The sequence below is a fragment of the Mustelus asterias genome (assembly GCF_964213995.1).
Source record: "Mustelus asterias chromosome X unlocalized genomic scaffold, sMusAst1.hap1.1 SUPER_X_unloc_6, whole genome shotgun sequence".
NCBI lineage: Eukaryota > Metazoa > Chordata > Chondrichthyes > Carcharhiniformes > Triakidae > Mustelus > Mustelus asterias.
In genome coordinates this window covers 1-71,753 of record NW_027595351.1, presented here as the reverse complement: position 1 = coordinate 71,753, position 71,753 = coordinate 1, and the positions used below count along the sequence as shown (strand labels likewise).

Here is a 71,753-nt window from a genome sequence, read left to right as displayed (position 1 = left end):
TCGGAACCAAGGTCCGGGGTAGCGGTCCGAACCAAGGTCCGGGGTGGCGGTCGGAACCAAGGTCCGGGGGGGCGATCGGAACCAAGGTCCAGGGTGGCGGTCTGAACCAATGTCCGAGGTGGCGGTCGGAACCAAGGTCCGGGGTGGCGGTCGGAACCAAGGTCCGGGGTGGCGGTCGGAACCAAGGTCCGGGGTGGCGGTCGGAACCAAGGTCCGGGGTGGCGGTCGGAACCAATGTCCGGGGTGGCGGTCGGAACCAATGTCCGAGGTGGCGGTCGGAACCAAGGTCCGGGGTGGCGGTTGGAAACAAGGTCCGGGGTGGCGGTCGGATCCAAGGTCCGGGGTGGCGGTCGGAACCAAGGTCCGGGTTGGCGGTCGGAAACAAAGTCCGGGGTGGCGGTCGGAACCAAGTTGCGTGGTGGCGGTCGGAACCAATGTCCGGGGTGGCGGTCGGAACCAAGGTCCGGGGTGGCGGTCGGAACGAAGGTCCGGGGTGGCGGTCGGAACCATGGTCCTGGGTGGCGTTCGGAACCAAGGTCCGGGGTCGCGGTCGGAACCAATTTCCGTGGTGGCGGTCGGAACCAATGTCCGGGGTGGCGGTCGGAACCAAGGTCCGGGGTGGCGGTCGGAACCAAGGTCCGGGGTGGCGGTCGGAACCAAAGTCCGGGGGGGGCTATCAGAACCAAGGTCCGGCGTGGCGGTCGGAACCAAGGTCCGGGGTGACGGTCGGAACCAAGGTCCGGGGTGGCGGTCCGAACCAAGGTCCGGGGTGGCGGTCGGAACCAAGGTCCGGGGTGGCGGTCGGAACCAAGGACCGGGTTGGCGGTCGGAACCACGTTCCGGGGTGACGGTCGGAACCAAGGTCCGGGGTGGCGGTCGGAACCACGGTCCGGGGTGGCGGTCGGAACCAAGGTCCGGGGTGGCGGTCGGAACCAAGGTCCGGGGTGGGGGTTGGAACCAAGGACCGGGGTGGCGGTCGGAACCATGTTCCGGGGTGGCGGTCGGAACCAAGGTCCGGGGGGGCGGACGGAACCAAGGTCCGGGGTAGCGTTCTGAACCAAGGTCCGGGATGGCGGTCGGAACCAAGGTCCGGGGTGGCGGTCGGAACCAAGGTCCGGGGTGGCGGTCGGAACCAAGGTCCGGGTTGGCGGTCGGAACCAACGTCCGGGGTGGCGGTTGGAACCAGGGACCGGGGTGGCGGTCGGAACCACGTTCCGGGGTGGCGGTCGGAACCATGGTCCGGGGGGGCGGACGGAACCAAGGTCCGGGTTGGCGTTCTGAACCAAGGTCCGGGGTGGCGGTCGGAACCAAGGTCCGGGGTGGCGGTCGGAACCAAGGTCCGGGGTGCCGGTTGGAACCAAGGACCGGGGTGGCGGTCGGAACCACGTTCCTGGGTGGCGGTCGGAACCAAGGTCCGGGGTGACGGACGGAACCAAGGTCTGGGGTGGCGTTCTGAACCAAGGTCCGGGGTGGCGGTCCGAACCAAGGTCCGGGGTGGCGGTCGGAACCAAGGTCCGGGGTGGTGATCGGAACCAATCCGGGGTGGCGGTCGGAACCAAGTTCCGTGGTGGCGGTCGGAACCAATGTCCGGGGTGGCGGTCGGAACCAAGGTCCGGGGTGGCGGTCGGAACCAAGGTCCGTGTTGGCGGTCGGAACCAAGGTCCGGGGTGGCGGTCGGAACCAAGGTCCTGGGTGGCGGTCGGAACCAAAGTCCGGGGTGGCGGTCGGAACCAAGGTCCGGGGGGGGCGGTCGGAACCAAGGTCCGGCGTGGCGGTCGGAACGAAGGTCAGGGGTGGCGGTGGGAACCACGTTCTGGGGTGGCGATCGGATCCAAGGTCCAGGGTGGCGGTCGGAACCAAGGTCCGGGGTGGCGTTCGGAACCAAGTTACGGGGTGGCGGTCGGAACCATGGGCCGGGGTGGCGGGCGGAATTAAGGTCCGGGGTGGCGGTCGGACCCAAGTTCCGGGGTGGTGGTCGGAACTATGGTCCGGGTTGGCGGTCGAAACAAAGGTCCGGGGTCGTGGGCGTAACCATGGTCCAGGATAGCGGTCGGAACCAAGGTCCGGGGGGGCGGACGGAACCAAGGTCCGGGGTGGCGTTCTGAACCAAGGTCAGGGGTGGCGGTTGGAACCATGGACCGGGGTGGCGGTCGGAACCACGTTCCGGGGTGGCGGTCGGAACCAAGGTCCGGAGGGGCGGACGGAACCAAGGTCCGGGGTGGCGTTCTGAACCAAGGTCCGGGGTGGCGGTCGGAACCAAGGTCCGGGGTGGCGGTCGGAACCAAGGTCCGGGGTGGCGGTTGGAACCAAGGACCGGGGTGGCGGTCGGAACAACGTTCCTGGGTGGCGGTCGGAACCAGGGTCCGGGGGGGCGGACGGAACCAAGGTCCGGGGTGGCGTTCTGAAGCAAGGTCCGGGGTGGCGGTCCGAACGAAGGTCTGGGGTGGCGGTCGGAACCAAGGTCCGGGGTGGCGGTCGGATCCAAGGTCCGGGTTGGCGGTCGGAACCAAGGTCCGGGGTGGCGGTCGGAACCAAGGTCCGGGGTGGCGGTCGGAACCAAGGTCCGGGGTGGCGGTCGGAACCAAGGTGCGGGTTGGCGGTCGGAACCAAGGTCCGGGGTGGCGGTCGGAACCAAGGTCCGGGGTGGCGGTCGGAACAAAGGTCCGGGGGGGCGATCGGAACCAAGGTCCAGGGTGGCGGTCGGAACCAATGTCCGAGGTGGCGGTCGGAACAAAGGTCCGAGGTGGCGGTCGGAACCAAGGTCCGGGGTGGCGGTCGGAACCAAGGTCCGGGGTGGCGGTCGGAACCAAGGTCCGGGGTGGCGGTCGGAACCAAAGTCCGGGGTGGCGGTCGGAACCAATGTCCGAGGTGGCGGTCGGAACCAAGGTCCGGGGTGGCGGTCGGAACCAAGGTCCGGGGTGGCGGTCGGAACCAAGGTCCGGGGTGGCGGTCGGAACCAAGGTCCGGGGTGGCGGTCGGAAACAAAGTCCGGGGTGGCGGTCGGAACCAAGTTCCGTGGTGGCGGTCGGAACCAATGTCCGGGGTGGCGGTCGGAACCAAGGTCCAGGGTGGCGGTCGGAACGAAGGTCCGGGGAGGCGGTCGGAACCATGGTCCTGGGTGGCGTTCGGAACCAAGGTCCGGGGTGGCGGTCGGAACCAATTTCCGTGGTGGCGGTCGGAACCAATGTCCAGGGTGGCGGTCGGAACCAAGGACCGGGGTGGCGGTCGGAACCAAGGTCCGGGGTGGCGGTCGGAACCAAGGTCCGGGGTGGCGGTCGGAACCAAGGTCCGGGGTGGCGGTCGGAACCAAAGTCCGGGGGGGGCTGTCAGATCCAAGGTCCGGCGTGGCGGTCGGAACCAAGGTCCGGGGTGGCGGTCGGAACCAAGGTCCGGGGTGGCGGTCGGAACCAAGGTCCGGGGTGGCGGTCGGAACCAATGTCCGGGGTGGCGGTCGGAACCAATGTCCGAGGTGGCGGTCGAAACCAAGGTCCGGGGTGGCGGTCGGACCCATGGTCTGGGGTGGCGGTCGGACCCAAGGGCCGGGGTGGCGGTCGGAACTATGGTCCGGGTTGGCGGTCGAAACAAAGGTCCGGGGTCGTGGGCGGAACCATGGTCCGGGATGGCGGTCGGAACCAAGGTCCGGGGTGTCGGTCGGAACCAAGGACCGGGGTGGCGGTCGGAACCACGTTCCGGGGTGGCGGTCGGAACCAAGGTCCAGGGTGGCGGTCGGAACCAAGGTCCGGGGTGGCGGTCGGAACCAAGGTCCGAGGTGGCGGTCGGAACGAAGGTCCGGGGTGGCGGTCGGAACCAAAGTCCGGCGTGGCGGTCAGAACCAAGTTCCGGGGTGGCGGTCGGAACCAAGGACCGGGGTGGCGGTCGGAACCACATTCCGCGGTGGCGGTCGGAACCAAGGTCCGGGGTGGCGGTCGGAACCAAGGTCCGGGGGGACGGACGGAACCAAGGTCCGAGGTGGCGTTCTGAACGAAGGTCCGGGGTGGCGGTCGGAAACAAGGTCAGGTGTGCCGTTCGAACCACCTTCCGGTGTGGCGGTCGGAACCAAGGTCCAGGGTGACAGTCAGAACTAAGGTCCAAGGTGGCGGTCGGAACCTAGGTCCGGGGTGGCGATCGGAACCAATCCGGGGTGGCAGTCGGAACCAAGGTCCGGGGTGGCGGTCGGAACCAAGGTCCGGGGTGGCGGTCGGAACCAAGGTCCGGGTTGACGGTCGGAACCAAGGTCCGGGGTGGCGGTCGGAACCAAGGTCCGGGGTGGCGGTCGGAACCAAGGTCCGGTGTGGCGGTCGGAACCAAGGTCCGGGTTGGCGGTCGGATCCAAGGTCCGGGGTGGCGGTCGGAACCAAGGTCCGGGGTGGCGGTCGGAACCAAGGTCCGGGGTGGCGGTCGGAACCAAGGTCCCGGGTGGCGGTCGGAACCAAGGTGCGGGTTGGCGGTCGGAACCAAGGTCCGGGGTGGCGGTCGGAACCAAGGTCCGGGGTGGCGGTCGGAACCAAGGTCCGGGGGGGCGATCGGAACCAAGGTCCAGGGTGGCGGTCGGAACCAATGTCCGAGGTGGCGGTCGGAACCAAGGTCCGAGGTGGCGGTCGGAACCAAGGTCCGGGGTGGCGGTCGGAACCAAGGTCCGGGGTGGCGGTCGGAACCAAGGTCCGGGGTGGCGGTCGGAACCAAAGTCCGGGGTGGCGGTCGGAACCAATGTCCGAGGTGGCGGTCGGAACCAAGGTCCGGGGTGGCGGTCGGAACCAAGTTCCGTGGTGGCGGTCGGATCTAATGTCCGGGGTGGCGGTCGGAACCAAGGTCCGGGGTGGCGGTCGGAACGAAGGTCCGGGGAGGCGGTCGGAACCATGGTCCTGGGTGGCGTTCGGAACCAAGGTCCGGGGTGGCGGTCGGAACCAATTTCCGTGGTGGCGGTCGGAACCAATGTCCAGGGTGGCGGTCGGAACCAAGGTCCGGGGTGGCGGTCGGAACCAAGGTCCGGGGTGGCGGTCGGAACCAAGGTCCGGGGTGGCGGTCGGAACCAAAGTCCGGGGGGGGCTGTCAGAACCAAGGTCCGGCGTGGCGGTCGGAACCAAGGTCCGGGGTGGCGGTCGGAACCAAGGTCCGGGGTGGCGGTCGGAACCAAGGTCCGGGGTGGCGGTCGGAACCAAGGTCCGGTGTGGCGGTCGGAACCAAGGTCCGGGTTGGCGGTCGGAACCAAGGTCCGGGGTGGCGGTCGGAACCAAGGTCCGGGGTGGCGGTTGGAACCAAGGTCCGGGGTGGCGGTCGGAACCAAGGTGCGGGTTGGCGGTCGGAACCAAGGTCCGGGGTGGCGGTCGGAACCAAGGTCCGGGGTGGCGGTCGGAACCAAGGTCCGGGGGGGCGATCGGAACCAAGGTCCAGGGTGGCGGTCGGAACCAATGTCCGAGGTGGCGGTCGGAACCAAGGTCCGAGGTGGCGGTCGGAACCAAGGTCCGGGGTGGCGGTCGGAACCAAGGTCCGGGGTGGCGGTCGGAACCAAGGTCCGGGGTGGCGGTCGGAACCAAAGTCCGGGGTGGCGGTCGGAACCAATGTCCGAGGTGGCGGTCGGAACCAAGGTCCGGGGTGGCGGTCGGAACCAAGGTCCGGGGTGGCGGTCGGAACCAAGGTCCGGGGTGGCGGTCGGAAACAAAGTCCGGGGTGGCGGTCGGAACCAAGTTCCGTGGTTGCGGTCGGAACTAATGTCCGGGGTGGCGGTCGGAACCAAGGTCCGGGGTGGCGGTCGGAACGAAGGTCCGGGGAGGCGGTCGGAACCATGGTCCTGGGTGGCGTTCGGAACCAAGGTCCGGGGTGGCGGTCGGAACCAATTTCCGTGGTGGCGGTCGGAACCAATGTCCAGGGTGGCGGTCGGAACCAAGGTCCGGGGTGGCGGTCGGAACCAAGGTCCGGGGTGGCGGTCGGAACCAAGGTCCGGGGTGGCGGTCGGAACCAAGGTCCGGGGTGGCGGTCGGAACCAAAGTCCGGGGGGGGCTGTCAGAACCAAGGTCCGGCGTGGCGGTCGGAACCAAGGTCCGGGGTGGCGGTCGGAACCAAGGTCCGGGGTGGCGGTCGGAACCAAGGTCCGGGGTGGCGGTCGGAACCAATGTCCGGGCTGGCGGTCGGAACCAATCTCCGAGGTGGCGGTCGAAACCAAGGTCCGGGGTGGCGGTCGGACCCAAGGTCTGGGGTGGCGGTCGGACCCAAGGGCCGGGGTGGCGGTCGGAACTATGGTCCGGGTTGGCGGTCGAAACAAAGGTCTGGGGCCGTGGGCGGAACCATGGTCCGGTATGGCGGTCGGAACCAAGGTCCGGGGTGGCTGTCGGAACCAAGGACCGGGGTGGCGGTCGGAACCACGTTCCGGGGAGGCGGTCGGAACCAAGGTCCGGGGTGGCGGTCGGAACCAAGGTCCGGGGTGGCGGTCGGAACCAAGGTCCGGGGTGGCGGTTGGAACCAAGGACCGGGGAGGCGGTCGGAACCACGTTCCGGGGTGGCGGTCGGAACCAAGGTCCGGGGGGGCGGACGGAACCAAGGTCCAGGGTGGCGTTCTGAAACAAGGTCCGGGGTGGCGGTCCGAACCAAGGTCCGGGGTGGTGGTCGGAACCAAGGTCCGGGGTGGCGGTCGGAAACAAGGTCCGGGGTGGCGGTCGGAAGTACGGTCCGGGGTGGCGGTCGGAACCAAGGTCCGGGGTGGTGGTCGGAACCAAGGTCCGAGGTGGCGGTCGGAACGAAGGTCCGGGGTGGCGGTCGGAACCAAGGTCCGGCGTGGCGGTCGGAACCAAGGTCCGGGGTGGCGGTCGGAACCAAGGTCCGGGGGGACGGACGGAACCAAGGTCCGAGGTGGCCTTCTGAACGAAGGTCCGGGGTGGCGGTCGGAAACAAGGTCAGGTGTGCCGTTCGAACCACCTTCCGGTGTGGCGGTCGGAACCAAGGTCCAGGGTGACAGTCAGAACTAAGGTCCAAGGTGGCGGTCGGAACCTAGGTCCGGGGTGGCGATCGGAACCAATCCGGGGTGGCAGTCGGAACCAAGGTCCGGGGTGGCGGTCGGAACCAAGGTCCGGGGTGGCGGTCGGAACCAAGGTCCGGGGTGGCGGTCGGAACCAAGGTCCGGGGTGGCGGTCGGAACCAAGGTCCGGGGTGGCGGTCGGAACCAAGGTCCGGGGTGGCGGTCGGAACCAAGGTCCGGGGGGGCGGTCGGAACCAAGGTCCGGGGGGGCGATCGGAACCAAGGTCCAGGGCGGCGGTCGGAACCAATGTCCGAGGTGGCGGTCGGAACGAAGGTCCGGGGTGGCGGTCGGAACCAAGGTCCGGGGTGGCGGTCGGATCCAAGGTCCGGGGTGGCGGTCGGAACCAAGGTCCGGGGGGGCAATCGGAACCAAGGTCCAGGGCGGCGGTCGGAACCAATGTCCGAGGTGGCGGTCGGAACCAAGGTCCGGGGTGGCGGTCGGAACCAAGGTCCGGGGTGGCGGTCGGAACCAAGGTCCGGGGTGGCGGTCGGAACCAAGGTCCGGGGTGGCGGTCGGAACCAATGTCCGGGGTGGCGGTCGGAACCAATGTCCGAGGTGGCGGTCGGAACCAAGGTCCGGGGTGGCGGTCGGAACCAAGGTGCGGGGTGGCGGTCGGAACCAAGGTCCGGGGTGGCGGTCGGAACCAAGGTCCGGGGTGGCGGTCGGAAACAAAGTCCGGGGTGGCGGTCGGAACCAAGTTCCGTGGTGGCGGTCGGAACCAATGTCCGGGGTGGCGGTCGGAACCAAGGTCCGGGGTGGCGGTCGGAACGATGGTCCGTGGTGACGGTCGGAACCATGGTCCTGGGTGGCGTTCGGAACCAAGGTCCGGGGTGGCGGTCGGAACCAAGGTCCGGGTTGACGGTCGGAACCAAGGTCCGGGGTGGCGGTCGGAACCAAGGTCCGGGGTGGCGGTCGGAACCAAGGTCCGGTGTGGCGGTCGGAACCAAGGTCCGGGTTGGCGGTCGGAACCAAGGTCCGGGGTGGCGGTCGGAACCAAGGTCCGGGGTGGCGGTCGGAACCAAGGTCCGGGGGGGGCGATCGGAACCAAGGTCCAGGGTGGCGGTCGGAACCAAGGTCCAGGGTGGCGGTCGGAACCAATGTCCGAGGTGGCGGTCGGAACCAAGGTCCGAGGTGGCGGTCGGAACCAAGGTCCGGGGTGGCGGTCGGAACCAAGGTCCGGGGTGGCGGTCGGAACCAAGGTCCGGGGTGGCGGTCGGAACCAAAGTCCGGGGTGGCGGTCGGAACCAATGTCCGAGGTGGCGGTCGGAACCAAGGACCGGGGTGGCGGTCGGAACCAAGGTCCGGGGTGGCGGTCGGAACCAAGGTCCGGGGTGGCGGTCGGAAACAAAGTCGGGGGTGGCGGTCGGAACCAAGTTCCGTGGTGGCGGTCGGAACTAATGTCCGGGGTGGCGGTCGGAACGAAGGTCCGGGGTGGCGGTCGGAACGAAGGTCCGGGGAGGCGGTCGGAACCATGGTCCTGGGTGGCGTTCGGAACCAAGGTCCGGGGTGGCGGTCGGAACCAATTTCCGTGGTGGCGGTCGGAACCAATGTCCAGGGTGGCGGTCGGAACCAAGGTCCGGGGTGGCGGTCGGAACCAAGGTCCGGGGTGGCGGTAGGAACCAAGGTCCGGGGTGGCGGTCGGAACCAAAGTCCGGGGGGGCTGTCAGAACCAAGGTCCGGCGTGGCGGTCGGAACCAAGGTCCAGGGTGGCGGTCGGAACCAAGGTCCGGGGTGGCGGTCGGAACCAAGGTCCGGGGTGGCGGTCGGAACCAATGTCCGGGGTGGCGGTCGGAACCAATCTCCGAGGTGGCGGTCGAAACCAAGGTCCGGGGTGGCGGTCGGACCCAAGGTCTGGGGTGGCGGTCGGACCCAAGGGCCGGGGTGGCGGTCGGAACTATGGTCCGGGTTGGCGGTCGAAACAAAGGTCTGGGGCCGTGGGCGGAACCATGGTCCGGTATGGCGGTCGGAACCAAGGTCCGGGGTGGCTGTCGGAACCAAGGACCGGGGTGGCGGTCGGAACCACGTTCCGGGGAGGCGGTCGGAACCAAGGTCCGGGGTGGCGGTCGGAACCAAGGTCCGGGGTGGCGGTCGGAACCAAGGTCCGGGGTGGCGGTTGGAACCAAGGACCGGGGAGGCGGTCGGAACCACGTTCCGGGGTGGCGGTCGGAACCAAGGTCCGGGGGGGCGGACGGAACCAAGGTCCGGGGTGGCGTTCTGAAACAAGGTCCGGGGTGGCGGTCCGAACCAAGGTCCGGGGTGGTGGTCGGAACCAAGGTCCGGGGTGGCGGTCGGAAACAAGGTCCGGGGTGGCGGTCGGAAGTACGGTCCGGGGTGGCGGTCGGAACCAAGGTCCGGGGTGGTGGTCGGAACCAAGGTCCGAGGTGGCGGTCGGAACGAAGGTCCGGGGTGGCGGTCGGAACCAAGGTCCGGCGTGGCGGTCAGAACCAAGGTCCGGGGTGGCGGTCGGAACCAAGGTCCGGGGTGGCGGTTGGAACCAAGGACCGGGGTGGCGGTCGGAACCACGTTCCGCCGTGGCGGTCGGAACCAAGGTCCGGGGTGGCGGTCGGAACCAAGGTCCGGGGGGACGGACGGAACCAAGGTCCGAGGTGGCCTTCTGAACGAAGGTCCGGGGTGGCGGTCGGAAACAAGGTCAGGTGTGCCGTTCGAACCACCTTCCGGTGTGGCGGTCGGAACCAAGGTCCAGGGTGACAGTCAGAACTAAGGTCCAAGGTGGCGGTCGGAACCTAGGTCCGGGGTGGCGATCGGAACCAATCCGGGGTGGCAGTCGGAACCAAGGTCCGGGGTGGCGGTCGGAACCAAGGTCCGGGGTGGCGGTCGGAACCAAGGTCCGGGGTGGTGGTCGGAACCAAGGTCCGGGGTGGCGGTCGGAACCAAGGTCCGGGGTGGCGGTCGGAACCAAGGTCCGGGGTGGCGGTCGGAACCAAGGTCCGGGGGGGCGGTCGGAACCAAGGTCCGGGGGGGCGATCGGAACCAAGGTCCAGGGCGGCGGTCGGAACCAATGTCCGAGGTGGCGGTCGGAACGAAGGTCCGGGGTGGCGGTCGGAACCAAGGTCCAGGGCGGCGGTCGGAACCAATGTCCGAGGTGGCGGTCGGAACCAAGGTCCGGGGTGGCGGTCGGAACCAAGGTCCGGGGTGGCGGTCGGAACCAAGGTCCGGGGTGGCGGTCGGAACCAAGGTCCGGGGTGGCGGTCGGAACCAATGTCCGGGGTGGCGGTCGGAACCAATGTCCGAGGTGGCGGTCGGAACCAAGGTCCGGGGTGGCGGTCGGAACCAAGGTCCGGGGTGGCGGTCGGAACCAAGGTCCGGGGTGGCGGTCGGAACCAAGGTCCGGGGTGGCGGTCGGAAACAAAGTCCGGGGTGGCGGTCGGAACCAAGTTCCGTGGTGGCGGTCGGAACCAATGTCCGGGGTGGCGGTCGGAACCAAGGTCCGGGGTGGCGGTCGGAACGATGGTCCGTGGTGACGGTCGGAACCATGGTCCTGGGTGGCGTTCGGAACCAAGGTCCGGGGTGGCGGTCGGAACCAATTTCCGTGGTGGCGGTCGGAACCAATGTCCGGGGTGGCGGTCGGAACCAAGGTCCGGGGTGGCGGTCGGAACCAAGGTCCGGGGTGGCGGTCGGAACCAAGGTCCGGGGTGGCGGTCGGAACCAAGGTCCGGGGGGGCGGTCGGAACCAAGGTCCGGGGGGGCGATCGGAACCAAGGTCCAGGGCGGCGGTCGGAACCAATGTCCGAGGTGGCGGTCGGAACGAAGGTCCGGGGTGGCGGTCGGAACCAAGGTCCAGGGCGGCGGTCGGAACCAATGTCCGAGGTGGCGGTCGGAACCAAGGTCCGGGGTGGCGGTCGGAACCAAGGTCCGGGGTGGCGGTCGGAACCAAGGTCCGGGGTGGCGGTCGGAACCAAGGTCCGGGGTGGCGGTCGGAACCAATGTCCGGGGTGGCGGTCGGAACCAATGTCCGAGGTGGCGGTCGGAACCAAGGTCCGGGGTGGCGGTCGGAACCAAGGTCCGGGGTGGCGGTCGGAACCAAGGTCCGGGGTGGCGGTCGGAACCAAGGTCCGGGGTGGCGGTCGGAAACAAAGTCCGGGGTGGCGGTCGGAACCAAGTTCCGTGGTGGCGGTCGGAACCAATGTCCGGGGTGGCGGTCGGAACCAAGGTCCGGGGTGGCGGTCGGAACGATGGTCCGTGGTGACGGTCGGAACCATGGTCCTGGGTGGCGTTCGGAACCAAGGTCCGGGGTGGCGGTCGGAACCAATTTCCGTGGTGGCGGTCGGAACCAATGTCCGGGGTGGCGGTCGGAACGAAGGTCCGGGGTGGCGGTCGGAACCAAGGTCCGGGGTGGCGGTCGGAACCAAGGTCCGGGGTGGCGGTCGGAACCAAGGTCCGGGGTGGCGGTCGGAACCAAAGTCCGGGGGGGGCTGTCAGAACCAAGGTCCGGCGTGGCGGTCAGAACCAAGGTCCGGGGTGGCGGTCGGAACCAAGGTCCGGGGTGGCGGTCGGAACCAAGGTCCGGGGTGGCGGTCGGAACCAAGGTCCGGGGTGGCGGTCGGAACAAATGTCCGGGGTGGCGGTCGGAACCAATGTCCGAGGTGGCGGTCGGAACCAAGGTCCGGGGTGGCGGTCGGACCCAAGGTCCGGGGTGGCGGTCGGACCCAAGGGCCGGGGTGGCGGTCGGATCTATGGTCCGGGTTGGCGGTCGAAACAAAGGTCCGGGGTGGCGGTCGGAACCAAGGACCGGGGTGGCGGTCAGAACCACTTTTCGGGGTGGCGGTCGGAACCAAGGTCCGGGGTGGCGGTCGGAACCAAGGTCCGGGGTGGCGGTCGGAACCAATGTCCGGGGTGGCGGTCGGAACCAATGTCCGAGGTGGCGGTCGGAACCAAGGTCCGGGGTGGCGGTCGGAACCAAGGTCCGGGGTGGCGGTTGGAACCAAGGACCGGGGTGGCGGTCGGAACCACGTTCCGCCGTGGCGGTCGGAACCAAGGTCCGGGGTGGCGGTCGGAACCAAGGTCCGGGGGGACGGACGGAACCAAGGTCCGAGGTGGCCTTCTGAACGAAGGTCCGGGGTGGCGGTCGGAAACAAGGTCAGGTGTGCCGTTCGAACCACCTTCCGGTGTGGCGGTCGGAACCAAGGTCCAGGGTGACAGTCAGAACTAAGGTCCAAGGTGGCGGTCGGAACCTAGGTCCGGGGTGGCGATCGGAACCAATCCGGGGTGGCAGTCGGAACCAAGGTCCGGGGTGGCGGTCGGAACCAAGGTCCGGGGTGGCGGTCGGAACCAAGGTCCGGGGTGGTGGTCGGAACCAAGGTCCGGGGTGGCGGTCGGAACCAAGGTCCGGGGTGGCGGTCGGAACCAAGGTCCGGGGTGGCGGTCGGAACCAAGGTCCGGGGGGGCGGTCGGAACCAAGGTCCGGGGGGGCGATCGGAACCAAGGTCCAGGGCGGCGGTCGGAACCAATGTCCGAGGTGGCGGTCGGAACGAAGGTCCGGGGTGGCGGTCGGAACCAAGGTCCAGGGCGGCGGTCAGAACCAATGTCCGAGGTGGCGGTCGGAACCAAGGTCCGGGGTGGCGGTCGGAACCAAGGTCCGGGGTGGCGGTCGGAACCAAGGTCCGGGGTGGCGGTCGGAACCAAGGTCCGGGGTGGCGGTCGGAACCAATGTCCGGGGTGGCGGTCGGAACCAATGTCCGAGGTGGCGGTCGGAACCAAGGTCCGGGGTGGCGGTCGGAACCAAGGTCCGGGGTGGCGGTCGGAACCAAGGTCCGGGGTGGCGGTCGGAACCAAGGTCCGGGGTGGCGGTCGGAAACAAAGTCCGGGGTGGCGGTCGGAACCAAGTTCCGTGGTGGCGGTCGGAACCAATGTCCGGGGTGGCGGTCGGAACGAAGGTCCGGGGTGGCGGTCGGAACCAAGGTCCGGGGTGGCGGTCGGAACCAAGGTCCGGGGTGGCGGTCGGAACCAAGGTCCGGGGTGGCGGTCGGAACCAAAGTCCGGGGGGGGCTGTCAGAACCAAGGTCCGGCGTGGCGGTCAGAACCAAGGTCCGGGGTGGCGGTCGGAACCAAGGTCCGGGGTGGCGGTCGGAACCAAGGTCCGGGGTGGCGGTCGGAACCAAGGTCCGGGGTGGCGGTCGGAACAAATGTCCGGGGTGGCGGTCGGAACCAATGTCCGAGGTGGCGGTCGGAACCAAGGTCCGGGGTGGCGGTCGGACCCAAGGTCCGGGGTGGCGGTCGGACCCAAGGGCCGGGGTGGCGGTCGGATCTATGGTCCGGGTTGGCGGTCGAAACAAAGGTCCGGGGTGGCGGTCGGAACCAAGGACCGGGGTGGCGGTCAGAACCACTTTTCGGGGTGGCGGTCGGAACCAAGGTCCGGGGTGGCGGTCGGAACCAAGGTCCGGGGTGGCGGTCGGAACCAATGTCCGGGGTGGCGGTCGGAACCAATGTCCGAGGTGGCGGTCGGAACCAAGGTCCGGGGTGGCGGTCGGAACCAAGGTCCGGGGTGGCGGTTGGAACCAAGGACCGGGGTGGCGGTCGGAACCACGTTCCGCCGTGGCGGTCGGAACCAAGGTCCGGGGTGGCGGTCGGAACCAAGGTCCGGGGGGACGGACGGAACCAAGGTCCGAGGTGGCCTTCTGAACGAAGGTCCGGGGTGGCGGTCGGAAACAAGGTCAGGTGTGCCGTTCGAACCACCTTCCGGTGTGGCGGTCGGAACCAAGGTCCAGGGTGACAGTCAGAACTAAGGTCCAAGGTGGCGGTCGGAACCTAGGTCCGGGGTGGCGATCGGAACCAATCCGGGGTGGCAGTCGGAACCAAGGTCCGGGGTGGCGGTCGGAACCAAGGTCCGGGGTGGCGGTCGGAACCAAGGTCCGGGGTGGTGGTCGGAACCAAGGTCCGGGGTGGCGGTCGGAACCAAGGTCCGGGGTGGCGGTCGGAACCAAGGTCCGGGGTGGCGGTCGGAACCAAGGTCCGGGGGGGCGGTCGGAACCAAGGTCCGGGGGGGCGATCGGAACCAAGGTCCAGGGCGGCGGTCGGAACCAATGTCCGAGGTGGCGGTCGGAACGAAGGTCCGGGGTGGCGGTCGGAACCAAGGTCCAGGGCGGCGGTCAGAACCAATGTCCGAGGTGGCGGTCGGAACCAAGGTCCGGGGTGGCGGTCGGAACCAAGGTCCGGGGTGGCGGTCGGAACCAAGGTCCGGGGTGGCGGTCGGAACCAAGGTCCGGGGTGGCGGTCGGAACCAATGTCCGGGGTGGCGGTCGGAACCAATGTCCGAGGTGGCGGTCGGAACCAAGGTCCGGGGTGGCGGTCGGAACCAAGGTCCGGGGTGGCGGTCGGAACCAAGGTCCGGGGTGGCGGTCGGAACCAAGGTCCGGGGTGGCGGTCGGAAACAAAGTCCGGGGTGGCGGTCGGAACCAAGTTCCGTGGTGGCGGTCGGAACCAATGTCCGGGGTGGCGGTCGGAACCAAGGTCCGGGGTGGCGGTCGGAACGATGGTCCGTGGTGACGGTCGGAACCATGGTCCTGGGTGGCGTTCGGAACCAAGGTCCGGGGTGGCGGTCGGAACCAATTTCCGTGGTGGCGGTCGGAACCAATGTCCGGGGTGGCGGTCGGAACGAAGGTCCGGGGTGGCGGTCGGAACCAAGGTCCGGGGTGGCGGTCGGAACCAAGGTCCGGGGTGGCGGTCGGAACCAAGGTCCGGGGTGGCGGTCGGAACCAAAGTCCGGGGGGGGCTGTCAGAACCAAGGTCCGGCGTGGCGGTCAGAACCAAGGTCCGGGGTGGCGGTCGGAACCAAGGTCCGGGGTGGCGGTCGGAACCAAGGTCCGGGGTGGCGGTCGGAACCAAGGTCCGGGGTGGCGGTCGGAACAAATGTCCGGGGTGGCGGTCGGAACCAATGTCCGAGGTGGCGGTCGGAACCAAGGTCCGGGGTGGCGGTCGGACCCAAGGTCCGGGGTGGCGGTCGGACCCAAGGGCCGGGGTGGCGGTCGGATCTATGGTCCGGGTTGGCGGTCGAAACAAAGGTCCGGGGTGGCGGTCGGAACCAAGGACCGGGGTGGCGGTCAGAACCACTTTTCGGGGTGGCGGTCGGAACCAAGGTCCGGGGTGGCGGTCGGAACCAAGGTCCGGGGTGGCGGTCAGAACCAAGGTCCGGGGTGGCGGTTGGAACGAAGGACCGGGGTGGCGGTCGGAACCACGTTCCGGGGTGGCGGTCGGAACCAAGGTCCGGGGGGACGGACGGAACCAAGGTCCGGGGTGGCGTTCTGAAACAAGGTCCGGGGTGGCGGTCCGAACCAAGGTCCGGGGTGGTGGTCGGAACCAAGGTCCGGGGTGGCGGTCGGAAACAAGGTCCGGGGTGGCGGTCGGAAGTACGGTCCGGGGTGGCGGTCGGAACCAAGGTCCGGGGTGGTGGTCGGAACCAAGGTCCGAGGTGGCGGTTGGAACGAAGGTCCGGGGTGGCATTCGGAGCCAAGGTCCGGCGTGGCGGTCGGAACCAAGGTCCGGGGCTTCGTTCGGAACCAAGGTCCGAGGTGGCGGTTGGAACCAAGGACCGGGGTGGCGGTCGGAACCACGTTCCGCGGTGGCAGTCGGAACCAAGGTCCGGGGTGGCGGTCGGAACCAAGGTCCGGGGGGACGGACGGAACCAAGGTCCGAGGTGGCGTTCTGAACGAAGGTCCGGGGTGGCGGTCGGAAACAAGGTCAGGTGTGCCGTTCGAACCACCTTCCGGTGTGGCGGTCGGAACCAAGGTCCAGGGTGACAGTCAGAAGTAAGGTCCAAGGTGGCGGTCGGAACCTAGGTCCGGGGTGGCGATCGGAACCAATCCGGGGTGGCAGTCGGAACCAAGGTCCGGGGTGGAGGTCGGAACCAAGGTCCGGGGGGGCGGTCGGAACAAAAGTCCGGGGTGGCAGTCGGAACCAAGGTGCGGGGAGGCGGTCGGAACCAAGGCCCGGGCTGGCAGTTGGAACCAATGTCCGGGGGGGAGGGCGGAACCAAGGTGCGGGGAGGCGGTCGGAACCAAGGACCGGGCTGGCAGTCGGAACCAAGGTCCGGGGTCGCGTTCGGAACCAAGGTCCGGGGTGGCGGTCGGAACCAAGGTCTGGGTTGGCGTTCGGAACCAAGGTCCGGGGTGGCGGTCAGAACCCAAGGTCCGGGTTAGCGGTCGGAACCAATGTCCGGGGTGGCGGTCGGAACCAATGTCCGAGGTGGCGGTCGGAAGCAAGGTCCGGGGTGGCGGTCGGAACCAAGGTCCGGGGTGGTGGTCGGAACCAAGGTCCGGGGTGGCGGTCGGAACCAAGGTCCGGGGTGGTGGTCGGAACCAAGGACCGGGGTGGCGTTCGGAACCAAGGGCCGGGGTGGCTGTCGGAACCAAGGGCCAGGGTGATGATCGGAATCAAGGTCCGGGGTGGCGGTCGGACCCAAGGTCCGGGGTGGTGGTCGGAACTATGGTCCGGGTTGGCGGTCGAAACAAAGGTCCGGGGTCGTGGGCGGAACCATGGTCTGGGGTGGCGGTCGGAAACAAGGTCCGGGGTGGCGGTCGGAAGCAAGGTCCGGGGTGGCGGTCGGAACCAAGGTCCGGGGTGGCGGTCGGAACCAAGGTCCGGCGTGGCGGTCGGAACCAAGGTCCGGGGTGGCGGTCGGAACCAAGGTCCAGCGTGGCGGTGGAAACCACGTTCCGGGTGGCGGTCGGAACCAAGGTCCGGGGTGGCGGTCGGAACCAAGGTCCGGGGGGGCGGACGGAACCAAGGTCCGGTGTGGCGTTCTGAACAAAGGTCCGGGGTGGCGGTCCGAACCAAGGTCCGGGGTGGCGGTCGGAACCAAGGTCCGGGGTGGCGTTCGGAACCAAAGTCCGTGGTGGCGTTCTGAACAAAGGTCCGGGGTGGCGGTCCGAACCAAGGTCCGGGGTGGCGGTCGGAACCAAGGTCCGGGGTGGCGTTCGGAACCAAAGTCCGTGGTGGCGGTCGGAACCAATGTCCGAGGTGGTGGTCGGAACCAAGGTCCGGGGTGGCGGTCGGAATCAAGGTCCGGGGTGGCGGTCGGAACCAAGGTCCGGGGTGGCGGTCGGAACCAAGGTCCGGGGTGGCGGTCGGAACCAAGGTCCGGGGGGGCCGGTCGGAACCAAGGTCCGGCGTGGCGGTCGGAACCAAGGTCCGGGGTGGCGTTCGGAACCAAGTTACGGGGTGGCAGTCGGAACCATGGGCCGGGGTGGCGGGCGGAATTAAGGTCCGGGGTGGCGGTCGGACCCAAGGTCCGGGGTGGTGGTCGGAACTATGGTCAGGGTTGGCGGTCGAAACAAAGGTCCGGGGTCGTGGGCGGAACCATCATCCGGGGTGGCGGTCGGAAACAAGGTCCGGGGTGGCGGTCGGAAGTAAGGTCTGGGGTGGCGGTCGGAACCAAGGTCCGGGGTGGCGGTCGGAACCAAGGTCCGGGGGGGCGGACGGAACCAAGGTCCGGGGTGGCGTTCTGAACCAAGGTCCGGGGTGGCGGTTGGAACCAAGGACCGGGGTGGCGGTCGGAACCACGTTCCGGGGTGGCGGTCGGAACCATGGTCCGGGGGGGCCGACGGAACCAAGGTCCGGGGTGGCGTTCTGAACCAAGGTCCGGTGTGGCGGTCGGAACCAAGGTCCGGGGTGGCGGTCGGAACCAAGGTCCAGGGTGGCGGTTGGAACCAAGGACCGGGATGGCGGTCGGAACCACGTTCCGGGGTGGCGGTCGGAACCAAGGTCCGGGGGGGCGGTCCGAACCAAGGTCCGGGGTGGCGGTCAGAACCAAGGTCTGGGGTGGCGGTCGGAACCGAGGTCCGGGTTGGCGGTCGGAAACAACGTCCGGGGTGGCGGTCGGAACCAGGGTCCGGGGTGGCAGTCGGAACGAAGGTCCGGTGTGGTGATCGGAACCAATCCGGGGTGGCGGTCGGAACCAAGTTCCATGGTGGCGGTCGGAACCAAGGTCCGGGTTGGCGGTCGGAACCAAGGTCCGGGGTGGCGGTCGGAACAAAGGTCCGGGGTGGCGGTCGGAACCAAGGTCCGGGGGGGCTGTCGGAACCAAGGTCCGGCGTGGCGGTCGGAACCAAGGTCAGGGGTGGCGGTGGGAACCACGTTCTGGGGTGGCGGTCGGAACCATGGTCCAGGGTGGCGGTCGGAACCAAGGTCCGGGGTGGCGTTCGGAACCAAGTTACGGGGTGGCGGTCGGAACTATGGTCCGGGTTGGCGGTCGAAACAAAGGTCCGGGGTCGTGGGCGGAACCATGGTCCGGGGTAGCGGTCGGAAACAAGGTCCGGGGTGGCGGTCGGAAGTAAGGTCTGGGGTGGCGGTCGGAACCAAGGTCCGGGGTGGCGGTCGGAACCAAGGTCCGGGGGGGCGGACAGAACCAAGGTCCGGGGTGGCGTTCTGAGCCAAGGTCCGGGGTGGCGGTTGGAACCAAGGACCGGGGTGGCGGTCGGAACCACGTTCCGGGGTGGCGGTCGGAACCCAGGTCCGGGGGGGCGGACGGAACCAAGGTCCGGGGTGGCGTTCTGAACCAAGGTCCGGGGTGGCGGTCGGAACCAAGGTCCGGGGTGGCGGTCGGAACCAAGGTCCGGGGTGGCGGTTGGAACCAAGGACCGGGGTGGCAGTCGGAACCACGTTCCTTGGTGGCGGTCGGAACCAAGGTCCGGGGGGGCGGACGGAACCAAGGTCCGGGGTGGCGTTCTGAACCAAGGTCCGGGGTGGCGGTCCGAACCAAGGTCCGGGGTGGCGGTCAGAACCAAGGTCCGGGGTGGCGGTCGGAACCAAGGTCCGGGTTGGCGGTCGGAACCAATGTCCAGGGTGGCGGTCGGAACCAAGGTCCGGGGTGGCGGTCGAACCAAGGTCCGGGGGGGCGATCGGAACCAAGGTCCGGGGTGGCGGTCGGAACCAAGGTCCGGGGTGGTGATCGGAACCAATCCGGGGTGGCGGTCGGAACCAAACACTCGAGTCGTCAACTGGAGATCTTTCATTTGTCGATTTGGTGGCTCTTAAGAGCCTTGGTGCTCAAGGTGGGTTTTAGGCGCATACCCCGCGGATGCGGCGGGCCAGCTGGATGTCTTTGGACATGATGGTGACTCGCTTGGCGTGGATGGCGCACAGGTTGGTGTCCTCAGAGTCCCACCAGGTAAGCCTCGCTGGCCTCCTGCAGGGCCATGACGGCCGAGCTCTGGAATCACAGGTCTGTTTTGAAGTCCTGAGCGATCTCTCTGTCGCACCAGGCGCGGTGCGAGAGAACGGGAGCTGCGGAACTGACATTTCTGGGCGGCACGGTAGCACAGTGGTTAGCACTGCTGCTTCACAGCTCCAGGGACTTGGGTTCGATTCCCGGCTCGGGTCACTGTCTGTGTGGAGTTTGCACCTTCTCCCCGTGTCTGCGTGGGTTCCCTCCGGGTGCTCCGGTTTCCTCCCACAGTCCAAAAATGTAAGGGTTCTGTTTATTGGCCATTCTAAATTGCCCCTTAGTGTCCTGGGATGCATGGGTTAGTGGGTAAATATGTAGGGACATGTGGATAGGGCCTGGGTGGGATTGTGGTTGGTGCAGACTCGATGGGCCGAATAACCTCTTTCTGCGCTGTAGGATTCTATGGAAGGGCAGTTTGCGGATCAGCAGCTCGGTGGATTTTTGGTAGCGGCGGATCTCCCTCAGAGCCACAGTGCCGGGTCTGTAAGCGATGAGGTTGTAAGCCCGTGGCTGGAGCGCTCTTCCGGGCCACTCTGGCAGCCAACTGTTTGCGAGGAGCTTTCCCTCCGGTCGATTTGCGCGCTGTCTGCTTGGTCCTGGCCATTTTCTGAGCGGATTCAGCACAATTTGAGACACAAAGACTGTTAATCCAGGGTCTGCGCTGCATCAGCCTGTTTAAACCCTGAGGAACCACCCCCAGCGGGAATTGGCCCAGGAAGTTTCAATCAAACTCAGACCAGGGAATTAATGTCTGTAACTCAGATTCTGATATTTTTTTAATCGCCCATTTCATAAATTGCACTATTTTCTCCACAGGAAATAACCGCCTGTACAAAATACGAACCAGGGGGCTGCAGCCTGACTCTTGCTCTGAAAACCAGTTAGTGCGCCCTTGTTGAAAGTGAATGTGTGGGAGAACAGGAGGAAATCAGATCGTGGGATTGGGATTTATTTTATTGAACCAGACCTTGAAAAGTGAAACAAACTGTCTGTCTGCGAACTGGAATAGGGCGTGATGTGGAGATGTTGGACTGGGGTAAACACAGTAAGAAGTCTGACAACACCAGGTTAAAGTCCAACAGGTTTATTTGGTAGCAAAAGGAATGGGGCTGACGGTTCATATTGAATTAGTTGCAGCAAATTGATTCTTTAAGAGGTGTTGGGTTAATGCTTTCAGAGACACTGTCATCGTTTCTTAAAAGACCAGTGGCGCTTGTTTTTTGTGTATTCAGTAATTTAGTGAATCTATTTGGAGCGGGTGCAGTTGCTCAGTATCTGTGCCTCTTGCCTGACCAGCTCCGCGGGCAGCAGCAGCTCCATTCCTGTCCAGATGTGCGGGACACAAACGGCAAATCCCAATTATTGTTCATTGCTGCCATCCCCTGGTTGAACGCGAGTTGTGCAGCACGGTAACCATTCAATCAGAACCTTTTTAGATGGAAAGGAAAAGGAGTCAGTGATGGTGGTACAGTGATGAGCAGAACTGCCTTCCAAGCAGTTGACTCAGGTTCGATTCCCAGCCATCGCATTGAGAATTTATTTCAACCCTTATCCACGGCCTCCTGGTTTAAACGCCCAATTTGACGACTATGAAGTAAACTGGTTTTATTTTTCAGACATTAAAAACGAATTGAACCCGAATTTTATGAAAGGTCATTGAAATAGATTCCACGATGGTGCTGGGGCGAGGCGATAGTGCCGGGGCGAGGCGACTCAAGCTGTGCCCAGCGTACCTTCTAATTCTATCTTTCACTCTCGTTCTCTGCTTCTAAAACTTCATTCTAACTCTTTTAAACTCTCTAACAATGCTTTAATGCAATTTCTTACGGATTTGGCGATCCTTAGGCTTCCCTGCTGCTGTCAGACTTTTTAATGGACTTGCCTTGCATTAAGTTGATCTTTCTCTACACCCGAGTTATGACTGTAACTCTACAAAGAACAAAGAAAATTACAGCACAGGAACAGGCCGTTCGGCCCTCCAAGCCTGCACCGACCATGCTACCAGACTGAACTAAAACCCCCGACCCTTCCGGGGACCATATCCCTCTATTCCCATCTCATTCATGTACTTGTCAAGATGCCCCTTAAATGTCACTACCGTATCCGCTTCCGCTAACTGCCCCGGCAACGAGTTCCAGGCACCCACCATAATCTGTGTAAAAAAGAAAATCTGCCTCATACATCTCCTTTAAACATTGCCCCTCGCAGCTTAAACCTGTGCCCCCTAGTCATTGACTCTTCCACCCTGGGAAAAGGCTTCTGACTATCCAATCTGTCCATGCCTCTCATCATCTTGTAGATTATGAGGGGTCGCCCCTCAACCTCCGTCATTCCAGTGAGAACAAACCAAGTTTCTCCAACCTCTCCTCATAGCTAATGCCCTCCATACCAGGCAACCTCCTGGTAAACCTCTTCTGTACCCACTCCAAAGCCTCCACATCCTTCTGGTAGTGTGGCGACCAGAATTGAACACCATATTCCAAGTGTGGCCTCACTAAGGTTCTATAAAGCGTCAACATGACTTGCCAATTTTTAAACTCAGTACCCCAGCTGATGAAGGCAAGCATGCCGTATGCCTTCTTGACTACCTTCTCCACTTGCATTGCCACTTTCAGTGACCTCTCTACCTGTATACCCAGATCCCTTTGCCCATCAATACTCTGAAGGGTTCTGCCATTTACTGTATATTTCCTATTTGTTTCCGACCTTCCAAAATGCATTACCTCATATTTGTCCAGGTTAAACTCCATCTGCCATCTCTCTGCCCAAGTCTCCAACCAATCTATATCCTGCTGTATCCTCTGGTCCTCATCGCTATCCGCAAATTCACCAACCTTTTGTGTCATCCGCAAACTTACTAATCAAACTACATTCTGCAGTCTCTCATTTCCTTCTCTATGAACGGTATGTTTTGTATAGTGCGCAAGAAAGAATACTTTTGACTGTATGTTAGTACATGTGACAATAAATCAAATCAAGAAACAGAGGAAGAAGTATCTGAACTCATAAATGAGTTTTCAGTCAGAGACAAATATATAAAATAAAGAGAAAGAGAAACATTTACCTCACTGACTGTGATCTCTTTAATCCCGGTGCCTGATGAAGTTAATATGAACATTACGGAGGTGGTTACATCATTTTGACAAATAAGTAGCTGCGATGGCCGAGTGGTTAAGGCGTTGGACTTGAAACTGAATGGGTTCCCTGGGCAGCGTCGAACCCTGCTTGTAGCGAGTGTGATTGAAGCTGTTCACTCCGCTCCCCAGGGCTGCTTAGTAAAGTTTTTTAAAAAGTTTATAAGGCTTACATTGACACTGCAATGAAGTTACTGTGAAATTTCTCGAGTCGCCACACTCTGACGCCTGTTCAGATCAATGCACCTAACCAGCACATCTTTTGGACTGTGGGAACAAACCAGAGTACCCGGAGGAAACCCACTCAGACACGGGGAGAATGTGCAAACTCCACACAGACAGTGCCCCAAACCAGGAATCAAACCCAGGTCCCTGGCGCTGTGAGGCAGCAATGCTAACTACTGTGCCACCGTACCATACCATACCTTGAGAGTGAAACGCAATTCCCAGTTGTTAGTACGCTGATCAGCACTCTGAATGTTGTAAGCTACAGGACTCTGGGCTGGCTGCTGGAAGGTGGTGTTTGAAAGGGCACCTGGGTGTGACAAGATCGGAAGAGCCTCCTTCTATGCTGTAACCTTTCTGAGGCTCTCTCTGTGATTGTTTGTGTTTCAATTTTTGGTTAAAGTGGGAGCTGGAAATAGATATCTGACCGTGAAGATGTTACTGCTGCATCGCACAGCTCAACTCAAGGAACAGTGCATGGATTGGGCTGTTTCCGAATGTCACACAGAATGTTTTAAACTCGCTCCAATCACCCAGTCAGCAGAAGCAGATTGGTGTATTACTGAAGTCATCTCAAACACTGTTTAAGCTGATCGTTTACAGGTAGTTCCTAATAACTAGTGTTTGAATAATTACATTGATAACTTTTATATCTTTTATTTCATCTGTTCTTCAGTTAAATTAATTGTTTTTCTTTTTGCAGGCAAATGTTTGAAGAAACCAGATGATTTCTTGAAGCAAGCAGCCCAATTTCATCAAGCCAGTTCCAACACAAAGCAGTTCCAGTATCACTCTCAAAGCACAGAGATACTGCCAGCTCATTGGGTTCACTGTCACAGAGAGAAGTATTCAGCCCCACACTGTTCCCAAGGTAAGAGGCAACTTTTCAATCCAAGACTTGAACAGCACAAGAGGCTGATTTTTTTTTTCATTCCCCTCCAAAATAGGAAGATAGAATCAGGAGTGGGCTATTCAGCCCATTAAATCTGCTCCACCACCAATATGATCACGCACTTCAATGCCTTTCTCCCACTCTATGTTCATGTCTCTTTATGTCTGGCAGGTGGAGTATAACGTTGGCAAATGAGGTTATTCACAATAGCAAATTGGATTATTATTTAAATGGAAAAAAATTACAACATGCTACTGTACAAAGGGAGCTGGGGGTCCTTGTGCATGAGTCGCAAAAACTCAGTCTGCAAATACAACAGGTGATCAAGAAGGCAAATGGGATGTTGGCATTTATCGTGAGGGGGATAGAATTTAAAAGCAGAGAAGTCTTGCTGCATCTGTACAAGGCATTGGTGAGGCCGCAGCTGGAATACTGTGTGCAGTTTTGGTCCCCTTCCTTGTGAAAGGATATATTGGCCTTGGAGGGAGTGCAGAGAAGGTTCACCTGGTTGATACCGGAGATGAGGGGTGTAGATTATGAGGAGAGATTGAGCAGATTAGGTTTGTACTCGTTGGAGTTTAGAAGGCTGAGGGGTGATCTTATAGAGGCCTATACGATAATGAAGGGGCTGGATAGGGTGGAAGTGGAGAGATTCTTTCCACTAAGAAAGGAAACCAGAACTAGGGGGCACAGCCTCAAAATAAAGGGGGGTCAGTTTAGGACAGAGTTGAGGAGGAACTTCTTCTCTCAGAGGGTGGTGAATCTCTGGAATTCTCTGTCCACTGAAGTGGTGGAGGCTACCTCGTTGAATATGTTTAAATCACGGATAGATGGATTCCTGATCGGTCAGGGAATTAGGGGTTATGGGGAGCAGGCGGGTAAGTGGAACTGTTTCGCTTCAGATCAGCCATGATCTTATTGAATGGCGGGGCAGGCTCGAGGGGCTAGATGGCCTACTCCTGCTCCTATTTCTTATGTTCTTATGTCATTGACATTTAGAAATCTGTCAAAGCCTATTTTAAAAATGCTCAATGACTGAGCTTCCACTGTCCTCTGGGCTAGAGAATTCCAAAGACCCACAGCTCTGAGTTAAAACAAAACACTCTTCTGATCTGTCTAAATGTGGTACCCCTTATTTTGAAATAGACTGCCAACCAAGGCAAACATCTTACCTGCACCTAACCTGTCTATATCGATAAGTATTCTGTAGATTTCAGTGATATACAGGACCAATTTCCCCAAAATCTCTTCATAGGACAATCCTGCCATCGCTGTACACATCTGGCAAACATTTAAATTCTCTCCCTCTATGACAATAATATACTTCCTAATGTAAGGGGAGCACAATTGCACAAAGTACACTAGTTATGGTCTAACCAAGCTGCTATACAATTAAGGCAAGACTTCACAACTGGAGAACGCAAATATTCCTGCAGTAAAGGCCATTTTCAATGAGGACATCCTGGTCCCTTTATACATCTATACTGAAGTCGGAAATTATACCTCTATAGGCTGATATGAGCCAAACATACAGTCAGGCTTTATTCTCACAAGCTTATGGAACTTGACCCCTTGAAAGCGGAAGCCAAAGTTCTCACTGAACACAAGAAGCATGGATATTTATACATCAGGGTTCCCAATACAAGTCATGAAGCAAAGTCCAGTTAACAGTCCTTGATCGTAAATTATAGTTCCTTTAACAGCTTCTGATAGTCTTTGGATCATGGTTAGAAACCATCTGGTATCCTTGGGTCATAAAGCACAATTCTCCTGGTCGTTGCAGTCAAGGTGTCATCTCTGGTCCCCTGCTCTTCCCGCAGCGTTTCCTTTGAAGTGACTGAGTGACTGAGTGCAACTGTCCCAGTGGGAGTTCTCCTTCAAACGGCCATTCTCGCACTCTACCATTTGGTGGCTGCTTCCTCTGCTTAAATCACAGACAAGCCTCCGGGAAAGCCTCCTAACATCTATATTCAAATGTCTGTTTTATCAGAATGATATAAACAAGCGAGAGAACCATGAACAAATGGCTGATACTAAAGTAAAAGATGAAAGACATGAACAAATGGCTTATGCTACTACCAGGAGCAATATAAAAAAGGGATGACTAGCCACAAGTAAACGATATGTTTATGATACATTCCAGATACAAAGTTCAACCTTTTAGGCACAAAATACATTGAGTACAAAAAAACATTAACCCTTTCCCTTCTTCAATACTTTCAGATCTCTTATCATTTGAGAAATACTCTGCACATCTGTTCCTACTACCAATGTGGAAAACCTCATATGGGGTGGCACAGTGGTTAGCACTGCTGCCTCACAGCGCCAGGGACTCGGGTTCAATTCTGCCCTCGGGTCACTATCTGTGTGGAGTTGGTACCTTCTCCCCATGTCCATATGGGTTTTCCCCAGGTGCTCTGGTTTCAATCAGGACAGAGACACACAGATCTGGGAGTATCCATCCACAGATCTATTAAAGTGGCAGCATAGGTGGAAAAGGTGGAGAAAGAAGCATATGGCAAGCTTGCCTTCATCGGACAGGGTATCAAATTATGTATAAAACATTGGTTAGGCCACATTTGGAATACTGTGTCCAATTCTGGTCACCACCACCACCAGAAGGATGTGGAGGCTTTGCAGAGAGTGCAGAGAAGGTGTACCAAGATGTTGCCTGGTGTGGAGGGTTTTAATTATAAAGGGAGATTGAATAAACTGGGATTGTTCTCCTGGAAAGATGGAGGCCGAGGGGGCGATCTGATAGAAGTTTATAAAATTATGAGAGGTATAGATAGGTTGAAGAGTTGGAAGTTTTTTTTCCAGAGCAGAAATGACAGTTACAAGGGGGCACAAATTCAAGATAAGGGGGGAAAGGTTCAGTGGAGATATGTGGGGAAGTTCTTTTGCACAGAGGGTGGTGGGGGCCTGGAATGCACTGCCAAGTGAGGTGGTTGAGGCAGTTACATTCCTTGGCCACATTTAAGACGTTATCTTGATAGGCATATGAACAAACGGGGAATAGAGGGGAATAATCGGTTAGTTTAGAGGCAGCTCACCTCCACCTTCTCAAGGGCAACTCAGGATGGGCAATAAATGCTGGCCAGGCAGTGACGCCCGTGTCCCACCAATGAATAAAAGAAATCGGTAAACGTGATTGGCGCAGGCTTGAAGGTTCGAAGCATCCAAAGATGTGCAGGTTAGGTTATTTGGTCATGCAAATTACCTCTGACTGGAAGCACCAGTCAGGTGATTTTAAACCGGAGCACCTGGGGAAAACCCATATGGACATGGGGAGAAGGTACCAACTCCACACAGATAGTGACCCGAGGGCGGAATTGAACACGGGTCCCTGGCGCACAGGCGGCACGGTAGCACAGTGGTTAGCACTGCTGCTTCACAGCTCCAGGGATCTGTTACATTTGGCCTACAGGTAGATACACCAATCACAAGATTTTAAAATCACCCACTCAGACATAAAACACGATCGCATTTGTCACAAATTAACTAACAGTTCATAGCTAGAACAGACAAAAATACATGTACAATAATGAATAAATTGCAATTAATTTGCTCAGAATTTAGACAGATACATGTTATGATACACGTCGGTGGTGGGCAAGTTATTGGAAGGTGTGATAAGGGACAGGATCTACAAATATTTGGATAGACAGGGACTTATTAGGGAGAGTCAACATGGCTTTGTGCGTGGTCGGTCATGTTTGACCAATCTATTAGAGTTTTTCGAGGAGGTTACCAGGAAAGTGGATGAAGGGAAGGCGGTGGATGTTGTCTACCTGGATTTCAGCAAGGCCTTTGACAAGGTCCCTCATGGGAGGTTAGTTAGGAAGGTTCAGTCGCTAGGTATACATGGGGAGGTAGTAAATTGGATAAGACACTGGCTCAATGGAAGAAGCCAGAGAGTGGTTGTGGAGGATTGCTTCTCTGAGTGGAGGCCTGTGACTAGTGGTGTGCCGCAGGGATCGGTGTTGGGTCCATTGTTGTTTGTCATCTATATCAATGATCTGGATGATAATGTGGTAAATTGGATCAGCAAGTTTGCTGATGATACAAAGATTGGAGGTGCAGTGGACAGTGAGGAAGGTTTTCAAAGCTTGCAGAGGGATTTGGACCAACTAGAAAAATGGGCTGAAAAATGGCAAATGGAATTTAACGCAGACAAGTGTGAGATATTGCACTTTGGAATGACAAACCAAAGAAGAACGTACAGGGTAAATGGTAGGACTCCGAAGAGTGCAGTTGAACAGAGAGATCTGGGAATACAGGTACAGAATTCCCTAAAAGTGACGTCACAGGGTCGTAAAGAGTGCCTTTGGTACATTGGCCTTTATAAATCGGAGTATCGAGTATAAAAGTTGGAGTGTTATGGTAAGGTTATATAAGGCATTGGTGAGGCCGAATTTGGAGTTTTGTGTACAGTTTTGGTCACCTAGTTACAGGAAGGATGTAAATAAGATTGAAAGAGTGCAGAGAAGGTTCACAAGGATGTTGCCAGGACTTGAGAAGCTGAGTTACAGAGAGAGATTGAATAGGTTGGGACTTTATTCCCTGGAGCGTAGAAGATTGAGGGGAGATTTGATAGAGGTGTATAAGATTTTGATGGGTATAGATAGAGTGAATGCAAGCAGGCTTTTTCCACTGAGGCTAGGGGAGAAAAAAACCAGAGGGCATGGCTTAAGGGTGAAAGGAGAAAAGTTTAAAGGGAATATTAGGGGGGGTTTCTTCACGCAGAGAGTGGTGGGAGTGTGGAATGAGCTGCCGGATAAAGTGGTAAATGCTTTTAACACTTTTAACATTTAAGAAAAACTTGGACGGGTTCATGGATGAGAGGCGTGTGGAGGGATATGGTCCAAGTGCAGGTCAGTCGGACTAGGCATAAAATGGTTCGGCACAGACAAGAAGGGCCAAAAGGCCTGTTTCTGAGCTGTAATTTTCTATGGTTCTATGAACCATTTTTTCTCAGAATCATAAGAACGTAAGAACTAGGAGCAGGAGTAGGCCATCTGGCCCCTCAAGCCTGCTCTGCCATTCAATAAGATCATGGCTGACCTTTTTGTGGACTCAGCTCCACTTACCCGCCCGCTCACCATAACCCTTAATTTCTTTACTGTTCAAAACTTTATTGCTTTAAAAACATTCAATGAGGTAGCCTCAACTGCTTCACTGGGCAGGGAATTCCACACATTCACAACCCTTTGTGTGAAGAAGTTCCTCCTCAACTCAGTCCTAAATCTGCTTCCTCTTATTTTGAGGCTATGCCCCCAAGGTCTAGTTTCACCCGCCAGTGGAAACAACTTCCCTGCTTCTATCTTATCTATTCCCTTCATAATCTTATATGTTTCTATAACATCTCCTGTCATTCTTCTGAATTCCAATGAGTATAGCCCCAGTCTCTCCTCATAAGCCAACACTCTCAACTCCAGAATCAACCTAGTGAATCTTCTCCCCACCCCCTCCAGTGCCAGTATATCCTTTCTCAAGTAAGGAGACCAAAACTGTACATAGTACTCCAGGTGTGGCCTCACCAGCACCTTATACAGCTGCAACATAACCTCGCTGTTTTTAAATCCCATCCTTCTAGCAATGAAGGACAAATTTCTATTTGCCTTCTTAATTACGTGCTGCACCTGCAAACCAACTCCTTGAGATTCCTGCGCAAGGACACCCAGGTCCCTCTGCACAGCAGCATGCTGCAATTTTTTACCATTTAAATAATCGTCCATTTTGCTGTTATTCCTACTAAAATAGATGACCTCACATTTACCAATATTGTACTCCATCTGCTAGACCCTCGCCCACTCACTTAGACTATCTTTCAGCCTTTGCAGACTTTCAGCATCCCCTGCATACTTTGTTCTTCCACCCATCTTAGAGTCATCTGTGAATTTTGACACACTACACCTGGTCCCCAACTCCAAATCATCTATGTAAATTGTAGACAATTGCGGTCCGTTAGACTGAAAGATGCAATGACAATTCCATTACTACAAACTGTAGAAATTACTTATCAGGCTGTGTATCCAAATGTTACCATTTACAGAGCTACAAATTCAATACTATTGCACAACTTGCGCACAACTACTGAATATTTGATTTGATTAATTGTCACATGTATTAGCATACAGTGAAAACTATTATTTCTTGCACGCTAGACAGACAAAGTATACCATTCATATGGAAAGCAGAGAGTGCAGAATGTAGCGTGACAGTCACAGCTAGGGTGTAGAGAAAGATCAACTTGATGCAAGGTAGGTCCATTCAAAAGTCTGAGGCAGCAGGGAAGAAGCTGTTCTCGAGTTGGTTGGTACGTGACCTCAGACTTTTGTACCTTTTTCCCCCAACGGAAAAAAGGTGGAAGAGAGAATGTCCAGGGTGCGTAGGGTCCTTAATTATGCTGGCTGCTTTGCTGAGGCAGCAGGAAGTGTAGACAGAGTCAATGGATTTGAGGCTGGTTTGCGTGATGGATTGGGCTACATTCATGACCTTTTGTAGTTTATTGCGGTCTTGGTCAGAGCAGGAGCCAGACCAAGCTGTGATACAACCAGAATGAATGCTTTCTGTGGTGCATCTGTAAAAGTTGGAGAGAGTCATAGCTGACATGCCAAATTTCCTTAGTCTTCTGAGAAAGTAGAGGTGTTGGTGGGCTTTCTTTCTAGTGTCGGCATGGGGGGGACCAAGCCAAGTTGTTGGTGATCTGGACACCTTAAAACCTGAAGCTCTTGACCCTGTTTACTTCTTTCTATTCCGTCCCTATTGATGTTCTTCTCTACACTTCCTGAAGTCAATGGCAATCTCCTTCGTTTTATAAACTAAACGGTTTTATAAACCTTCGAATATAAACCATGATTATATAATTCATCAACATCCATAAGCTAATTTATATCCAAAGGAAAACAAATATCAATAAGTTAAATTTTAAGCAAGTAATCTCTAACAAAGTGCCGGAAATGCATGTAAATTTAAGGTACTGAAGTATCCCACACCAATACACCAGTGACACATGTATGAATATTGATTCCTACACTCAGAGATAACCAGAGAATCCCAGATGTAAAATTAATGCTCCATTCACAAACTCAGAGAGATGGACAGAAGAGCAAGGATTTCCAAAATGTCAACTAGAGTGATTCCGACATCCAAATGTTCATTACAGAAACAGTAAAACAAAACAATCTCCAACTCGCACAATATCAGCAAGTAATATTTATAGAATGAATCCTGCAGTCATGCACAATACCATAGACAGAGATACAGAAGAAAAAGCACATCCAGATGTCATACCAGAGACTGATATATACAGTATGAATCCAACAGTCATGTAGTTCCTCAATGACTGACTGCAGAACTGAAATCAAACTCACGTTGACTTCAAGACACTTAAGGGGACCAAAATTGTACACGGTATTCCTGCTGAGGCCTCACTAACCCTATAAAATTGCAACAAAATCTCCCTATTTTTTGAACTCCACCATCTTTGCAATAAAGGCTAGAACGGTTATTGCTTTCTTATCTTGTTGGATCTGCTTGCTAGCTTTTTTACATTCATGCATTGGAAACCTAGGTCCATTTGTACTTCACTCACCTGCAGTCTCTCTCCATTTAGATAATAATCTGCCTTTTGATTCCTCCTACCACAGTGCATGAGCTCACACTTACCCACATTAAACTCAATTTGCTATGTTTTTGCCCAGTCACCCAATCTATCTATATTCCATTGCAGATTCGCAATATCCTCATTACAACCTGCCCTTTCACCTGTCTTTACATAGTCGGCAAATTTGGAAACCTTACAATCCGTTCCTTCCTCCAGGTCATTAGTGTAAATAGTCAACAATTGCAGGCCAAGAAATGACCTCTATGATACTTCACTAGTTCCATCTTTCCACTCTGAAAAGGATCCATTTTTTCCAACTCTGTTTTCTCTGACAGTTTTCAATCCATGCGAACACTTCCTGCAATTCGATGGACTTTTGTTTTCTGCACCAGCCTCAAAGTCTTTTGGAAATCTATATGCACTATACCTCCAGGTTGATCTCTATCGATTCTTCCTGTAACATCCTCAAAGAATGAGCAAATTTGTCAAATATGATTTGCATTTTATAAAACCACGTTGACCAGGTTTGATACATTAGCTTTCCAAAATGATTAGCTATTTCCCCATTGATTATTGGCTCCATTATTGCCAATAATAGATGCTGAACTAACTGGCCTATAGCTCCCCGCCTTTTGTCTTTTTCCCTTTCTGAACAACAGAGTCACATCGGCTGTGTTCCAATCTGCTGGTAACCTCGCGGTACTTAGGTAGTCTGAAGCAGGGTCAATAATTATAGGCAGATCGTCAATCAATAAAGGAATCAAGGGTTATGAGGATAGGGCAAGACAGTGGAATTTTGGATTATCATGTCAGATCCCTCATTGAATGGTGGAGCAGACTCGAGAGGCTGAGTGGCTTATTCCTGCTCCTAATTTGTTTGCTATCCCATCTTTCTAATAGATTGTAGCATTTTCCCTGCTATTGCTGTCAGGCTAATGAGTCTGTGGTTTTCCCTTCTCTCTCTTCCTCGTTAAGTAATCGGTTTACATTTACCACCTTTCAATCTGCAGGAATCATTCCAGAATCTATATAATTTGGAAAGATGACTACCAATGTATCCACCATCTCCAGTTTAAGTTTATTTATTAGTGTCACAAGTAAGCTTACATTAACATTGCAATGAAGTTACTGTGAAAATTCCTTAACTGCCACACTCTGGCCCCTGTTCGGGTACACTGAGGGAGAATTTAGCATAGCCAATGCATGTCTTTCAGATTCTGGGAGGAAACTGGAGCACCCGGAGGAATCCCACGCAGATTCCGCACAGACAGTGACCCCAGCTGGGAATTGAACCCAGGTACCTGGCGCTGTGAGGCAGCAGGGCTAACCACTGTGCCGCCCCTCATATCTGGCAGTGGTGGGATTCAAAACCACACCCCAAGAAACTGGAACCTTAATCCAGCACCTTAGACCATTCAGCCACACCACCACCCCTTTCAATACTCTGGGATTTAGATCAGCTTAAGGGGATTTATTAAATTTCAACCCCATGAATTTCTCCAGTCATATTTTTTCACTAATACTAACCTCTTTCAGTTCCTCATGCTCACTACTTCTTTGGTGTTTTCAGGGTGACTTCTGAATATTCCTCTGTGGAGACAGACACACATTGTTTAGTTTATCTGCCATTTATCTATTCCACGTTATAAACTCTCAAGTCTCTGCCTGGAATGGATCCACATTTGTCCTTGCTAATCTTTTCCTTTTCTACTACCGATAGGAGCTTTTCCAGTCGGTTTTTATGTTTCCCACCAATCTGCCAACATTGGATTATCATGTCAGATCACTCATTGAATGGTGGGGCAGACTCAAGAGGCTCCAATATCCCAATATTCTATTTCCTTTTCAGTTTCTTGGTCCTCCTCTATTGAATTTTAAAACAGGTTCCCAATTCTGAGGCTTACGGCTATTTTGGGCAGTCCCTTCCTTTGATCTAATGGAATCTTCCACTGTCCTTCTTAGCCACAGTTGCTTCACTTTGCTTGTTGGATTTTTGTTCCTTGAAGGAATCTCTAATTGTTGTATATATGTGAAATTAAAGTCTCCCAAAATTCCCAGAGGATCATAATGTTAAGACCCAGGCCAGAAACTCCAAGATGTCTTGTCAAGTTAGCCTAGACCCTAAATATTACATTTGATTTTGGCATTGGTGAGCATTATGTATTTCACTCCAGGCATGATTTAAGTGACCCACTTGGAAACTTTTATCAAACCAGGTTTATTTAAGAGCACAGTTGGAACATAACAGAAAAGATCAACATAACGTTTACCAATTACAAGACTTAAACATGACATGATAACTCTGAACAGCTAGTTGTCTCAGCTGTTCCAGTGTAAAGCACCATCCCACAGACATATTCCTTTCTTCAGCCTTAGTTAGCACAAAAACAAGTATGCTCACTGATGCTGGATTTTCAGCTTTGTTACACCTGTGGACAGAAATCTAAGTCAGCAGCTTTCAGAGAAGGATATATTCTGAAAACAGCAAAACCTCAGAGGTAAACACAGTCTCTGGCAGCTTCCAATAACAGCCACCCAGACAACAGAATCCCGAACTCCAGAGAGGGGGAAAAACACGGCTGTGTCTCTCAGCTCCAAGCAACTTCTGGAAAAACCAAACTAAAACTGGACTTCTGTGAAAATAGCTGTCCCTCGGCACACGACCTGACTTGTCAATAACCCCCGATTAGGCTCTAATCTGCAATCCCAGGGGAACACGGAAACAACAGTTGCACGATGGCACAGCGGTTAGTACTGATGCCTCACAGTGCCAGGTTTCAGTTCTGGCCTCAAGTCACAGTCTGAGTGGAGTTTGCACGTTCTTCCGGGTGGTCCGTTTCCTCCCACAGTTCAAAGATGTGCCGGTTAGGTGGATTGGCCATGCTAACTTGCCCCTTAATGTCAGGGGGATCATCAGGGTAAATATTTGGATTTTGGGGTAGAGCCTGTGTGGGATTGCTGTTGTTGCAGGCTCGATGGGCCGAATGGCTCCCTTATGCGCTGCTGGGATTCTATGGATTGTTCCATGGAAAAGAACACGGCATTAGTTTAGATTAAAATCAACATGGTGTCAATTATACTGCTTCAGGACCAATAGGGACCCTGGCTACAGACAGCATGGCTCAAAATCCCAGGGACTGCTAAAACATCTTGCAGAGAAACATGATTAAAATACATTTCTTAAAGGCACAGTATCATCACAATAGGCTGCTCTCCCCTTAGAGAGATAGAGAGAGAGCGAGCCAACAGGTTTTATGACAGGCTCATTTAACCCTGAAGGTCACCACATAGAATCATAGAAACCCTAAAGTATAGAAAGAGGCCGCTGGCCCATCGAGTCTGCACCGACCACAATCCCACCCAGGCCCTACCCCCATATCCCAACATACTTACCCACTAATCTCTCTAACCTACGCATCGGAGGACACTAAGGGGCAATTTTAGCATGGCCAATAAACCTAACCCGCACAGCTTTGGACTGTGGGAGGAAACCGGAACACCCGGAAGAAACCCACGCAGACACGAGGAGGATGTGCAAACTCCACACAGACAGTGACCGGGAATCGAACCCAGGTCCCTGGAGCTGTGAAGCAGCAGTGGTAACCACTGTGCTACCGTGCCGCCCAAACATCTCAGGCAAGGTTGAGAAGGATAACACCCGCTGGTATGGGATTTGAATCCTTGCAGTTGGCATCACTCCACATCATGAACCAGAGGTCCAGCCAACAGACTGCCTTGGAAATGTAATATTTAATATTTAAATATAATATTTAATTATTAGCTATTGCCTGGCTCTCATCATACCTTTTAATATAGTTTCCCAGCCCACTTCCGACAACTTGCCGCTCATATTTAGATACTTTTCTTCAGTGAGAAAGACCCAGATAAATTAAACAAAAGAAGAATGTAACCACCACAGCCCATCTTCATGGCAATGTGGCATGCTTTGAGGGCTGCAAATGGGAGCAAAATGTCTTCCAACTTCTAAACACTTTCATTCTGTAATCCTTGTGAACTTTGAAACCAGATATTCGCAACAAGGCTCAAAGAGCATCAGGCCACTTGTGGAATGTTGTGGGAGCGGCCAGTCCAGCAAAAAGATAAATTTTCCATTGGGAGAATGAACAAAATGTAGTCCTGGATGTAATTGAGAATAGAAACAATAACTGTCCCTGTAATCACTTGTCAACTTGTTGGTATCTCAGCAGGTTGATGAGCTCCAAAATCTGTTCCCACACTGGGAGCAGGTGAACAGCCTCTCTGGTGTTTTTGTAGATGCCTTCTCCGACTCGGAGCAGGTGAATGGCCTCTCCTTGGTGTGAACTCGCTGGTGTGAATGCAGAGTGGATTGATGTCTGAATCCCTTCTCACTCAGAGCAGGTGAATGGCTTCTCCCCAGTGAGAACTTGCTGGTGTTTCTGCAGAGTGCATGAACGCGTGAATCCCTTCCCACAATGAGAGCAGGTGAATGGCTTGTTCCCGGTGTGGAGTTGCTGGTGTCTCTGCAAGGTGGATGAATATCCGAATTCTTTCCCACACAGAACAGATGAGTAGCCTGCCCCCAGTATGAACTTGCTGATGTAACTGCAGCTGGGATAACTGCGTGAATCCCTTTCCACACAGAGAGCAGATGAACGGCCTCTCCCCAGTCTGAACTCGCTGGTGTGACTTGAGGTTAGATAACTGAGTGAATCCTTTCCCACACTGAGAGCAGGTAAACGGCCTCTCCCCAGTGTGAATTCGTCGATGAGAGTGGTGGGAGTGTGGAATGAGCTACCGGATAAAGTGGTAAATGCTTTTAACATTTAAGAAAAACTTGGACGGGTTCATGGATGAGAGGGGTCTGGAGGGATATGGTCCAAGTGTAGGTCAGTGGGACTGGGCAAATAAATGGTTCGGCACAGACAAGAAGGGCCAAAAGGCCTGTTTCTGAGCTGTGATTTTCTATGGTTCTATGAGCTTCCAGCAAGATGGGAATCTGTATTCCTTCCCACAGTCCCCACATTTCGATGGTTTCTCTATGTTTTGGGTCTTCTTCTGTCTCTCCAGGACTGGACAATCAGTCAAAGCCTTGACCACACACAAGTGTACGATCTCCCCCTGCTGTGAATATGATATTTATTCAAGCTTGTAAGTGGTGACAATTCGTCAGTGCACTGGAACGCTGTCACTTGGGTGTGTGTCTGTCTTGATAATTTTCCAGTTACACTGATGTTTCAAAACTTTTGAAGCAGACAGAGAAACATTTCTCCTTCCAGATTCAAAGGCCGATGACATTCAGGACCCGAGGAATCGACTGAGTCTGTCAGAGCTTAACGTGACATTTGAGATTTCTGTCTGTAATTCCTCCTCTTCTGATATCCTGTAGAAGGAGTTTACAAAAAAAATCACTGTCAGTACAGGATAGAAATTCAAAAACAGACAATTATAGTTTCTATGGAACATTCTTTCCACTCTCATTCCCCAAAAGCTGTGAATTTCCATCCCACACACACTCCCTTTTCACTTTGCTGTACCGAATGTTCACCCTGACAATTCTCTTGAAGGCGCTGATTCATGTTGATTGACAACTCCATGCTCATCACTTCCTGTCCAGGGCACAAAAATCACAAGAAATAGGAGGTTCTGTTGGGCATTCAGCCCATCAAGCTGCTCAAGCATCAAGGAGATCATTGGCCAATCTACCTCAGCATCATTTTTCACACTGTCCCTCATTCCCCTCGATCTCCTCAACATCTAGAAATCCATCAATCTCTGTCTTGAAAACATATGACTGAGGTTCCACAGTCCTCTGGGGTCGGGAATTTCAAATCTACAGCACATCCTTGAACGAGGAAATCCCACTCATTTTAGCTTTCACTCCATTTTCCCACCTGTTCCCCACAACTCTTCACTCCCTCAATCAAAAACCTGCCGAACTAATCCATGAACATATTCAATGATTGTCAGCCTCCACTGCTTTAAAGCTTATTTATAGAAACATGGAAAGCTACAGCACAAAACAGGCCCTTCGGCCCCACAAGTTGTGCCGAACATATCTTTACCTTCGAGGCCTACCGATAACCCTCCATCCTATTCAGCCCCATGTACTCATCCAGGAGTCTCTTAAAATACCCTATTGAGTTTGCCTCCACCACCACTGACGGCAGTCGATTCCACTCGCCCACCACCCTCTGTGTGAAAAACTTCCCCCTAACATTTCCCCTGTACCTACCCTCCAGCACCTTAAACCTGTGTCCTCTCGTAGCAGCCAATTCCACCCTGGGAAAAAGCCTCTGAGAGTCCACCCGATCTATGCCTCTCAACATCTTATATACCTCGATTAGGTCTCCTCTCATCCTACGTCTCTCCAAGGAGAAAAGACCGAGCTCCCTCAGCCTATCCTCATAAGGCATGCCACTCAATCCAGGCAACATCCTTGTAAATCTCCTCTGCACCCTTTCAATCTTTTCCACATCCTTCCTGTAATGAGGTGACCAGAACTGAGCACAGTACTCCAAGTGGGGTCTGACGAGGGTCTTATATAGCTGCATCATTATCCCCGGACTCCTAAACTCAATCCCTTGATTGATAAAGGCCAGCACACCGTACGCCTTCTTAACCACCTCCTCCACCTGCGGGGCCGATTTTAGAGTCCTTTGGACCCCGTTATTAGTGTCACAAGTAGGCTTACATTAACACTGCAATGGAGTTAGTGAAAATCCCCTATTCACCACACTCTGGTGCCTAATTGTGTACACTGAGGGAGAATTTAGCATGGCCAATGCACCTGACCAGCACGTCATTCAGAATGGTCCCTGTGGAAGAGAAATCCAGAGACTAACACACTGAGGGAAGAAATGACTGAAAATAAAAAACATAACTGCAGTACAATATTACTGTGCAACAGAACCATAAATATCGAATGAGTATCACATAACAACAATAGACATATCTCTGTCTGATAGTAATTTACTACACCCTTAAATACCAGAGGAAACCAGCCCTTTAATTGTGAACATTAGGAAAGAGACAATCCTTTTAGCCCCAGACAAATAAATGAGTCAAGCTGAGGGACCAAATGATGTCAATGTCTTTAAGAGACAGAGAGAGCTGGGCCAATCTTTCCAGAGTCTGCAACCTCCCTGGATTCACTTCCTTTCCCTTCAGTTGCTGCAAGTCAACAATTTCCCCCCCCAGAATGAGAAAAGCAATGGAAAGAGGGAGAAAGGAAAGTGTTTCACTCACAGATGTTGGAGACAGGAGGAAGTTTTAGTCTGTGTGAAGCACAATCTTCATTCAGAGAGGAGCAGCTCAACAACCTCAATGTCCAGCTTCCGCATTCAGACAATCTGGAGCTCTGGCTGGAGGACCAGCATCCTTCCGGTCCTCCAACTCTTCCCATAGTCGACACCTGTCAGGAGGTGGGCACTCCGCTGCCCATGCGCAGCCTCACCATTCCCTTGGACATGCGCAGTCCTTCGGCCGGTGGGGGGGGTCACCGATTAGCCTCTCACTTTGGCCGGAGCTGGCAGCCGGTTGCCTGGAAACCTTGGCTCAATGTGGATGAGGGGGTCAGGAGCAGGACGGGGCAACCGTTTCTCCGTGCCGGGCCTGCGCATTGGAACCAAGTGACGTCACCGCAGAGCAGAGTGATTCCTATTGGCTGAGACAGGCCAGGCTCCATAGTGACGTCCAATGCGGACGTTGACCAATGAGCTTCAGACGGAACCTTCCTCCTCTGAGCAACATCTGGGAGAAAAGCAACGTTTCCCCCTTTCCATTGCTGTTCTCATTCCGGGGGAAATCGGTGACTTGCAGCAACTGCAGGGAAAGGAACTGAATCTAGGCTGTGTATTATACACATTTTTAATCCAGTAATATGGATATCCAGAACATAGAACATTACAGCGCAGTACAGGCCCTTCGGCCCTCGATGTTGCGCCGACCAGTGAAACCAATCTAAAGCCTCTCTAATCTACACTATTCCAATATCATCCATATGTTTATCCAATAATCACTTGAATGCTCTTAATGTTGACGAGTCCACTACTGCTGCAGGCAGGGCATTCCACGCCCTTACTACTCTCTGAGTAAAGAATCTACCTCTGACATCTGTCCTCTATCTATCACCCCTCAATTTAAAGCTATGTCCCCTCCTGCTAGCCATCACCATCCGAGGAAAAAGGCTCTCACTATCCACCCTATCTAATCCTCTGATCATCTTGTATGCCTCTATTAAGTCACCTCTTAACCTTCTTCTCTCTAACGAAAACAACCTCAAGCCCCTCAGCCTTTCCTCATACGCTTTTCCCACCATACCAGACAACATCCTGGTAAATCTCCTCTGCACCCTTTCCAACACTTCCACATCTTTCCTATAATGTGGCGACCAGAACTGTACGCAATACTCCATATGCGGCCGCACCAGAGTTTTGTACAGTTGCAACATGACCTCCTGGCTCCGAAACTCAATCCCTCTCCCAATAAAAGATAACACACTGTACGCCTTCTTAACAACCCTATCAACCTGGGTGCCAACTTTCAGGGATCTATGCACATGGACACCCAGATCCCTCTGTTCATCCACACTACCAAGTATCTTACCATTAGCCCAGTACTCTGTACTCCTGTTACTCCTTCCAAAGTGAATCACCTCACACTTTTCCGCATTAAACTCCATTTGCCACCTCTCAGCCCAGCTCTGCAGCTTATCTATGTCCCTCTGTGACCTGCCACTTCCCTCCGCTTTGTCTACAACTCCACCGATTTTAGTGTCATCCGCAAATTTACTAATCCATCCTTCCACGCCCTCATCCAGGTCATGAATAAAAATGACAAACAGCAGTGGCCCCAAAACAGATCCTTGCGGTACACCACTCGTAACTGAACTCCAGGATGAATATTTCCCATCAACCACCACCCTTTGTTTTTTTACAGCTAGCCAATTCCTGATCCAAACCACTAAATCACCCTCAATCCCATGTGTCCGTATTTTCGGCAAAAGCTTACCATGGGGAACCTTATCAAACGCTTTGCTGAAATCCATATACACCACGTCAACCGCTTTACCCTCATCCACCTCTTTGGTCACCTTCTCAAAGAACTCAATAAGGTTTGTGAGGCACGACCTACCTTTCACAAAACCGTGCTGACTATCCCTAATCAAATTATTCCTTTCCAGGTGATTATAAACCCTATCTCTTATCATCCTTTCCAATACTTTGCCCACAACAGAAGGCTCACCGGTCTATAATTACCAGGGTTGTCCCTACTCCCCTTCTTGAACAAGGGGACAACATTTGCTATCCTCCAGTCTTCTGGCACTGTTCCTGTAGACAATGACGACACAAAGATCAAAGCCAAAGGCTCTGCAATCTCCTCTCTAGCCTCCCAGAGAATCCTAGGATAAATCCCATCCGGCCCAGGGGACTTATCTATTTTTACCCTTTCCAGAATTGCTAACACCTCCTCCTTATGAACATCAATCCCATCCAGTCCAACAGCCTGCATCTCAGTACTCCCCTCGACAACACTGTCCCTCCCCAGTGTGAATACCGATGAAAAATATTCATTTAGTGCCTCTCCTATCTCTTCAGACTCCACGCACAACTTCCCACTACTGTCCTTGACTGGCCCTAATCTTACCTAGTCATTCTTTTACTCCTGACCGAAAGAAAGCTTGAGGATTTTCCTTGATTCTACCCGCCAAAGACTTCTCATGTCCCCTCCTGGCTCTTCTTAACTCTTTCTTTAGGTCCTTCCTGGCTAACTTGTAACTCTCAAGCGCCCTAACTGAGCCTTCACGTCTCATCTGAACATAAGTCTCCTTCTTCCTCTTCACAAGAGATTCAACCTCCTTCGCAAATCACGGTTCAAAGAACAAAAGAACAAAGAACAATACAGCACAGGAACAGGCCCTTCGGCCCTCCAAGCCCGCGCCGCTCCCCGGTCCAGGATTGAATCCTGAATCCAGGATCCCCGCCCAATTTTCCAGCCTATCTACATACTAATATCCTATCCACCGAGCTGTCCCTCACAGCTACGATGCTTTGTTCATCACAACCTATTAACTCACCCCCAACCCCCCCATTCCAGACCATGTGATCTCCAGGGAGAGGCGAAAACCCAGAGTGAGAACCCCAGGGCCAATATGGGGAAAACAAATCTGGGAAATTCCTCCCGACCCCCTGAGGCGATCGAAACGAGTCCAGGAGATCACACTGGCCCTGATCGGAAAATGCTTCCCAGCCCTATTAATTTCGACTTCCACGAACACCATATGAATTCCCTGCCCCCGAGACAGGTTCCCAACTATCCGCAGTCTCGCTCTGTACTGGCACCAGCAAGATGATCATAGAATGAAGCCTTGAAACGAGAAACAAGGAACAATTAGCCCGCGCCGCTCCCTGGTCCAAACTAGACCACTCTTTTGTATCCCTCCATTCCCACTCCGTTCATATAGCTGTCTAGATAAGTCTTAAACGTTCCCAGTGTGTCCGCCTCCACCAACTTGCCCGGCAACACATTCCAGGCCCCCACGACCCTCTGTGTAAAATATGTCCTTCTGATATCTGTGTTAAACCTCCCCCCTTCACCTTGAACCTATGACCCCTCGTGAACGTCACCACCGACCCGGGGAAAAGCTTCCCACCGTTCACCCTATCTACGCCTTTCATAATTTTATACACCTCTATTAAGTCTCCCCTCATCCTCCGTCTTTCCATGGAGAACAACCCCAGTTTCCCCAATCTCTCCTCATAACCAAGCCGCTCCATACCAGGCAACATCCTGGTAAACCTCCTCTGTACTCTCTCCAAAGCCTCCACGTCCTTCTGGTAGTGTGGCGACCAGAACTGGACGCAGTATTCCAAATGCGGCCGAACCAACGTTCTATACATCTGCAACATCAGACCCCAACTTTTATACTCTATGCCCCGTCCTATAAAGGCAAGCATGCCATATGCCTTCTTCACCACCTTCTCCACCTGTGACGTCACCTTCAAAGATCTGTGGACTTGCACACCCAGGTCCCTCTGCGTCTCTACACCCTTTATGGTTCTTCCATTTATCGTGTAGCTCCTCCCTACATTATTTCTACCAAAATGCATCACTTCGCATTTATCAGGATTGAACTCCATCTGCCATTTCCTTGCCCAAATTTCCAGCCTATCTATATCCTTCTGTAGCCTCTGACAATGTTCCTCACTATCTGCAAGTCCTGCCAGTTTTGTGTCGTCCGCAAACTTACTGATCACCCCAGTTACTCCTTCTTCCAGATCATTTATATAAATCACAAACAGCAGAGGTCCCAATACAGAGCCCTGCGGTACACCACTAGTCACAGGCCTCCAGCCGGAAAAAGACCCTTCCACTACCACCCTCTGTCTTCTATGACCAAGCCAGTTCTCCACCCATCTAGCCACCTCCCCCTTTATCCCATGAGATCCAACCTTTTTCACTAGCCTACCATGAGGGACTTTGTCAAACGCTTTACTAAAGTCCATATAGACAACATCCACGGTTCCCTCACACGTCTGCTTCCTCCCTGCCTGACAGGTACATATTTATCAAGGACGCGTAGTAGCGGTTCCTTGAACAAGTTCCACATTACAATTGTGCCCATCCCCTGCAGGTTCCTTCCCCAACCTACGCCAGCTAAATCTCGCCTAATCGCATCATAATTTCCTTTCCCCCAGCTATAACTCTTGCCCTTTGGTATATACCTGTCCTTTTCCATTGCTAAGGTAAACGTAATCGATTTGTGGTCACTGTCACCAAAGTGCTCACCTACCTCCAAATCTAAGACGTGGCCTGGTTCATTACCCAGTACCAAATCCAATGTGGCCTCCCCTCTTGTTGTTCTATCTCCATACTGCATCAGGAAGCCTTCCTGCACACATTGGACAAAAACCGACCCCTCTAAAGTACTCGAACTATAGCTTTTCCAGTCAATATTTGTAAAGTTAAAGTCCCCCAGTACAACTACCCTGTTACTTTCGTTCCTATCCAGAATCATCTTTGCAACCTTTTCCTCTGCATCTCTGGACCTTTTTGGAGGTCTATAAAAAACTCCCAACAGGGTGGCCTCTCCTTTCCTCTTTCTAACCTCAGCCCAAACTACCTCAGTCGACGAGTCCTCGTCAAATGTCCTTTCTGCCACCGTAATGCTGTCCTTGACTAACAATGCCACACCATAGAACCATCGAAAATTACAGCTCAGAAACAGGCCTTTTGGCCCTTCTTGTCTGTGCCGAACGATTTTTTGCCTAGTCCCGCTGACCTGCACTTGGACCATATCCCTCCACACCCCTCTCATCCATGAACCCGTCCCAGTTTTTCTTAAATGTTAAAAGCATTTACCACTTTATCCGGCAGCTCATTCCACACTCCCACCACTCTCTGCGTGAAGAAGCCCCCCCTAATATTCCCTTTAAACTTTTCTCCTTTCACCCTTAATCCATGCCCTCTGGTTTTTTTCTCCCCTAGCCTCAGCGGAAAAAGCCTGCTTGCATTCACTCTATCTATACCCATCAAAATTTTATACACCTCTATCAAATCTCCCCTCAATCTTCTACGCTCCAGGGAACAAAGTCACAACCTATTCAATCTCTCTCTGTAACTCAGCTTCTCAAGTCCCGGCAACATCCTTGTGAACCTTCTCTGCACTCTTTCAATCTTATTTACATCCTTCCTGTAACTAGGTGACCAAAACTGTACACAATACTCCAAATTCGGCCTCACCAATGCCTTATATAACGCCGGCATCTCCACATTATATAACCTTACCATAACACTCCAACTTTTATACTCGATACTCCGATTTATAAAGGCCAATGTACCAAAGGCACTCTTTACGACCCTATCAAAGAACAAAGAACAAAGAACAGTACAGCACAGGAAACAGGCCCTTCGGCCCTCCAAGCCTGTGCCGCTCCTTGGTCCAACTGGACCAATCGTTTGTATCCCTCCATTCCCAGGCTGCTCATGTGACTATCCAGGTAAGTCTTAAACGATGTCAGCGTGCCTGCCTCCACCACCCTACTTGGCAGTGCATGCCAGGCCCCCACCACCCTCTGTGTAAAAAACGTCCCTCTGATGTCTGAGTTATACTTCGCCCCTCTCAGCTTGAGCCCGTGACCCCTCGTGATCGTCACCTCCGACCTGGGAAAAAGCTTCCCACTGTTCACCCTATCTATACCCTTCATAATCTTGTATACCTCTATTAGATCTCCCCTCATTCTCCGTCTTTCCAAGGAGAACAACCCCACCTGTGACGTCACTTTTAGGGAATTCTGTACCTGTATTCCCAGATCCCTCTGTTCAACTGCACTCTTCAGAGTCCTACCATTTACCCTGTACGTTCTACTTTGATTTGTCATTCCAAAGTGCAATATCTCACACTTGTCTGCGTTAAATTCCATTTGCCATTTTCCAGCCCATTTTTCTAGTTAGTCCAAATCCCTCTGCAAGCGTTGAAAACCTTCCTCACTGTCCACTACACCTCCAATCTTTGTATCATCAGCAAACTTGCTGATCCAATTGACCACATTATCATCCAGATCATTGATATAGATGACAAACAACAATGGACCCAACACTGATCCCTGCGGCACACCACTAGTCACAGGCCTCCACTCAGAGAAGCAATCCTCCACAACCACTCTCTGGCTTCTTCCATTGAGCCAGTGTCTAATCCAATTTACTACCTCCCCATGTATACCTAGCGACTGAACCTTCCTAACTAACCTCCCATGAGGGACCTTGTCAAAGGCCTTGCTGAAATCCAGGTAGACAACATCCACCGCCTTCCCTTCATCCACTTTCCTGGTAACCTCCTCGAAAAACTCTAATAGATTGGTCAAACATGACCTACCACGCACAAAGCCATGTTGACTCTCCCTAATAAGTCCCTGTCTATCCAAATATTTGTAGATCCTATCCCTTATCACACCTTCCAATAACTTGCCCACCACCGACGTCAAACTTACTGGCCGATAATTTCCCGGATTTCTTTTGGAACCTTTTTTAAACAACGGAACAATATGAGCCACCCTCCAATCATCCTGCACCTCCCCCATGAATACTGACATTTTAAATATGTCTGCCAGGGGCCCTGCAAGTTCAACACTAGCTTTTCTCAAGGTCCGTGGGAATACCCTGTCCGGTCCTGGGGATTTATCCACTCTGATTTGCCTCAAGACAGCGAGCACCTCCTCCCCTTTAATCTGTAAAGGTTCCATGACCTCCCTACCTGTTTGCCCTATTTCTGTAGACTCCATGCCCGTTTCCTCAGTAAATACGGATGCCCAAAAACCATTTAGAATCTCCCCCATCTCTTTTGGTTCCATACACAGTCAACCACTCTGGTCTTCAAGAGGACCAATTTTATCCCTCACTATCCTTTTGCTCCTAACATACCTATAGAAGCTCTTTGGATTTTCCTTCAGTCTGTCTGTCAAAGCAATTTCATGTCTTCTTTTATCCCTCCTGATTTCCCTCTTAAGTAGCTTCTTGCACTTTTTATACTCCTCGAGCATCCGATCTGTTCCTTGCTGCCTGTACATTTCATACAACTCTCTCTTCCTCTTAATCAGTGTTACAATCTCCCTCGAGAACCAAGGTTCCTTATTCCTATTTACTTTGCCTTTAATCCTGACAGGAACATACAAACTCTGCACTCTCAAAATTTCTCCTTTGAAGGCCTCCCACTTTCCATTTACATCCTTACCAGAGAACAGCCCGTGCCAATCCACACTTCCCAGATCCCTTCTCATTTCATCAAATTTGGCCTTTTTCCAGTTCAGAACTTCAACCCGAGGACCAGATCTATCCTTATCCATGATGGTTGAAACTAATGGCATTATGATCACAGGATCCAAAGTGTTCCCTCACACTCACATCCATCACCTGCCCCAATTCATTTCCCAATAGGAGATCCAATATCGCATCCTCTCTAGTTGGCACCTCTATACACTGATGTAGAAAATTCTCCTGAACACATTTTACAAACTCTACCCCATCTAAACCCATAGGGCCTCTGTAGACAAGCTCCCTAATCTATCGTGCCTGAGTACCGCTGTAACATTTTCCCTGACCAACAATGCCACCCCCCCACCTTTTATCTCTCTGCCTCTATCCCGCCTGAAACATTGGAACCCTGGAACATTGAGCTGCCAGTCCTGCCCCTCCTGTAGCCAAGTTTCACTAATGGCTATAATGTCATATTTCCATGTGTCTATCCACGCATTCAGCTCATCTGCCTTCCCCACAATACTCCTGGCATTGAAATAGACACAACTCAAAAGATTATTTCCACCACACTCTACCCTTCCATTTGTGATTTTGCTTGAACTAACCTGTCTTTTTACCCCTGCTGCACTATCTGCTCTGGCACTCTGGTTCCCATCCCCCTGCAAATCTAGTTTAAACCCTCCCCAATAACACTCGCAAATCTCCCTGCAAGTATATTGGTCCCCTTGTAGTTTAGGTGTAACCCGTCTCTCTTGTACAGGTCCCACCTGCCCCAGAAGAGATCCCAATGATCCAAGAATTGGAAACCCTGCCCCCTGCACCAGTTCCTCAGCCACGTGTTTATCCGCCCAAGCATCCTACTCCTGCCCTCACTGGCATGTGGCTCAGGTAGCAATCCTGAGATTACTGCCCTCGGGGTCCTGCTTTTTAACTTCCTTCCAAGCTCTTTGTACTCACTCTTTAGGACCTCCTCACACTTCCTTCCCACGTCATTGGTACCGACATGTACCACGACATCTGGCTGATCACCTTCCCACTTTAGAACGCTGTGCACGCGAGAGACATCGCTGACCTTGGCACCTGGGAGGCAACAAACCATGCGGGAGTCTCTGTCCCGACCACAGAACCTCCTGTCCGTACCTCTGACCATCGAGTCCCCTATCACTACTGCTCTCCTCTTCTTCATCCCACCCTTTTGCGCTGTAGAACCAGACTCAGTATCAGAGTTATGGCTGTCGCAGCTTGTCCCAGGTAAAGCATCTCCCACAACAGTATCCAATTGAGTGTACCTGTTGTGGAGGGGTATGGCCACAGGGGAACCCTGCTCTCCCTGTCCTTTCACACTGCCATTTCCTCTCCTTACAGTAACCCAATTTCCTGTGCTCTGCTGCTTCGGTCTAATTACCTCCCTAAAGCTACTGTCTATATACTTCTCATTCTCCTGAATTAGATGGAGGTCATCAAGCTCCTTCTCCAGTTCCCTAACACGCTGTGCCAGCAGCTGCAGCTGGATGCATCTTTTGCAGGTGCTGTCTCCCTGATCTCCCACATCCTGCAAGAGGAGCATTCCAACATCTTGCCTGGCATTTTTTTTTACTCTGGGGGAAATACAGGAATAAACTTTCTGAAAAAGAAAACGAAAACTACTCTCGCCTCTGCCTGTTCTCGCCGAAGCCCGTTTTGAGACAAGGCCCATCAGCTCTCACTCTGCCCCCTGCTCACTCTGCTGCCCGCTCAAAGGTGCGGCCTGCTTTTAAACCCTCCAAAACCTTCCCAGGCTGTTGCTGGGCCTACTTCCTGTTTTGAAAACAAAACCTCCGATTTTTTTCACAAATTTAACTTTTTCACAAATTTAACACCTCCCCCTCTTTTACCACCTTCCCTGCACTTACTGAAATCCCGGAACCTGCAACAACCATTCCTGTCCCTGCTCTATCCATGTCTCCGAGATGGCCACAACATCGAAATCCCAGGTACCAGCCCATGCTGCAAGCTCACCCACCTTATTCCGGATGCTCCTGGCGTTGAAGTATACACATTTCAAACCACCTTCCTGCCTGCCAGTACACTCCTGCGACTCTGAAACCTCATCCATGACCTCACTACTCTCAACCTCCTGTACACCGGAGCTACAATTCAGGTACCCACCCCCCTGCTGAATTAGTTTAAACCCTCCCGAAGAGCATTAGCAAATCCCCCCCCCCCAAAAGATATTGGTTCCCCTCTGGTTCAAGTGCAGACCATCCTGTTGGTAGAGGTCCCACCTACCCCAGAAAGAGCCCCAATTGTCCAGGTATCTGAATCCGTCCCTCCTGCACCATCCCTGTAACCAATCTATCTGACTGATGTGGAGATGCCGGCATTGGACTGGGATAAACACAGTAAGAAGTCTCACAACACCAGGTTAAAGACCAACAGGTTTATTTTCAGACTGCAATCCCACTCACCTGATGAAGGAGCAGCGCTTCGAAAGCTAGTGGCTTTTGCTACCAAATAAACCTGCTGGTCTTTAACCTGGTGTTGTAAGACTTCTTACCGTATCTATCTGACTGGCAGCCCGCTTGAAGATTTTCAGATGAATGTCCTGGACAGGAAGCCGGGAGCGTGGATCTGTCAATCAGCCTGAATCAACACCTTCAGAAGAATTGGGTGAATGTTAGATACTCTCCCTCCATTCTCACTCTGCTGTATGTCGGATAGAGATTTACAGCTTTGGAGGAATGAGAGAGGAAAAAATGTTCCACAGAAACTGGAATCGTCATACATTAATTTTGATACGAACCCGGGAACGTGGATTGGGAGCAGCTATTTGAGGGCAAATCCATGTGTGGCATGTGGGAGGCTTTAAAAGGCCAGTTGATTGAAGTGCAGAACATGCATGTCCACTCAAAAATGAAAGATAGAAATGGCAGGATTCAGGAAATGGCAGGATTCAGGAAATGGCAAGCTTAATTGAAATGACAACAAGCCTACAACAGGTTGAGGTAACTAAAAACTGACAAAGCCCTTGAGGAGTGTAGAGAAAGTAGGAAGGAATTTAAATGCGGAATTAAAAGGACTAAAAGGGGCCATAAAATGTCTTTAGCAAATACGGTCAAGGAGAATCATAGAAATCATAGAATCCCTACAGTGCAGAAAGAGGCCATTTGGCCCATCGAGTCTGCACCGACCACAATCCCACTCAGGCCCTACCCCATATCCCTACATATTTACCCACTAATCCCTCTAACCTACGGACACTTGGGGGCAATTTTAGCATGGCCAATCAACCTAACCCGCACATCTTTGGACAAAATCCCAAGGCTTTTGGTGCATATATTAGAAGAAAGATGGCAGCAAGAGAAAGCATAGACCCACTTAAGGACAGCAGAGGGAAGTTATGCGTGGAGCCACAGGAAGTGGGTAAGATCCTTAATGAGTACTTGTATTGGTATTCACCAAGGAGAAGGACATGGCAGATGCTGAGGTCAGGGATGGGTGTGTGAACGCTCCAGAGAATGTCTATATCAGAGCAGGAAGTGTTGGGTATCCTAAATTTGATTAAGGTAGACAAATTCTGGGCAGCACGGTAGCACAGTGGTTAGTACTGCTGCTTCACAGCTCCAGGGTCCTGGGTTCGATTCCCGGCTTGGGTCACTGTCTGTGTGGAGTTTGCACATTCTCCTCGTGTCTGCATGGGTTTCCTCCGGGTGCTCCGGTTTCCTTCCACAGTCCAAAGATGGGCAGATTAGGTTGATTGGCCATGCTAAAATTGCCCCTTAGTGTCCTGAGATGCGTAGGTTAGAGGGATTAGTGGGTAAAATATGTAGGGACAAGGGGGTAGGGCCTGGGTGGGATTGTGGTTGGTGCAGACTCGATGGGCCGAATGGCCTCTTTCTGTGCTGTAGGGTTTCTATGATTCTATGATTTCTATCCCTGGGGCCGATGCAATCTATCCCAGGCTATTGCAGGAGGCAAGGGAAGAAATAACTGGGGCCTTAACATATCTTCACATCCTCTTCGACCACAGGCGAGGTTCCAGAGGATTGGAGAATAGCCAATCTTGTTCCCTTGTTTCAGAAAGGAAGCAGGGATAATCCAGGAAATTATAGGCCAGTGAGCCTGACATCTGTGGTGCGGAAGCTTTTGGAGAAGATACTGAGGGACATATAGAACATAGAAAAACTACAGCACAAACAGGCCCTTCGGCCCACAAGTTGCGCCTGTCATGTCCCTACCTACCTAGGCTTATAAATAGACTTACCTATAACCCTCAATCCTATTAAGTCCCATGTACTCATCCAGAAGTCTCTTAAAATACCCAATCGAGTTTGCCTCCACCACCACTGATGGCGGCCGATTCCACTCACCCACCACCCTCTGTGTGAAAAACTTACCCCTGACATCTCCTCTGTACCGACTCCCCAGCACCTTAAACCTGTGTCCTCTCATAGCAGCCATTTCAGCCCTGGGAAAAAGCCTCTGAGAATCCACCCGATCGATACCTCTCAACATCTTGTAAACCTCTATCAGGTCACCTCTCATCCTTCGTCTCTCCAGAGAGAAAAGACCGATCTCCCTCAACCTATCCTCATAAGGCATGCCACCCAATCCAGGCAACATCCTTGTAAATCTTCTCTGCACCCTTTCATAAGAACATAAGAACATAAGAAATAGGAGCAGGAGTAGGCCATCTAGCTCCTCGAGCCTGCCCCGCCATTCAATAAGATCATGGCTGATCTGAAGTGGATCAGTTCCACTTACCTGCCTGATCCCTATAACCCCTAATTCCCTTACTGATCAGGAATCTATCTATCCGTGATTTAAACATATTCAACGAGGTAGCCTCCACCACTTCAGTGGACAGAGAATTCCAGAGATTCACCACCCTCTGAGAGAAGAAGTTCCTCCTCAACTCTGTCCTAAACTGACACCCCTTTATTTTGAGGCTGTGCCCTCTAGTTCTAGCTTCCTTTCTAAGTGGAAAGAATCTCTCCACCTCTACCTTATCCAGCCCCTTCATTATCTTATAGGTCTCTATAAGATCCCCCCTCAGCCTTCTAAATTCCAACGAATACAAACCCAATCTGCTCAGTCTCTCCTCATAATCAACACCCCTCATCTCTGGTATCAACCTGGTGAACCTTCTCTGCACTCCCTCCAAGGCCAATATATCCTTCCGCAAATAAGGTGACCAATACTGCACACAATATTCCAGCTGCGGCCTCACCAATGCCCTGTACAGATGCAGCAAGACACCTCTGCTTTTATATTCTATCCCCCTTGCGATATAGGCCAAAATCCCATTTGCCTTCTTGATCACCTGTTGCACCTGCAGACTGGGTTTTTGCGTCTCATGCACAAGGACCCCCAGGTCCCTCTGCACAGCAGCATGTTGTAATTCCTTTCCATTTAGATAATAATCCAATTTGCTCTGATTTCTTTCAAAGTGAATAACCTCGCATTTGTTAACGTTATACTCCATTTGCCATATCCTCGCCCACTCACTCAGCCTGTCCAAATCTCTCTGCAGACCTACGCCCTCCACACGATTCACTTTTCCACTTATCTTTGTGTCGTCTGCAAACTTTGTTACCCTACACTCAGTCCCCTCCTCCAGATCGTCTATATAAATGGTAAATAGTTGAGGCCCCAGTACCGATCCCTGCAGCACGCCACTAGTTACCATCTGCCAACCAGAAAAGCACCCATTTATTCCGACTCTCTGCTTCCTGTCGGATAGCCAATCCCCAATCCATGCTAATACTCTACCCCCAACTCCGTGTGACCCAATCTTCTTCAGCAACCTTTTGTGAGACACCTTATCAAACGCCTTTTGGAAATCCAAAAACACCGCATCCACCGGTTCCCCTCCGTCAACCGCACTAGTCACATCTTCATAAAAATCCAACAAGTTCATCAAGCACAACTTTCCCCTCATGAATCCATGCTGCATCTGCTTCATCGAACCATTCTTATCCAGATGGCCTGCTATTTCTTCTTTAATGATGGATTCCAGCATTTTCCCAACTACAGACGTTAAGCAAACCAGCTTGTAGTTACCCGCCTTTTGTCTATTTCCTTTTTTAAACAGCGGTGTAACATTAGCCGTTTTCCAATCGGCCGGCACTACCCCAGGATCCAACGAATTTTGATAAATAACCACTAACGCATCCGCTATTACCTCTGACATTTCTTTCAGTACCCTGGGATGCATTCCATCCGGGCCCGGGGATTGTCCACCTTCAGTCCCGTTAGTCTACCAAGCACTGCCTCCCTGGTAACATTAATTGTATTGAGTACCTCTCCTCCTACCAACCTTCTATCGTTAATATTTGGTAAACAATAATTTCTACATCCTTCCTGTAATGAGGCGACCAGAACTGAGCACAGTACTCTAAGTGGGGTCTGACGAGGGTCTTATATAGCTGCATCATTATCTCCCGACTCCTAAACTCAATCCCTCGATTGATGAAGGCCAGCACACCATACGCCTTCTTAACCACCTCCACTACCTGCGAGGCCGATTTTAGAGTCCTATGGACCCGGACTCCATGGTCCTTCTGATCCTCGACGCTGCTAAGAATCTTACCCTTGATATTATACTCCTTCATCCCATTTGACCTGCCAAAATGGACCACTACACATTTATCCGGGTTGAAGTCCATCTGCCACTTCTCCGCCCAGTCTTGCATCCTATCTATGTCACGCTGCAGCTTCTGATATCCCTCCAAACTATCCACAACACCACCAACCTTCGTGTCGTCGGCAAACTTACAAACCCATCCTTCCACTTCCTCATCCAGGTCATTTATGAAGATGACAAACAGCAAGGGTCCCAGAACAGATCCCTGGGGCACTCCACTGGTGACCGACCTCCATTCAGAAAAAGACCCATCTACAACCACTCTCTGCGTTCTGCAGGCAAGCCAGTTCTGGATCCACAAGGCAACAGCCTCTTGGATCCCATGCCCTCTCACTTTCTCGAGAGATCTTGCATATTTGGATGAAATTGCACGAATTAGTGACAGGCAGCATGGTTTTGTATCGAGAAGGTCATGTCTCACCAACTTGATTGAGTTTTTTTGAAGCGGTGACAATGATAATTTATGAGGAAAGATCATAGAAACCCTACAGTACAGAAAGAGGCCATTCGGCCCATCGAGTCTGCACCGACCACAATCCCACCCAGGCCCTACTCCCATATCCCTACATATTTTCCCAACTAATCCCTCTAACCTATGCATCTCAGGACACTAAGGGCAATTTTTAGCATGGTCAATTAACCTGACCCGCACATCTTTGGACTGTGGGAAGAAACCGGAGCTCCCGGAGGAAACCCACGCAGACACGAGGAGAATGTGCAAACTCCACACAGACAGTGACCCAAGCTGGGAATCGAACCCAATCCCTGGAGCTGTGAAGCAGCAGTGCTAACCACTGTGCTACCGTGCCGCCCAACTGTGCTACCGTGCCGCCCTAACCCTAACCTAAAAGGGCTGTGGATGTAGTTCATATGGAATTTAGTAAGGCAATTGACAAAGTCCCACATGACAGACTGGTACAAAAACTTAAATCACGTGGGATTCGTGGTGGGCTGGCTAGATGGATACAGAGCTCGCTTGGTTATAGAAGCAGGGAGTAGCTGTGGAAGGGTGTTGTTCAGAATGGAGATCTGTAGCTAGTGGCGTTCCGCAGGGATCAGTGCTGGGACCTCTGTTTGCAGTATATATGAATGATCTGGAGGAAAATGTGGGTGGTCTGATGAGTAAGTTTGCAGATGACACGAAGATTGGTAGAGCTGCTGATAGTGCTGGGGATTGTCAGAGGATAACAACAGGATAGAGATAAATTGGAGACTTGGGTACAGAAATGGCAGATGGAGTTTAATCTGGACAAACGTGAGGTGATGCATTTTGGAGGATCAAATTTAGGTGTGAATTATACTGTAAATGGCAGAACCCTAAGGAATATTAAAATAGAGGGATCTGGGCGTACAGGTCCACAGTTCCATAAAAGTGGCAACGCAGGTGGCCAAGGTAATAAATAAGGCAGATGGCATGCTTGCCTTTATAGGAACATAGGACATTACAGCGCAGTACAGGCCCTTCGGCCCTCGATGTTGTGCCGACTAGTGGAACCAATCTAAAGCCCCTCTAATCTACACTATTCCAATATAGAACATAGAACGGTACAGCACAGAACAGGCCCTTCGGCCCACGTTGTTGTGCCGAGCTTTACCTGAAACCCAGATCAAGCTATTTCCTCCCTATCATCCCGAAGTACTCCATGTGCCTATCCAATAGCTTCTTAAATGTTCCTAAAATTTCTGACTCCACTATCACTGCAGACAGTCCATTCCACAGCCCAACCACTCTCGGAGTAAAAAACCTACCTCGGACATCCTCCCTATATCTCCCACCATGAACCCTATAGTTATGCCCCCTAGTTACCGCTCCATTCACCCGAGGAAATAGTCTTTGAACGGTCACTCTATCTATCCCCCTCATCATCTTATAAACCTCTATCAAGTCTCCTCTCAACCTCCTCCACTCCAAAGAGAAAAGCCCAAGTTCCCTCAACCTTTCCTCATAAGACCTACCCTCCAAACCAGGCAGCATCCTGGTAAATCTCCTTTGCACTCTTTCCAGTGTCTCCACATCCTTCTTATAGTGAGGTGACCAGAACTGCACACAATATTCCAAATGTGGTCTCACCAAGGTCCTGTACAGTTGCAGCATAACCCCACGGCTCTTAAACTCAAACCCCCTGTTAATGAACGCCAACACACTATAGGCCTTCTTCACGGCTCTATCCACTTGAGTGGCAACCTTCAGAGATAGAACAAAGAACAAAGAACAAAGAACAGTACAGCACAGGAAACAGGCCCTTCGGCCCTCCAAGCCTGTGCCACTCCTTGGTCCAACTAGACCAATCGTTTGTATCCCTCCATTCCCAGGCTGCTCATGTGACTATCCAGGTAAGTCTTAAACGATGTCAGCGTGCCTGCCTCCACCACCCTACTTGGCAGCGCATTCCAGGCCCCCACCATCCTCTGTGTAAAAAACGTCCCTCTGATGTCTGAGTTATACTTCGCCCCTCTCAGCTTGAGCCCGTGACCCCTCGTGATCGTCACCTCCGACCTGGGAAAAAGCATCCCACTGTTCACCCTATCTATACCCTTCATAATCTTGTACACCTCTATTAGATCTCCCCTCATTCTCCGTCTTTCCAAGGAGAACAACCCCAGTCTACCCAATCTCTCCTCATAGCTAAGACCCTCCATACCAGGCAACATCCTGGGAAAATGTTCTATGGATATGAACCCCAAGATCTCTCTGTTCCTCCACATTCTTCAGAACCCTACCTTTGACCCTGTAATCCACATTTAAATTAGTCCTACCAAAATGAATCACCTCACATTTATCAGGGTTAAACTCCATTTGCCATTTTTCAGCCCAGCTTTGCATCCTATCTATGTCTCTTTGCAGCCTACAACAGCCCTCCACCTCATCCACTACTCCACCAATTTTGGTGTCATCAGCAAATTTACTGATCCACCCTTCAGCCCCCTCCTACAAGTCATTTATAAAAATGACAAATAGCAGAGGACCAAGCACTGATCCCTGTGGCACTCCGCTGGTAACCGGTTTCCAGTCCGAAAATTTCCACCACCACCCTCTGTCTTCTGTTAGATAGCCAGTTACCTATCCAATCGGCCAAACTTCCCTCTATCCCACACATCCTTACTTTCTTCATACGCCGATCATGAATTATCAGCCGGGGCAGTGAGTACAAGAGTTGGCAAATCATATTGCAGCAACATAAAACCTTGGTTAGGCAGCATTTGGGGTATTGTGTGTAGTTCTGGTCGCCACACTACCAGAAGGACACGGAAGCTTTGGAGAGGGTGCAAAGAAGGTTCACCAGGATGTTGCCGGGTCTCAAAGGCATTGGTTATGAGAAGAGATTGAATAAACTAGGATTGTTTTCACTGGAAAGACGGAGGCTGAGGGGAGACCCTGATAGCGGTCTACTCCTTATGAAAGGAATAGACAGGTTGTTTCGTCAGAGGCATTTTCCCAGGGTGTAAGTGTCAATTCGAAGGGGGCACAGGTTCCAGGTCAGAGGGGGAAAGTTTAAGGGAGATGTGTGGAGGAAGTTTTTCACGTAGAGAGTGATCGGTGCCTGGACCAGAGGAGTGATGGAAACAGGCACATTAGCAACATTTAAGAGGCATCTGGATGGGTACATGAATGGGGAGGGAATAGAGGGATACAGTCTGAGTCAGGGCAGAAGGTTTTTTTTGAAGTTTAGTCAGATCGGCACAGGCTTGGAGGGCCGAAGGGCCTGTTCCTGTGCTGTACTTTCCTTTGTTCATAGAAATCATAGAAACCATAAAATCAAGAAATCATAAATACAGAAAGAGGCCATTCGGCCCATCGAGTCTGCACCCCCATATCCCTACATATTTTACCCACGAATCCCTCTAACCTACACATCTCAGGACACGAAGGGCAATTTTTAGCATGGCCAATCAACCTAACCCGCACATCTTTGGACTGTGGGAGGAAACCGGAGCACCCGGAGGAAACCTATGCATACACGAGGAGAATGTGCAAACTCCACACAGACAGTGACCCAAGCCGGGAATCGAACTCAGGTCTAACCACTGTGCTACCGTGCCGCCCTGTTCTTTGTCTGTTCTAAATTTCTATCCTGTACTGACAGTCATGAGTTTTGTAAACTCCTCTTACAGGATATCAGAAGGTGAGAAATTACAGACAGCAATCTCAAACCAATCTTCACATCAACTTCTGACAAAGTCACTCAATTTATCGGGAGCAGAATATCATCAACCTTTGAATCTAGATGGAGAAATGTTTCTCGGGTCTGTCTGCTGCAGAATACTTTAAACACAAGTGTGACTGGAGACACACACACACACTACACTGAGCTTGTTCCTGTGAACTGACCAATTACACAGAAAAAATATCTCACCATTCACAGAGGGGAGTGACTGCATACTGTGGCTTCAACTGATTGTCAAACCAGGAGTGACACAAGGAACCCGCACCATGGAGAAACGGTGGAAATGTAGGGACTGTGGGAAGGGATTCAGGTTCCCATTTCAGTTTGAAATTCATCAACGTACTCACACTGGAGAGAGGCCATTCACCTGCTGTGTGTGTGGGAAGGGATTCAATGATTCATCCAACCTGCGGACACACCAGCACATTCACACTGGGGAGAGACTGTTCTGCTGCATCATCTGTGGGAAGGAATTTACTCGATTATAAAGTCTGCAGAGACATCAGCCAAGTCACGCTGGGGAGAGGCGCTAGACGTGTACCGTGTGTGAAGGGATTCAGTTATTCACTCCATCAGCTGCCTCACCAGTGAGTTCACAGGTGATTACAGGGGATGGAGTCTGTTGTTAATTTTTCTGCTCTCAATTACATCCAGGACAAGGGAGGAAGTGTTAGGTTTTTTTGGGAATATAAAGACTGACAAATCCCCAGGGCCTGATGGAATCTATCCAAGGCTGCTCAGGGAGACGAGAGATGAAATCGCTGGGCCTCTGACGCAAATCTTTGTCTCGTCACTGGACGCAGGTGAGGTCCCAGAGGATTGGAGGATAGCTAATGTGGTCCCGTTATTTAAGAAGGGTAGGAAGGATAACCCGGGTAATTATAGGCCGGTGAGCTTGACATCCGTGGTGGGGAAGTTGTTGGAGAGGATTCTTAGAGATAGGATGTATGCGCATTTAGAAAGGAATAAACTCATTAACGATAGTCAGCATGGTTTTCTGAGAGGGAGGTCATGCCTCACTAACCTGGTGGAGTTTTTTGAAGAAGTGACTGGAATGGTTGACGAGGGAAGGGCCGTGGACGTCGTCTATATGGACTTTAGTAAAGCGTTTGACAAAGTCCCTCATGGTAGGTTGGTGCAAAAGGTTGGATCTCATGGGATAAAGGGGGAGGTGGCTAGATGGGTGGAGAACTGGCTTGGTCACAGAACACAGAGGGTGGGAGTGGAAAGGTCTTTTTCCGGCTGGATGCCTGTGACTAGTGGTGTTCCGCAGGGCTCTGTATTGGAACCTCTGCTGTTTGTGATTTATATAAACGATCTGGAAGAAGGTGTAACTGGGGTGATCAGTAAGTTTGCGGACGACACGAAAATGGCTGGACTTGCAGATAGTGAGGAACATTGTCAGAGGCTACAGAAGGATATAGATAGGCTGGAAATTTGGGCAAAGAAATGGCAGATAGAGTTCAATCCAGATAAAAGCGAAGTGATGCATTTTGGTAGAACTAACGTAGGAGGGAGCTATACGATAAATGGCAGAACCATAAAGGGTGTTGATACGCAGAGGGACCTGGATGTGCAAGTCCACAGATCCTTGAAGGTGACGTCACAGGTGGAAAAGGTAGTGAATAAGGCATATGGCACGCTTGCCTTGATAGGATGGGGCATAGAGTATAAAAGTTGGGGTCTAATGTTGCAGTTGTATAGAACGTTGGTTCGGCCGCATTTGGAATACTGCACCCAGTTCTGGTCGCCACACTACCAGAAGGACGTGGAGGCTTTAGAGAGAGTGCAGAGGAGGTTTACCAGGATGTTGCCTGGTATGGAAGGGCTTAGTTATGAGGAGAGATTGGGTAAACTGGGGTTGTTCTCCCTGGAAAGACGGAGGATGAGGGGTGACCTAATAGAAGGTGTATAAAATTATGAAAGGCATAGATAGGGTGAACGGTGGGAAGCTTTTTCCCAGGTCGGTGGTGACGTTCACGAGGGGTCATGGTTCAAGGTGAGGAGGGGGGGGGGGGGAGGAGGTTTAACACGGATACCAGAAGGACGTATTTTACACAGAGGGTGGTGGGGGCCTGGAATGTGCTGCCGGGCAAGGTGGTGGAGGCGGACACACTGGGAACGTTTAAGACTTATCTAGATAGCCACATGAACGGAGTGGGAATGGAGGGGTACAAAAGAATGGTCCAGTTTGGACCAGGGAGCGGCACGGGCTTGGAGGGCCGAAGGGCCTGTTCCTGTGCTGTATTGTTCTTTGTTCTTTTGACTGTGTTGTTCATTGTTACAGTTGGTCAATGGGAAGGTTTTTTTTCCGCTGGACTGGCCAATCCCACAACATTCCCTCCACTGGCCTGATGCTCTATGAATCTTGTTGCAAATACCTGGTTTCAAATTTCACAAGGATCACAGAGTGTTAGGAAGTTAAGAGATATTTAGTCAGCATTTCTGTTTGGAACCACTCCCCCCAAATGTCCATCCAATTTCCATTGACGTTGTTTATCGTCTCCACTTCCTTGTAGGCAGCGTGTTCCAGGTCATTACCAGCTGCATCAAAATATCCTTCCTCACATCCCCCCCACATCTCTGTTCCCAAAACCTCACATTTGTGCCCCCCTCATCCTTATCTCATCAGCTAATGGGAACAGTTTTACTTTGTCCACCTTATCTAAACCTGTCAGAATCTTGTCCACCTCTATCAAATCTCTCCTCAACCTCCTTTGCTACAAGGAGAACAACCCCAGCCTGACATCGACAATGAAGAACAAATTAACAAAATATGCTAACACCTGAAATCATATGAGGTCTTTAATTTCTGTTCTCAAGATATTGTGAATATATTGTCCAGGACAGTAAGGGAACTGGAATAACTCACCTTGAGTGTGGTTGAATGGAATATATCAATCTAGGATTCAGCTACATTCTAGTGAAAGTCCAGAATGTGTCACTGGAAATCCCTCCCTAACAGCAGTGTGGATGTACCTACACCTCAGAGATTGCAGTAGTTCAAGAGGGTGTTGGGGTTGACTATGGCCAAGGCAGCTACGTATAGCCACATATTCTGTTACAATTGAAGTACCGCAGATTGAATATGAGGCATTATAGGACTTGACTGACTTATCATAGAATCCCTACAGTGCAGGAAGAGACCATTTGGCCCATCGAGCCTACACCGACAGCAATCCCAACCAGGCCTTGTCCCTGTAACCCCACCTATTTACCCTGCTAATCCCCCTGACACCAAGGGGCAATTGAGGATGACCAATCAACCTAACCCACACATCTTTGGAGTGTAAGGGGAAACCCACGCAGACATGGGGAGAACGTGCAAGCTCCACACAGACAGTCAGCCAAGGCCAGAATTGAACCCAGGTCCCTGGTGCTGTGAGGCAACAGTGCGTTAAATAACCACTGTGCCACCACTGACCACATTCCTGTGACTGCCCAGTTACTGCGGTCACAGACCATTAAAGCTGCTGAGCAGGACCCCTCTTACCAGCACACAGGAAGCTGCACAGGGTAACCGACTTCTCACAGAATAGCTGGGATGTAGTGGAGATGACAAAGTTCTGAGTATCATGATTCATTGTGAACACCCAAGGACAGTTAATATAAGGTGCCTGATACACATCATGAGATGGTCCAGAGCTGTCCACGAGCTGATCACACAGCAAAATGATGCCAAATGGTTGGCTTGATTGGATAAGTATGTAATCAATTAATATTGTGGTTAGTTTGTAACCAGCCAAGATGGGCTGAAGTAAATGTATAAGAATGTGTGATTTGCTTTGTTCGATGGAGAGGTTGCATGGTAAGTCAGTGACTTGCTCCCTGCTGGTGTAAAATAATGACCATCTGATGATTGGAACTGACCTGAGTGTCGAGTAATTTATCTTCAGTAATTCTTACCTCAAAAAATTGGCATCACCAACAGGATATCAAAGGTCACACACCACTGACAGAGGATCGGGTGTCCTTTAAATTAAGACATTGTGTGCAATTAGCTAAAAACCCAAACCAATTTCATCATTGACAAGTTCTGGACCAATTGGCTACTTTCCAACAATTGGCTCAGGTGAGCTTCAACAGATGGAGTGGTAGTAAGAGTTTTAACAACAGCAGGTTAAAATCCAACAGGTTTATTTGGTAGCAAATGCCATTTGCTTTCGGAGTGCTGCTCCTTCGTCAGATGGAGTCCCATCTGACGAAGGATCAGCGCTCCGAAAGCTAGTGGCATTTGCTACCAAATAAACCTGTTGGACTTTAACCTGGTGTTGTTAAAACTCTTAGTATAATACATAGATCCATAGATCCAAATATCCATCGACACTTACAGCAGAGGAGGAGACTATTCCATCGTGTCCATGCCAGTCAACAAAGATCTGACGACATTAATCCCATTGTCCAGAGCTTGGCCCATAACCCTGGAGGTTATAGCAGCGCAAGTGCATATCTAAATACTTCTCAAATGTTACGAGAGTTTCTGACTCCTTTCAGGCAGTGAGTTCCAGACTCTCACCACCGTCTGAGTGAACATCTTCCTCCTCAACTCCTCTCTTACCTTTCTACCTCTTGTACCAAATACACTTGTTGGACTTTAACCTGGTGTTGTTGAAACTCTTACTGTGTTTAAATGCATACACAGGGAAGAGGTTGCAATGAAATATGTCGCTTTTAACCTGCACAAAAACAGAAGGCTCAGATTGACAGGCCGCAGGAGGGGTCCATTCAAACCACTGTGCCCCTGCTATCACTTTGAAACGACTCTGATTCATCCAAGTGCTCTGCTCTTTTCCCACATTCCTGCAAATTCTTCCCTTTCAAGTATTAACCCTTTGGAAAGATACTATTGAATCAACTTTCAGGCAAATCAGAACTACTCACTGCATTAAAAAATAAAAGAAAACCTCACCTCCCCTCGGGCTCCTTTGTTAATTACTTTTGAGGGACTCACACTGTTAAAGGCCATGCCAACCCCTCTCACCCAGCCTAGGATGTGATTGACAGCAGCAATAACTGCAGAACCCAACCCCAGTAATCAGTGTGGATGGTTCACAAATGTCCTTTAGGAAAGGAAATATGCTGTCCTACATGGTCTGACTGACGTGTGACTCTCAGCTGCCCTCGGACAACAGATGAACAGCCTCTCCCCAGTGTGTCTGCACTGGTGTGTCTGCAGATGGAGGAACCAAATGAATCCCTTCCCACACACAGGACAGGTGAACGGTCTCTCCCAGGACAGTGTGAACTTGCTGGTGTGTCTCAGGTGGGATGACACAGGGAATCCGGTCCCACAATCAGAGCAGGTGAACGGCCACTCTCCATTGTGACTGCGCGATGAATTTCCAGCTGAGATGGGAGCTTGAATCCCTTTGCACAGTCCCCACATTTCCACCATTTCTCCATGGGGCCCGTGTGAGACATCAGTTGAAGCCACACACAGAACACGTGTGCGATTTCTTCCCACTGTGAATGGTGTGATTTGTTTCAGGCTGTTTAACTGGTTAAAACTGTTTCCACAGTCACTGCACTGGAACATTTTCACTCAGGGGGGTGTGTCTCGGTGCTTCTTCGCTCACTTGTTTAAAGTCTTCAGAAGCAGACGGAACAGACAAACATTTCTCCTTCCAGATTTAAAGGCCGATAATATTCAGGTCCCGATGAATTTGAGTGATTCTGTCATATCTTGATATAACGTTTGGTTTCAGTTTTCTGTCTATAAATCCTCAGCTTCTGATATCCTGTAAAGGAGTTTAGAAAAATCATCACTGTCAGTACAGGATAGAAATTCAGAAAAGAGAACTCTAGTTCCTGTGGAACATTATTTCCTCTCTCATTCCCTATAGGCTGTAAATCTCCATCCCACACACTCTCCCTCCATTTTCACTCTCAGTGCACTGGAACGCTTTCACTCAGGGCTGTGTGTGTGTGTCTCAACCTCTCAATTCTGCTGAAGGAGCTGATTCAGGCTGATTGACAGATTCACACTCATTGCTTCCTGTCCCGGACACAGACCTGAAAAGCTTCATGCAGGCTCCCAGACAGATATATGTCTATATCACTGGACTAAAAATGTGTTTTATTGATAGGATTGTTTCAGTTGGTTAAGATACAGAGGTTGTGATTGATCATGATCTCCAACTTGCTGCCCATGAGAGTCATCAAGCAGAGATGCTCAATAATTTCTAAAGGAAATTGGATGGATGCTACAGTCGAGACTGACATTTTGCTCATAGAATCATAGAAACCCGACAGCACAGAAAGAGGCCATTCGGCCCATCAGGTCTGCACCGACCACAATCCCACCCAGGCCCTACCCCCATACCCCTCCATATTTTACCCACTAATCCCTCTAACCCTCGCATCTCAGGATACTAAGGGGCAATTTTAGCATGGCCAATCAACCTAACCAGCACATCTTTGCACTGCGGGAGGAAACCGGAGCACCCGGAGGAATCCCACGCAGACACGAGGAGAATGTGCAAACTCCACACAGACAGTGACCCAAGCCGGGAATCGATCCCAGGTCCCTGGAGCTGTGAAGCAGCAGTGATAACCACTGTGCTACCGTGCCGCCCTAAAACTGCTCGATAAAGAACCGACATGGACCCGAGTTGCACCTGGAGTATTGTGGGCACTTTTGCTGTCCTTATCCAAGGAAGGATGTCCTTGCTATGTCCGGCGTACACAGTGAATGTTTACCAAACTGATTCTTGGGAGGCAGGACTGACACAAGGAGAGACGAAAATCAGTCAGGATTCTATTCATTGGAGTTTGGAAGTGTAGGAGGGGATTTCATAGAATCTTAGAAATATTCTGACAGGATTAGATAGGGTGGATTCAGAATGATTGTGCCCAACGGTGGGGGACTCCAGAACTCGGGGTCAGCATTTGAGGATAAAGGGTAAACCTTTTAGGACTGAGGTGAGGAGTAATTCCTTCAACCAGAGAGTGGTGGATGTGCGGAATTCCCTACTACAGAATGTAGTTGAGGTCAAACGTTGTGTGATGTCAAGAAGGAATTAGATAAAGCTCTCGGGGCTAAAGGGAATCAAGGGATGGAAGGGGGGGGGGGGGGCAGAGACAGATTCAGAGTATTAAATGTTGGCCCCTCTACTCAGGGAAAAGTTTTTTTCCGATCTACTCCATCTATGTCCGTCATAATTTTGTGCACCTCAACCAGGGCACAGAGATTAGCACTGCTCCTTCACAGCACCAGGGCCCCAGGTTCAATTCCCAGCTTGGCTCACGTTCTGTGCAGAATCTACACGTTCTCCCCATGTCTGCGTGGGTTTCCTCTTGGTGCTCCAGCTGCCTCTCACAGTCCAAAAGACGTGCTGGTTAGGTGCATTGGCCATGCTAATTTCTCCCTCAGTGTACCTGAACAGTCGCCAAAGTGTGGCGACTAAGGGATTTTCACAGTAACTTCACTACAGTGTAAATGTAAACCTACTTGTGACTAATAAATAAAATAATAAAAAAGCTCTCCCCTCAGTCTCCCCCAGCCTATTCAGTCTCTTTTTATAGCTGAAATGCTGCAGCTCAGGCAGCATCCTGGTGAATCTCCTCTGCAGCCTCTCCAGTGCAATCACATTTTCCTCTCATGTGGCCACCATAACTGCACACAGTATTCTAGCTGTGGCCTAACGAGTGTTTTATACAGCTCCAGCATGACCTCCCAGCTCTTTTATTCTGTGCCTCAGCAAAAAAAAGTCAGGTAAGCGATATGGCTTTTAAACCACGTTATCTACCAGTCCCGCTGTCTTCAGGTTGCTATGGACATGCACCCCAAGGTCCCTCTGGTCCTCTGTACTTCCTAGTGTCCTACCATTCATTGTGTATTCCCTTGTCATGTTGCTCCTCCAAAAAATGCATCACCTCACACTTTTCAGGGTTAAATTCCATTTGTTACTGTTCTGCCCATCTGAGTAGCCAGTCCACATCATCCTCTAATCTAAGGACTTCCTCCTGACTATTAACCACATCACCAATTTTTGTGTCATCAACGAATCTACTAATCATATACCCCCCCCACCCCCCCCCCCCCCCGTTCACATCTGGATCATTAATGTACACTATTAATTTAGTGTTCCCTGAAAACCCCAGCCATCTCCTGGGGAAACCAGCCCTTTAATTGTGACCATTAGGAAAGAGAGCATCCTTTTAACCTGACAAGTAAATGTCTCACATGGGATTGCAGATAATGTCTTGAGACGGATAGAAAGCTGGTCAGCAGATAGGAAGCAAAGAATTGGCATAAATGGGACTTTTTCTGATTGGCAGTCAGTGACGAATGGGGTTCCACAGGGATCTTTGCTTGGACCCGAACTGTTCACATTTTATATCAATGATTTGGAAGAAGGAACTGAATGCATTATCTCCAAATTTGCAGATGATGTAATGTTGGGTGGGAGGGTGAGCTGTGAGAAGGATGCAGAGATGTTTCAACATGATTTGGATAGGCTGAATGTGTGGGCATCTGAATGGCAGATACAATATAATGTGGATAAATATGAGGTTATCCACTGTGGTAGCAATAATAGAAAGACAGATTATTACTTGAATAGGTATAAATTGAGGGGGGTAGATACTCAACGAGACCTTGGAGTCCTTGTGCATCAGACATTGAAAGTAAGCGCACAGGTACAGCAGGCAGTAAAGAAGGCAAATGGTACAGTTCTGGTCGCCGCATTATAGGAAAGATGTGGAAGTGTTGGAAAGGGTGCAAAGGAGATTTACCAGGATGTTGTCTGGTATGGTGGGAAAAGCGTATGAGGAAAGGCTGAGGGGCTTGAGGTTGTTTTCGTTAGAGAGAAGAAGGTTAAGAGGTGACTTAATAGAGGCATACAAGATGATCAGAGGATTAGATAGGGTGGATAGTGAGAGCCTTTTTCCTCGGATGGTGATGGCTAGCACGAGGGGACATAGCTTTAAATTGAGGGGTGAGAGATATAGGACAGATGTTAGAGGTAGGTTCTTTACTCAGAGAGTAGTAAGGGCGTGGAATGCCCTGCCTGCAGCAGTAGTGGACTCGTCAACATTAAGAGCATTCAAATGGTTATTGGATAAACATATGGATGATATTGGAATAGTGTAGATTAGAGGGGCTTTAGATTGGTTCCACTGGTCGGCGCAACATCGAGGGCCGAACGGCCTGTACTGCGCTGTAGTGTTCTATGATCTACGTATGTTGGCCTTCATAGCCAGAGGATTTGAGTACAGGTACTTTGCTGCAATTGTACAGGGCATTGGTGAGGCCACACCTGGAGTAGTGTGTGCAGTTTAGAAGAGTGCAAGGGGATCTCATAGAAACTTAGAAAATTCTGACAGGTTTAGGTAGGGTAGATTCAGAAAGAAGGTTCCCAAAGGAGTTCAGAACTAGGGGTCATAGTTTGGGAATATTGGAGAACTGAGGTGACGAGAAATTTCATGGAAATCATAGAAATCATAGAAACCCTACAGTGCAGAAGGAGGCCATTCGGCCCATCGAGTCTGCACTGACCACAATCCCACCCAGGCCCCACCCCCACATATCTACCCGCTAATCCCACTAACCCACGCATCACAGTACTCTAAGGGGCAATTTTTAACCTGGCCAATCAACCTAACCCGCACATCTTTGGACTGTGGGAGGAAACCGGAGCACCCGGAGGAAACCCACGCAGACACGAGGAGAATGTGCAAACTCCACACAGACAGTGACCCGAGCCGGGAATCGAACCCGGGACCCTGGAGCTGTGAAGCAGCAGTGCTAACCACTGTGGAAATTTCTTCATCCAAATTGCAGTTAATGTGTGGAATTCACTACCACAGAATCTAGGTGAGGCTAAAACACTGCCTGACTTCAAGTAGAAAGTAGATATAGCTCTTGGGGCTAAAGGGGTCAAGGGATAAGAGGGGATCAGGATCTTGAATTTGATGACCAGCCATGGTCAAAATGAAAAGTGGAGCAGGCTCGAAGGGCCGAATGGCCTACTCCTGCTGGAGCGGCACGGTAGCACAGTGGTTAGCACTGCTGCTTTACAGCTCCAGGGACCTGGGTTCGATTCCCGGCTTGGGTCACTGTCTGTGTGGAGTTTGCACATTCTCCTCGTGTCTGCGTGGGTTTCCTCCAGGTGCTCCGGTTTCCTCCCACAGTCCAAAGATGTGCGGGTTAGGTTGATTGGCCATGCTAAAATTGCCCTTAGTGTCCTGAGATGCGTAGGTTAGAGGGATTAGTGGGTAAATATGCAGGGATATAGGGGTAGGGCCTGGGTGGGATTGTGGTCGGTGCAAACTCGATGGGCCGAATGGCCTCTTTCTGTGCTGTAGGGTTCCTAAGTTTCTGTTTCTATATTTCTATGTGTCAAGCTGACGGAGCAAAAGATGACAATGTCTTCAGGACAGAGAGACCTGGGCCAACCTTTCCAGACTCTGCACCCTCCCTGGATTCGCTTCCAGTTCCTGCAAGTCAACAATCCCCGCCACCCCGAACGAGAAAAGCAATGAAAAGTGGGAGAAAGAAAAGTTGTTTTACTCACAGATGTTGCCGACAGGAGGAGGTTTTAGTCTGTGTGAAGCACAAATCTTCCTTCAGAGAGACAGAGACCTCTTTTTAGGTCAAACCAAGTAAACAAACTCAAATTAAATCAGGACAAAGTAAAAGGGGCAGCTCCCCAAAAAGGAGGGGGAACAGCCCGAACAGAAATCAAAATGCAAAGGAAACTTAAAAACATCAAATTAAAATGTGGTTATTAGGGTCAATAATGCACCCCAACCCCTGCGGTGCCCAGCGGGCGCGGAAAGCGTCAACCCCGCCCGTGGACACCGCATGCTCCCTCTCCAGGGACACCTGGCCGCGAACGTAGCCGCGGTAGAGGGGAAGACAGTCAGGATGGACGGCCCCCTCGATCGCCCGCTGCCTGGACCGGTAAATGGCGCGTTTCGCCAGGCCCAGGTGCAGGTTCACGAGGAGGTCGCCATCCCGACCCTCCCCTCTCCGCACCGGGTGTCCGTAGATCAGGAGCGTGGGACTGAAGTGCAAACAAAACATCAATAAAAGGTTCTTCAGGAAAACATAAAGGGAGTGCAGCCTAAGACACTCAACATAGACATGGTCCACGGACTCCACAAGGCCACAGAAAGGGCAGTCTTCGGAGCCCGTGAACCAGTGAATCCTACGGTTGTGCGGAACTGCTGCATGCATCACCCTCCACCCCAGGTCCCCGACGTAATTGGGGGAGATCCCTCCGTAGAGGGACCTCCAGCGGGGACCTCCGCCGCCCGGCGGCAACAAGGCCCGCCAAGGTGTATCCGGGCGACAGGCGAGGAGGCGGTAGTGGAAGGTGTGCAGCAGCAGCCCGCACAGGAAACGCCTCCGCGCGGTAGAAAAAGGCACGGAGGGCATTTCCGCGAGGCGGCTCAGGCTGTGGGGCACCTCACCCAGGGGAGGGGGCTGAGGCTTTGGGCCAATGTGGAATTCCGCCCGAACAGGGGAACGCTCGGGCGGGATCCCACCGCACGCCTGCGCCGTCTCAAGTTTGCGTGCAGTTTCGGGGCCGAGCACGACCGTCCTAAGGTCTAGGATGGCTTTGGCCGCGCGCCGGACGGACGTCCCCGTGCGCTCAGCCAGCACGCGGGGACTCATCCAGCCCGCTCCTCCGCCATCCAGCACGTCCCCGATTCTGGTCACCCCGGCGTCCACAGCCCTCCTCTCCGCCAGCCACCTGAAGTTATACGGCTGGAGGAGCGGATTCCTGAGCAGCGGCTCTCGCACGAGAGCCGCTACTCCTGATGGGGGAGAGCTGCGTCGCGAGGCGACCGTGTTCCAGACAGTGAGGAGGTCCTGGTAAAAGACGGGCAACTCCTGCAGGGTGGTCGAAGCACGCCCCAGTTCGATATGCAGGAGCTGCACGTCATAATTGAGGCCGTGCCACTGGCGGAAGAAATACGTCGCCATGGCACACCATCGTGGAGGGGGCTCAACGTAAAGGTACCTCTGCAGGGCCTGGAGGCGGAAGGTCGCTATCTGAGTGCGGAGGCACACCAGACCTTGTCCGCCCTCCTCAAGCGGGAGATACAGGACCGCAGCAGGGACCCAGTGCAGTCGATTGCCCCAGAAGAACCGCAGGAGGGTTCTCTGGATATCGGTAACAAAGCCAGGGGGAGGGGTCAAAGTGACCAGCCGGTACCACAGCATGGAGGCGACCAGCTGGTTTATGACGCGAGCTCGCGCCCCGTAGGACAGCACTCGGAGCAGTCCTGTCCAGCGACTCAGGTGGGCGGAGACTTTGGCCTCCAGCTCCCGCCAGTTCGCCGGCCAGGATTCCTCGGCTGGGCAGAGATGGGCCCCCAAGTAGAGGAGGTTGGTCCTGCTCCAGGTGAAAGGCCTGAGCTCCTCCGGGAGGGGGTCCGTCTCCCAAGGACCGACAAGGAGTCCGGAGCACTTGGCCCAGTTGATCCTGGCGGAGGACGCGGCGGAGTACACCGCCTGGCATTCTCGCATCCTCCGCAGGTCAGCCGGGTCCGTGAACATGAGGAGCACGTCGTCGGCATAAGCTGACAGGACCACCCCTACGTCCGGTCCGCGCAGGACCAAACCTGACAACCTCCTCCGCAAGAGGCGCAGGAATGGCTCCACGCATACGGAATACAGTTGGCCGGACAAGGGGCAGCCCTGCCGTACTCCTCTCCCGAAGCGAAGGGGCGCCGTCAGGGACCCGTTAACCTTAATCAGACACTCTGCGGCAGAGTACAGTAATCGGATCCGGGCGACAAAATGCGTCCCGAACCCGAATGCCCGCAGAGTCCCGAGTAAATACTCGTGCTCCACCCTGTCGAACGCCTTCTCCTGATCTAATGACAAGAAGGCGCCCGACAGACCAGCCCTCTGGGTGTGATGGATTAGGTCCCGGACCAGGTGGAGATTGTCATGTATACAACGGCCCGGGACCGTGTAGGACTGGTCAGGGTGGATCAAGTGGTCCAGCACGGATCCAAGGCGTGAAGCCATAGCCCTGGCAAAGATTTTATAATCCGTGCTGAGGAGGGAGACCGGGCGCCAGTTCTTGAGCAGGTGGAGATCCCCCTTCTTGGGCAGCAGGGCAATGACGGCCCTGCGCCACGAAAGGGGCATCTCCCCGGTAGCGACGCTCTCCCCCAGGACCCCCGCGTAGTCGCTCCCCAGGACGTCCCAGAACGCCCTGAAGAACTCTACTGTCAGCCCGTCCAGCCCAGGGGCCTTGCCCCGGCTGAGGCCATTTAGGGCGCCGGTCAGCTCGGCCATGGTGGTAGGGGCCTCGAGCCTGCCGACGCCCTCCGGGCCGACCTACGGCAGGTCCTCCCTCAGAAGTCTGCGGGCATCCTCGCTGGACGGATCCGGAGAGAAGAGGGAGGTGTAATAATCCCGGGCGATTGCCCGGATGCCCTCCGGATCCGAGACGGGGGAACCGTCGTCGGCCAGCAGCGTAAGGAGCTGCTGACGGTTAGCCCGCCCTCTTTCCAGCGAGTAGAAGAAGGGGGAGCCACGGTCCAGGTCCACCTGGAACTGGAGCCGCGACCTCACGTACGCGCCGCGAGACCTGGCAAGCTGCAGGTCCCGCAGCGCGTCCTTCTTCTCCCTGTACTCCGAACGCAGGGCCGGGTCCGCGTCAGGCCGACTGAGACGTGCCTCCAGGTCGAGCACCTCCTTCTCCAACTCCTCGAGCCTGGATTTCCGCCTCTTTGTCGACCCCCTCGCGTACCCCTGACAGAAGGTACGGACGTGAGTCTTGCCCACATCCCACCAGAGCCTCAAGGAGGGGAAGCCTCCCCGCTTCCTTCTCCAGCCGGCCCAGAATCGACGGAACGAGTCCAGGAAGCGCTCGTCCTCCAGCAGCGTGTTGTTAAAGTGCCAGTACGTGGACCCCCGCCGGATGCGAGACGGCGCAAAGTCCGCCCACACCAGGCTGTGGTCCGTGCTCGACACCGGCCGCATGGAGACCGAGGACACGCCGGACACGTGCGCCTTCGAAATGTAAAGGCGGTCGAGCCTGGACGCTCCGACTCCAGGCCTCACGAAAGTGAAGGCGCTGGAGCCAGGATGGAGATGTCTCCAGACGTCCACCAAGTCGTGGGACCCGATCAGGTCCCGCAACTTCACCACCGCCGGAGTGCGCAGCCAGGGGCCGGTGCGGTCCCGTGCCTCGAGGATGCAGTTGAAATCTCTCCCGAGGATAATGCATTCGCCCCCCGCGATGGTGTCGATGTGAGCGGACACTTTCTCGTAGAAAGTCGTTTGCTGCGGTCCGGCGGTCGGGGCGTAGACATTCAGCAAGTGAATGACCACGCCCCCCTCACGGACCGTCAAGTGCAGCAACCGGCCTGGCACCGGCTCCTTGACCCCCCCCCCCCCCAAGATTTCCGGCTTATAACGCGGGGCCAACAAGATAGCCACCCCGCAAGAAGCGAGCGTGAGGTGGCTCATGTAGACCCCCCCTCGCCACTCCAGGAGCCATTGGGCTTCGTCTCCCGGAACGGTGTGGGTTTCCTGCAGGAAACACACCGCATACTTCCCGTCACGGAGGACCGAGAAGTTCTGGAACCTGCGGTGTGGCCCACTGCTGCCGTTGATGTTGAGGCTGGCTATGGTCACCTTCATGTCAGCAGCTTTGTGCCACCGTCACCACTTAACTAGGTGTGTGGGGGGGCGCTGGCGCAATTCTCACCAGTCCACCCCCCACCTTTTCGAGCCCGTGGAGGAACCGCAGTACCCAGCGCCGCTCTATTTTCTCCAGGCCCGCGGAGGCATGCGAGCATGCCTTCACGGACCGGACGAGATGCGCCAGGTCCGGCCAGCGGCCGAGGGCTAGCCGGATTATGTCGGAGCGACCGGAATGGCTACGGATAAAGACCCTGAGGTCCTTGGAGGGGATGAGGGACGACTCGGTGGGGGGCACGAGGGAGTCCCCCGCCTCGCTCTGGGCAGACTCTGAAAGTGTCCCCGTGCCCTCCACCGAGCCGCTGACCTCCTCAGGGCGGTCGCCCCTCGACTCCGAGTCCCCCGCCGCAGGACGTACGGCGGGCGGCACGGAGCCACCAACTAGCCCTAGCCCCTCCCCGATCCCACCCCCAGGATCGGTGGAGGAGGGGTTCCCCCCGGATTGCGGGCCCCCGTGCGACGGCGGCCCAGCCGCACCCCCCGCCCCAGACGCTTGGACACCCCCCA

The 71,753-nt window shown here is 53.3% G+C and overlaps 1 long non-coding RNA gene across 1 annotated transcript; it reads right to left on the bottom strand.

The window, feature by feature from the left end:
* Positions 1-35,990: 35,990 nt before the first annotated feature.
* LOC144491336 (uncharacterized) lies at positions 35,991-67,156 on the bottom strand. Its single transcript, XR_013497432.1, has 3 exons — positions 67,090-67,156; positions 62,149-62,310; positions 35,991-36,410 (listed from the first exon to the last, which is right to left on the bottom strand). It is a non-coding gene; the product is annotated as an uncharacterized LOC144491336 (long non-coding RNA).
* Between the last annotated feature and the right edge of the window lie 4,597 nt (positions 67,157-71,753).